This window comes from Heloderma suspectum, chromosome 6 (assembly GCF_057233095.1).
Source record: "Heloderma suspectum isolate Gila_16-S chromosome 6, 16-S_ref, whole genome shotgun sequence".
In the NCBI taxonomy this organism is placed as follows: Eukaryota; Metazoa; Chordata; class Lepidosauria; order Squamata; family Helodermatidae; genus Heloderma; species Heloderma suspectum.
The window spans coordinates 78,728,619-78,800,707 of NC_139463.1; the positions used below are offsets into that span (position 1 = coordinate 78,728,619).

At 46.5% G+C, this 72,089-nt stretch overlaps 1 protein-coding gene across 1 annotated transcript; it reads left to right on the top strand.

The window, feature by feature from the left end:
- Nucleotides 1-4,558: 4,558 nt before the first annotated feature.
- LOC146341333 (vomeronasal type-2 receptor 26-like) lies at nucleotides 4,559-57,923 on the top strand. Its single transcript, XM_084807374.1, has 12 exons — nucleotides 4,559-4,655; nucleotides 14,640-15,274; nucleotides 39,009-39,029; nucleotides 39,734-39,822; nucleotides 40,347-40,638; nucleotides 41,484-41,894; nucleotides 43,232-43,444; nucleotides 43,834-44,079; nucleotides 44,201-44,285; nucleotides 44,762-44,813; nucleotides 52,646-52,725; nucleotides 57,022-57,923. Exons 1-12 carry the CDS (start codon nucleotides 4,559-4,561, stop codon nucleotides 57,921-57,923), a joined length of 3,123 nt encoding a protein of 1,040 aa, XP_084663500.1.
- Nucleotides 57,924-72,089: the final 14,166 nt, after the last annotated feature.

A 72,089-nucleotide genomic window follows, 5' to 3' on the forward strand; every position in this document is an offset into this window, starting at 1 on the left:
GTGCAGAGATGGGTTAAAGAAGACACAGACAACAAGCTTGGGTTGAAAATTGGGCCACTTTTATTGAAATACCTGCAAAGGGGTAACTAGGGCAGGCATCTAACTGTGATAGTAGCTAGCTGGCACTTCTTGGGCGAAAACCCATCCAGCCTGAGGGGTGGCAGTGATCTCACCATCCCTCCGGACTGCCCCTTCTGGGGGAGGTAGACCTTCCCCTGTTACCCCCAACCCAGTGCCGCACAACACCTGGGTGAGTGAGTAGGGTTGGTCTCCCAGACAACCCTTATCCCCCCGCTGAGCTGCACAACCCATTCAGGGGGCCTCAGTTGTCACCTGTCACCATAAGGTGCCTCTGCATGCACACCATCCCTACTTTCCTGTTTTTGCCCATCCTAGCCACCAACTGGAATGTGACCGATGATATAGACCGTATTACCTTACAGGACACACTCGACCCGCAAAACAGTGTGACGTAGGCAAAAAAGACTCACAGTAATAGGCCAATCGAACTGTGAGCCAAAAAATTCCTACATGGCTCCCCAAGGGCAGCCGGCAAGAAACCCACACTGCTTAGGGGAGGGTGGGAGGGAGCTGCATCGAGCCAGAGAACTGAGATTGGGAGGGGGGCTGAGTTTAAGGCAACTCAGCCTGCCCCTCCTTGCATGGTGGTGCCACTGGGGTGCACCAATCAGAGGCCCCTGCATCTTGTCACCCCCCCACCTGCAATGCCCCCCCCCTTTCAGCCAGACAAGCTGGCGCCGGGGTTAGGGCATATCTGTATTTTAAACTCCTGCACTGCTGCTAGGTTTTATTGTGGTTGTATTGTTATATTGTGGTTTTAATGTTCTATATATTTTAAATTGTTTTATTGTGTGTTGTTTGGTTTTAATTTTTGTGAACCACCCAGAGAGCTTCGGCTATTGGGTGGTATAGAAATAAATAAATAAATAAATAAATAAATAAATAAATAAATAAATAAATGCTCCGTGTGATGAAGCCCAGAGAAATGCAACGGCACAAGCCATACATATTACTTAGGAGAAATAAAAATTTGTGGGGTCCTCTCTCTAAGACATCCATGCTACAATTCACTGAATTCTAAAGATTCTCCAAATTGGACTCCTATTAATTTTATATCAGTCTTCCTTTATTATTTAGTAGTAATAATCCTGTTTCCCAGATAACTATCACAGTTGCCAACAGTTCCATAAAGGGTGGAATTTCAACTGGTGTGTCTTTCCACATCAGTGATCTGAAGTTATTGGGCAAATCTAATCTGCTGAATAATTTCTACCCACAAAGGACTTATCAGAGGTACACAAACCCTCTGATTCACCATTCACTTCCTGTTGTTATCATCCTTTCCTTCCTATTCTGGTAGGATTGTCAAGTTCAGCAGTGTTTGCACATGATGTGCTAGTGAAAATAGGGATGAAAGAAATAGGGATGGCGGAGAATTTCTCCACGAATCTCCGGGAGGCCGAATGCCAACGCATTCGGCCACCCAAAATTGGTGGTGAAATTCTCTGCCCCCCTGCCCCCCCCCCAGGATGGGACTTACCTCCTTCAAATGTCCCTCTCGGCGGCGGGTCCCGGCGGCGTTTTGGCGGCGTTTTGGCAGGGGCGTTTTACCCGTTACAAAGTAAAGTAAAAAAAAAAAAAACATGATAGGCTACGTAACGATTTACTTAGCCTATCACAGCTAGATTTTCAAAGTCAGCCATGATAGGCTACGTAAATCTTTATGTAGCCTATCACAGGTGACTTTGAAAAAAATAAAAAAGCGCGTACGCAAATGCCAGCGCCCATGGGCGCCGCCATTTGCTTTCCTTATTTGGGCAGGGGTAGTCTACGTAAAGATTTACGTAGACTACGGCGAAAATAAGGGCAATAAGGACTTTGAAAATCTAGCCGTGATAGGCTACATAAATCGTTACGTAGCCTATCACGTGTTTTTTTTTTCAATTTACTTTTTTTATTTCACGGCAGGGGAGACGGGGCGCTCCCGCCCGGCCTGAATTTCGGTGGCGAGGGATGGGGCGCCTCCCCCTCGGCCTGAATTTCAGCCGGGAGGGACAGGGTGCCTCCCCCCCAAGAAATTCGGGGGGAGAACCGAAGCGCCTCCCCCCACAGCGAAGCAAGCTGAGGGACCAGGTAAGGGACTTCCGTCCATCCTTAGAAAGAAAATGCTACGTCTCACTGGTACTCTCACTGCAGCATCGTGTCTAAGCATTATCAGCAAGTCTTGGCCTTCATTTTTGCTATTCATGAGATTAATAAGAACCCCAGGCTCTTGTCCAGCATCACACTGGGGTTCCACATCTATGGCAACCTATATAAAGCAAGGAGCACATCTGCGGCCATTATGAATCTGCTGTTCACACAGCAAAGGAATGCACCCAGTTTCAAGTGTGATAGCGAAAAGGATGTGTTCTCTATCATTGGGGGGGATCACTGTGGGAAACATTATCCAGATGGCCAGTATCGTTAGCCTCTACAAGGTTCCACAAGTATGCAATGATGTATTTAGGGATGGCTGTTCAGTTATATTGCAGTTATAAAGCTGGAACTAACCACAGTATAGGATACCATACCACATGCATATGGCCGAAATAATGTATCTGTTGGACATGTGGCCCTTAACAGCCATAATTTCCTGGCATTTTGCAGCTATTTGCGTTGCCCTTATTTTCGCCATAGTCTACGTAAATCTTTACGTAGACTACAGGGACCAAATAAGGAACGCAAATGGCTGCTCCCTATGGGGGCTGCCATTTGCGTACGCCTTTTTTTTCTTTCTTTCAAAGTCACCCGTGATAGGCTACGTGACGATTAATGTAGCCTATCACGGCTGACTTTACAAATCTAGCTGTGATAGGCTACATTAATTGTTACGTAGCCTATCACGGGGGTGGTTTTTTTTTTTTAACTTTCCTTGTAATGGCAGCTGCCGCCCCCGCCCCTGATGAAGACCTGACGAACCGCCGCCGGGACCCGCCGCCGGGAGGGACATTCGTGAAAGGTAAGTCCCATCTTGGGGGTGGTGGGGGTGGTGGTGGAGAATTTCACTGCCGATTTTGGGGGGCCGAATGCGTTGGCGCTCAGCCCCGTGAAGTTTCGGGGAGAAATTCTCCCCCATCCCTAACACACACCCATATATATATACACACACACACACACACACACACACACACTAGGGATGTACAAAAGTCATTTACCTTTTCAAAGGGTGACATTCACAGTGGGGTGGAGGCGCTCCATCCCTCCCCCCAAAATTCCCACCGGCTGGCTCCGCTCCACGGAGATTCCGCAGAGCCGCCGGCTGGGGCCACCTACAGCTGGACATCCAGCCACTGGGCAGCCTGCAGGGTCGCAAATGCCAGCTGCCATAGCCGCAGCCATTTGCGTCCCTGTATTTTACCGTGATAGGGTATGTTCCCTTTTTTTTTGCCGTGATAGGTCACGTAAATATTTATGTAGCCTATTACGGAAAAAAAAGAAGAAAAAAAAGGGGGAACGCAAATGGTGGCCACTATGCCATTTGCGTTCCTTTTTTTTTTTTTCCGTAATAGCCTACGTAAACATTTATGTTGGCTATCACAGCAAAAAAAAAAGGGAACGCAAATGGCGGCTACCGTAGCCACTGCCATTTACGTTCCCTTAGTTTTGCTGTGATAGGCTACGTAAATACTTACATAGCTAGGGATGTCAGAGAATTTCTCCATGAATCTTGGGGAGGCCGAATGCCAGTGCATTCAGCCCCCCCAAATTGGTGGAGAAATGGTCTGCCCCCCCCCCGCCACCCCGAGACGGGACTTACCTTGCTCGCATGTCCCTGGCGGCAGCGGCTCCGGCGGCAGTTCGGCTGCGGTGGCGGCGGTGGCCGGTCTTCCAACCGGCTGCCGCCGCTGCCATTTCCAAGTAAAAAAACAACAACAACAAACAAACGTAGCCTATCACGGCTGACTTTGAAAAAAAAAAAGCGCGTACGCAAATGGCGGCGCCCATGGGAGCTGCCATTTGCGTTCCTTATTTTGGCACGTGTAGTCTACGTAAACATTTACGTAGACTACGGCGAAAATAAGGGCAATGCAAATAGCATTGCCCTTATTTTCGCTGTAGTCTACGTAAATGTTTACGTAGACTAGACGTGCCAAAATAAGGAATGCAAATGGCGGCGCCCATGGGCACCGCCATTTGGGTACGCACGGTTTTATTTTTTGTTTTTACTCAGCCATGATAGGTTACATAAACATTTACGTAGCCTATCATGGTATTTTTTAAAAATGTAAAAATCTTAAAAATTTAAAAATCTTTACGTAGCCTATCACTTTTTTTTTTTTTACTGGAAATGGCGGCAGCAGCAGCCGGTCAGAAGACCATCCGCCACAGCCGCCACTGCCGCCGAACCACCGCCGAACCACCGCCGCCAGGAGGATTCACCCAAGGTAAGTCCTATCCCGGGGGGGCAGACCGTTTCGCCACCAATTTCGGGGGGCTGAATACGCTGGCATTCGGCCTCCCTGAGATTCGTGGCAAAATTCTCTGACATCCCTAGATGTCACATCATGAAGCTGGTCATCAAGAGGGTGCCTCTGTTGCAACCACTCCTAGGAAAATTCTTAAAGGGGACAACGGTGGGCTCTGGAAGCTGTGTAGGTGGGCAGGGATATCGGAGGGCATAGGGATGGTTTTGCCATTTTGCTCTCTGACTATGTAGAGATTTATGAAAGTGACTTACCTTTTGTGGATTATGTTGATGGGGGGGGGGGAGGCATTCCGTTCCTTCCCCCAGAATCCTCGAACGGCCGGCTGTGCTCCGCTCCGCCGGCCAGGCCAGAGCTGTCCACAGTCGGATTTTCTGGCCGTGGAGGGCTCTGGGTAAAAAACAAAACAAAACAACTGCTACGGCCACCGCCATTAGCGTTCCTTCTTTTTGGCTGTCTTAATCTACGTAAATATTTATATAGATTATGACGGCGAAAATCAAGGGGAATGCAAATAGCGTAGCGGGCACTATTTGCGTCCCTTTATCATTCACCCTTTTAGCCTACATCAGTCTTTACGAAGGGTAAAATGGCAAATCAAAAGGGGACGCAAATAGCACCCACTACGCTATTTGCGTTCCCCTTGATTTTTGCCATCATAGTCTATGTAAATATTTACGTAGATTAAGACAATAAAAAGAAGGAATGCAAATGGCGGAGGCCGTAGCCGCTGCCATTTGCGTACGCGTTTTTTTCTTTTAAACCCACCCCCAACCATGATAGGCTACATAAAGATTTACGTAGCTTATCATGTCTTTTTTTTCTTTTTTTTTAAACCTAGCCATGATAGGCTACGTAAATCTTTACGTAGCCTATCACGTCTTTTTTTTTCCCTACAAGCCTGGAAATGGTGGCGGCAGCAGGCGTTTGGAAGATCGCCCGCCACTGCCGAAGCCGCCACTGCAGTCGCCGCTGCCCGGAAGATCCGCCCCAGGTAAGTCTCATCCCAGGGGGGATCTGCAGGGGGTGGCAGGCCGTTCCGCCACAGATTTCAGGGGGCCGAATGCACTGGCATTCGGCCTCACCGAGATCCATGGCAGAATTCTCTGACATCCCTATGATTAAGTCAATTACAAGCTGGTAGGGATGGCAGAGAATGCTGCCACGGATTTCAGTGAGGCCGAATGCACTGGCATTGCATTGCACTGGCATTCGGCCCCCCGAAATCTGTGGCGGAATGGCCTGCCCCCCCGCCCCCGTGGAACCCCCCCGGGATGAGTCTTACCTGGGGCGGACGTTCCAGCTGGCGTCGGGTCCAGCGGCGGGTCTGGCGGCAGCTGGTCTTTCGACCGGCTGCTGCGGCCGCCATTTGCGTCCTGGTCTTTGCCATGATAGGCTATGTAAGTAATTACATAGCCTATCACGGCAAGCCAATAATAAAAAAAACGACGTATGCAAATGGTGGTGGCTACGGCGGCTGCCATTTGCGTCCGCACTAGCCAGTCCACGGCCAGAACTCTGGCTGCGGACGGCCCTGGCCGGCTGCTCCGCGGAGCTGCCGTGGAGCGCAGCTGGCCAGGCAGGATTCCAGGGGGGAGGACCGGATCACCTCCCCCCCATCGAGGATTCTGGGGGGAGGGACAGAGCGCCCCCCCAACGTGAACACAATCCACGAAAAGTTAAGTGTCTTTCATACATCCCTACAAGCTGGTGCATATGGTAGGAATATACCATATTAACCAAAGGGGTATGCAGATCTGGTTTACCAGAGATCTTGGTGCCTGGGATAATTATTTGACCTAAGAGAAGTCTGACAGGGTTCCCTTTATGACTATGGCTCCCTGAGAAGCTCCATAAGGATCTCTTGCCTCCTTAAGAGTCCCACCTTCCTTCATTTAAACTTCCCCTTCTCAGTAGCATGGGGTTTCATCTCTAGATGTGGGGTGATTGACACTCTAGGCACAAGATTTAACCACAACAGTTTATTGTTAAATTAAAGCAAGCAATCACAACTATAGGTATTTACACAATAGACCTGAGTGATACAAAAGGCTTTAAGCCAGTGTAGTGTAGTGGTGAGAGTGACGGACTGGGAGCCGGGAGATCCGGGTTCTAGTCCCCACTTGGCCATGGAAGCTCACTGGGTGACTTTGGGCCAGTCACAGACTCTCAGCCCAACCTACCTCACAGGGTTGTTGTTGTGAGGATACAACGGTGAGGAGGAGGATAATGTAAGCCGCCTTGAGTTCCTTGCGAGAGGGAGAAAGGTGGGGTATAAATGCAATAAATAAATAAATAAATAAATAAATAAGATGAAATCAAAGTTGCAAAATGCAAGTTCCTTTACCCTAGTTGTCTTAGACGTCTCCAGTTTGCTTCTTCCTGCTCCCTCTTCAGGCTCTAGTCTCCCCAGCTCTGCTCTTACTGGCTTTCTCACTCTCTTTTTATACCCTCTTCCCACAAAACTAAACGTACTGTTTCAAACCTGAACAAATGAAACTTAACTGGAAAAATGAAACTGAAACATAACCAGGGAAATGAAACTACTCCTCTCAGGGATACTCCCCCTCTCAAAAAAACAAAAACAAGACAGGCCTCTATGCCTGACCTCTTCTCCTTTTGCCTCTGTAGGGCTCAAACCTTCACAAGGTCACATTGTGAGGCTGTCCATCAAAAGTCACACCTCCCTTCATTGATACCTAGGGATGTTGGCAAAATCAACCACAGATGCCAATGAGGCCAGATTCCAAAGTATCCAGCCTCCAGAATCCATGGCAGAATGGACCCACTTTCCTCTAAGTCCAGAGGATTCCCTGCGGAATGGCACTCTGGCTTTTTGGCATTTGTGATACAGTAATGGTGTCTGCCATTACCATATTCTTTGGGTTAATACAGCCGCAAATGACATAGTGGATGCCACTTGCAGCTGTAAAGCGCTGTTTTTTACGTAAATAGAGCCGTAAATGGCTGCAATTAGGGTAAACTCAGGGCGTATGTAATTACGTAAATAGAGCCGTAAATGGCTGCAAGTGGCATCCAATACTCCAGTTGCGTCTATGTTTTTAACACAGACGCAAATGGTGTATTGGACGCCACTTGCGGCCAGTATGCCATTTGTATCCCTGCTTTAGCCGTAATTGGTTATATACATACATACATACATACATATATATATATATATATATATACACATAGCCTATCATGAAAAGAGCAGGGATGCAAATGGTGCAGCAGCTGCCATTTGCGTCCCTGCTCTTTACCGTGATAGGCTACGTAAATATATACGTAGCCTATCACGGCAAAGAGCAGGGACACAAATGGTGGCCTCTACAGCAGCCGCCATTTGCGGCTGCAGCCCGGCAGCGGATGGAGGTCTGGCTGCGGGTGGCCCTGGCTGGCGGCTCCGCAGACGCACAGTGGAGCAGAGCTGGCCAGGGAGGATTCCAGGGGGAGGGACGGGTCATTTCCCCCCATCGCGGACGCCCCGGACCAGAACAAGGTAAGGGATTCATACATCCCTAGTCCCAATGTGCATCACTTTACACTTGCTTACATTGAACTGCATTTGCCATTTTGATGCCCTTCAATGTCAACTTGCTTACATTGAACTGCATTTGACATTTTGATGTTGAAATTCAGGCAGGGGAGAAGCGCCCCGTCTCCCTGGCCACGAAATAAAAAAGTGAATGTAAAACACACACACACACACACACACGTGATAGGCTACGTAACGATTAACGTAGCCTATCATGGCTAGATTTCCAAAGTCAGCCATGATAGGCTACGTAAATTGTTATGTAGCCTATCACGGGTGACTTTGAAGAAAAAAAAAAAAGTGTGTACGCAAATGGTGGCACCCATGGGCGCCGCCATTTGCGTTCCTTATTTCGGCCCGGGTAGTCTACATAAAGATTTACGTAGACTACGACGAAAATAAGTGCAACGCTATTTGCGTTGCCCTTATTTTCGCCGTAGTCTACCTAAATCCGTACGGAGACTACCCGTGCCCATAGAAGGAACGCAAATGGCGGTTGGGTGCCACCATTCGCGTACATGCTTTTTTTTTTTCAAAGTCAGCCATGATAGGCTACGTAAAGATTTACGTAGCCTATAATGGCTGACTTTGAAAATCTAGCCGTGATAGGCTATGTAAATCTTTACGTAGCCTATCACGTTGTTGTTTTTTTTACTTTACTTTTTTCTTTCGCGGCCAGGGAGACGGGGTGCCTCCCACCCGGCCAGAATTTCAGCAGGGAGGGGCGGGGTGCCTCCCCACCCTCCAAGAATTTTGGGGGGAGAAACGAAGCACCTCCCCCCCCGAAAAAGCTGCAGGACCAGGTAAGGGACTTTCGTCCATCCCTAGTGTAAACTAACCATATAGTTTCATTCAACATAAATTCAAGTGAAATTTCGCAGGAGATAATTGCCCCCCTTTTTGCACTTCACAAATTGTTGGAAGAATTCCAACTATTCTTATAGGGAATATTTCACAAAGTGCACCTCAACTCCCTCCCCAACACACACCCACATTTTGCTGACTGTGAAAAAAGATGCAGATGTTCTGTTTCCTCTCATGGATATTTTTAAGGCATTCATAAATATGAAATGTTGAATTTCTTCTTTTTTCCTCTTGCAAATCTTCCAAAATGCTTATGAAGTGTGAAATTTCATTTGGTTCTACTTTAAACTGTAATTTGGCACAGCAGGAAACTTGACTTCAGAATTTCCTCAGTTTGAAAGTAGAAATATAAGTGGACTAATTGTCATGCAGGAATTAGTGCTATTCACCATCCAGTTTTGTTCTTGTTGTTGTTAGACGCAGTTGTTAGACGCAGCAGTAATGTAGATTACATAGACTACAGCGAAAATAAGGGCAACGCTATTTGCGTTGCCCTTATTTTCGCCGTAGTCTACATAAAGATTTACGTAGACTACAGCGACCAAATAAGGAACGCGAATGGCGGCTCCCTATGGGGGCCGCCATTAGCCGTACGCGCTTTTTTTTTTTTAAAGTCACCCGTGATAGGCTACGTGATGATTTACGTAGCCTATCATGGCTGACTTTGCAAATCTAGCCATGATAGGCTACGTTAATCGTCACGTAGCCTATCACGGGGGCATTTTTTTTAACTTTTAATTTCGCGGCCGGGCGAGGTGAGGCGCCTCCTCCCCAGCCTGAATTTTGGCCGGGCGAGGCGGGAAGCCTCCCCCCCGGCCTGAACTTCGGGGGGAGCAGCGAAGCGCCTCCCCCCCACCGCGAAGCAAGCTGCGAGACCAGGTAAGTGGCTTTCGTGCACTCCTAGATTTCAAATGTCTATATACTTTCATATTCTCAAATCTATATTCAATTTTCGATTCCCCAAAGAACTGACACAATCACTGTAGCAATCTAGTGACACAAATCTTAAAGATACATTGATGTTATACATAAACATCTTTTGAGTGTTTAGAATTTATTGACATATGAAATGGCACGTTCAATAATAATGTAATCGCATGGATTTTCACTAACTTTTCATAAATCCCCTCAAGAATCCCCATAGATGGTGTGAGGCCAGTGGGTGCATAGCCTTACATAGAGCAGGAAGTTGCCCCACCTAGGATGTTTTTGCAGGGGCGAGGGAGGGGGTTTCTTAGTTTGTGACATGACAATGACAACCTCCACTTCAGCTTGTTTTAAGAGCAGGGAGAACTGAAGTGCAGTGTGTGTGTGTGTGTGTTTATGTGTGTGTGAGAGTAGACTCCAACGTCTACTGCTTCAAGATTTCTCCTGACCCAGCGTGGTGCAATCCTGATCACAATCACCCTGTTTTTACTTTCATGATCCTGTGTGGTAACATGAGTCTTGAAGAGTTAAATATTCTCATTGTCTCTTATGGGCTAGAGTGAGACTCCACAGCTTGGACTTGCCTTTGCTCTAGTTTTCAATTTCATTTGCATTTGTGCCAGCAACAAAGAAGTATATTTGTGTTCCTGCATTAAAGAGCAAGTAAGCATTGGTTTTGTATAAAATCATTCTGACAGTGAGTAGTAGAGTCAGATGCTCAAGGGGTGTAATAAAGAAGTAACTTAAAGTGATCTGGAAAAAATATCTACCCTGACATTTAAATAGGGGTGTACAAAACCTTCTCACCAGTCTGCTGGGGCGTCCACGGTGGGGGGGAGGCGATCTGTCCCTCCTCCCGGAATCCTCCCTGGCCGGCTCTGCTCCGCAGTGAGTCCGCGGAGCCACCGGCTGGGTCCATCCACAGCCAGACTTCCGTCGGCTGCCGGTCTGCGGATGCAAATGGTGTCCGGCGTAGCGGACACCATTTGCGTCCCTTGGCTTTGCCGTGATAGGCTACATAAATATTTACGTACACTATCACGGCAAAGAGAAGGGATGCAAATGGTGTCTGCTACGCCAGACACCATTTGCTTCCACAGACTGGCAGCCGACAGCAAACAGACAGCAGTGGATGGATGGTGACAGGTAGGATCCATTCCGGGGAAACTTTGCGGGGTGGTGGAGGTGGGTGGTCCGTTTCTGCCACGGACTCCGATGGGCAGGATTCTTTAGGATCCAGCCTCATTGGAGTCTGTGGCGGAATTTTCCGATATCCCTACATTTAAGGCATAGTCCTGTAAGGCACCCTGTGTTCATAACTGTAGGGAGAATAATGATATATACCCTTTAGATCACTTAATGATTGCAAAAATCTGGACCCATTTCAAACCGGCTTCAGGGTGGGATATGGAGTTGGGAGTGCCATAATCACTTTGGTGGATGATCTTCGCCTGGGAATTGATAGGGGTAGTGCATCCTTGTTGATTCTTTTGGATCTCTCAGCAGCTTTCGATACCATCGACCATGGAATCCTTCTGGATTGCCTGAGGGAGTTCGGGTCAGGGGCACTGCTCTACAGTGGTTCCACTCCTTTCTCTCAGGACTGTTCTAGATACTGTTTTTCAGGATAGTTGTTCCTTGAAAAAGGAACTATTATGTGGAGTCCCTCAGGGCTCCATAATCCATTCTAATCCTGATGCTGTTGCCTCTCCGCTGGGAGAGATCATCAGGAGGTTTGGACCTGAGTGTTATCCGTAGGCTGAAGACACATAAATCTATTTCTCCTTACATCTTTATCCAAGGAAGGTATGACTCCTCTGAATGACTGCCTGAAGTTGGTAATGGGCTGGATGAGGGAGAACATGCTGAAACTGAATCCAGGCGAGACAGAGGTGTTCATTGTGAGGGGTCCTCATTCAGGTATTGAGACATGTCCACCAGTTCTGGAAGGGGTTGCACTCCCCCTGAAGGTAAGGATGGTGGAGAATTCCAACACAGTCTCCAATGAGGCCAAATTCTAAAGAATAGCATCTGCTATGCCATTTGCGTCCCTGCTCTTTGCCGTAATAGGCTATGTAAATATTTACGCATTTGCATCCACAGACCAGCAGCCGATGGAAGTCTGGCCGTGGACTGACCCAGACGGCGGCTCTGCGGACTCACCACAGAGTGGAACCGGCCGGGGATGGAAAAATTCTTGCCTGAAACCCTGGAGAGCCGTTGCTGCCAGTCAGTGTTAACAGTACAGGGCTAGATGGACCCAGGGCCTGACTCAGAGTAAGGTGGCTTCCTAATAAAGGCATTACACTATACGGATATCGCTAACACAGTATCCCTACATGTATTTCTCCTGGTATACCTGCGCCCATACCTTAAATTCCGATCTTGGTTGTAATCAGGCTGCTGTTGCCCATCACCAATTTCAGCTGGCATTGGAGCAGACACAGTGATAGGGTGTGTTTGAGAGAACACCATGGGGTCGTTGTAGAGGGGCATTGAAATGCTCATCTGCATGGGTAAGCATGCCTGCTGGACTTGGCTTCCTCTCATGACCTGCTGCTGCTGCACCTGATATATAAATGCATATCCCTTTGTTATAATGAGTATACATATATTCTTTAATTCATTTCCAGAGGGTAGACGAGGATAGCCTATTGCAGCAAAAACAAAGAGTCTTGTGGTCCCTTAAAGACTAACAAATTCATTCTGACATAAACTTTCACAGACTAACTGATGCATCTGATGAAGTGGACTATAGTCAATGAAAGCTTATGCAAGAATAAACGTGTGAATCTTTAAGGTGCCATGAGACTCTTTGTTGTCTTCACTTAATATTGTGGGGTTTTTAGTTCAGAGTTGTTTTTAGTTATATGTTGTTTGTCTGTGTATGTTTTATCTAAATGGTTTTTAAACTTTGTATATTGTATTTTGATGTTTTAACTTTTCTAAACCGCTCAGAGAGCTTCGGCTATGGGGAGGTATAGAAATAATAATAATAATAATAATAATAATAATAGAAATAAAGGCTGAAAATATTGCCCTAGATTAATAGAAATACTGCTGTGCTGTGTCTGCTACAGTTAGCTTCCTGGCCAGCCAGGCTGTAATCTGCCCTTGTTTCTGATTTTCCAATGAATGTGTGCACAGTAAAGTGGGGCCTTTACACTGATACTAGGCAGAAAAATCTACCCAGCATCCAGTAAAAATGAAAATCATCATCATGATTTGCTTTCCATACTTAGTTTCCAGGTTCAGAGTTAGTCCATGACATGGGAACCAACTAAAGGTTTTCACCTGGTTGTCTGACAGGAAGGAAAATCAAAGGAGAAGTCAGAAAAAACTACAAGGAGGGAACCACAAGGAGTCAAGCCAAACATGTCTTATTAGTTTTTCTGCACTTATTCAAATACTCAGAGCTGTAGGACGGAAGCATTGTTATGCATTTGGAATCTGGAATTGAGAAAACTGTATGTATTGTTGTCAGTAGCACCTTCCCAAAATGCTTTACTTTAGCTGCCTTGTAATGCAGTCTTACTCTGTTCCTTGTTGAGGTTTCTTTCTTTCCTTTTTTTCTTTTCCGATTTTTTTTCTTCTTTGTGTTGGTGTTTTCTCATGATTCAAGATTAAAACTGAATTTTTGAGGAAAAACTTCCACTATTATTTCCTTTCCTATTTGAGGCAATTTTGTTCATTTCACACCTTTCGATATCTCTGTGTTCACTGTATCCTTAACCTACATATTCCTTGGAGTGGTGATGTGGGAACAGTGGCCATTTAATTCCTGAGGTCCATAATGAATTCTTTATTAAATATGCATCACATACCCTTGTTTCCTTTCTCATCCTCAAATCCTCCTGTACCATGGGGGGGGGGGGGAATCAGTTGATGCTATGCACCAGTAAAAAAAAAGACAAGGAAAGAGGCCCATCTAGAAATGTAACTGCCTCTCCTATAACGGAAGTTATACAGGGCTGCCTTTAACCCTTGAACGTACTTGCTGAGATTATATAATGCTTTGGAAAATTAATAAAGATTCCAACTTCATAGTCCAGGGATATAGGCTGGCTGAATTCTTTTCAAATTATGATGACTAGGAGAAGTGATACCAAAAGAGAGAATACCAGATGTAGTGGGAGAGTGGGAGGAGGTATTTCCCTCTATCCTTCCTTCCCTTCCTTCCTTCCTTCCTTCCTTCCTTCCTTCTTTCTTCACGTCAGTGAACAAAATGCCAGGGGACCATGGAAGATGTCATTCCCTGGAAGGTTGTTGCAATTGCTGCATCCCTCTGGATATTTAGATCTCCCATAATCCCCTCCTCTTTGGATCCTTGACACATTATAATCAGCTAATCAGCATGTGGACTTCTTTTGGTTATACCACAGTAACTGATACAGCTGAGTGCGGTGTAGTATCTTTTTGTCTGCTGAGTTGTGTCTTGGGTGATTTGCCAAAGATGATAGTCATGACAGGCTATGTTGTCTGGATCATTCCAAGGCTGGCGACAACAAGGAATCATCAGCATGTTCCTCCCTGATTGGTCTGGGTTCCCGGTTCTCCATGAACCATGCTGGAATTGCAGTTGATAATGTTATATTCTGTTTGAAATGCTTATTATCAGCAATGTTGCTGCTGGGAATGAATATGATCTCTGGTGTGCTACCAGCCCAGGAACATTGAAGTCATTGTATGAAATATAGATATCTGAAGGCCAAAAAAAGAAATAAATCCAAAGACAGGAATTCTAGTCAACCATGGACTTGGCATTATGACAGCCATTCTTTGTCAAGAAAGCTAACACTACCACACACTTTTCTTAACCCTTTCAGATGCCGTGCATTGTGTCCAGTGTCCGGAAGATCAATATCCAAACAAGAACCAAGATCAATGTATCCCCAAGCTTAGGACCTTCTTAACCTATGAAGAGCCTTTGGGGATCACTCTGGTTTCCCTGGCTATTTCCTTTGCTGTGATTACACGTTTGGTGATCCTGACCTTTGCAAAGAACTGGGATACTCCCATTGTCAAAGCCAACAACCAAAACCTCACCTGCATTCTCCTCACCTCCATCCTGCTTTGCTACTTCTCTTCCCTTCTCTTCATTGGCACTCCTGGGAAGGTGTCCTGCTGTCTCCGGCAGTTGGTGTTTGCAATCATTTTCTCCATTGCAGTGTCTTGTGTCTTGGCAAAAACTGTCATAGTGTTCTTGGCCTTCATGGCCACCAAGCTGGGCAACAGGATGAGGAAACTGCTTGGGCAAAAAGTGGCAAATGCCATTGTGCTTTCCTGCTCCTCCATTCAGGTGTGCCTTAGCATTGCATGGCTCTCAACCTCTCCTCCATTCCCAGATGTTGACATGCACTCTCAGGCTGGGCAGATCATAGTGGAATGCAATGAAGGCTCCATCCTCATGTTCTACTGTGTTCTGGGCTACCTGGGCTTTCTGGCCCTCATCAGCCTCACGGTAGCTTTCCTAGCCAGAAAGCTGCCAGACACTTTCAATGAAGCCAAGCTGATCACCTTCAGTATGCTGGTGTTTTGCAGTGTTTGGATCTCCTTCCTTCCAGCTTACCTGAGCACCAAGGGGAAAGATGTCGTGGCTGTGGAGGTTTTTGCCATCTTGGCCTCCAACACTGGGTTATTGGGTTGCATCTTTCTCCCAAAGTGTTACATCATTGTTCTCAGAGCTGAGCTCAACTCCAGGAAGCTTCTAACTAAGAAAACTAACTAGGGATTATGTGGAAATGAAAGGGTTCCTCTACTTCATCTCCTTGGTCATTTCGAGGATGACAAAGGCAGTTCTATTTAGAAGAAAAAAAAGGATTTCCACAGAGAAATTCTGCGGAAGAGAATTTCCGCCACAGATTTCAGTGAGGCCGAATGCACTGGCATTTGCCCCCCCCGAAATCTGTGGCAGAATGGCCTGCCCCCCCACCCCCTCCTGCAGATTCCCCCCTGGGGATTCCCCCCTGGGATGAGCCTTACCTGGGGCTGATGTTCCGGACGGCGGCGGCTCTGGCAGCGGCTCTGGCGGCAGCTCCAACAGTGGTGGCTTGTTTTTCAACCGGCGGCCACGGCCGCCATTGTCATCCTGGTCTTTGCCGTGAAAGGCTATGTAAGTATTTATGTAGCCTATCATGGCAAGCCAAGCCAAAAAAAAAAAAAGCATCTGCAAATGGCGGCTATGGCCGCCGCCATTTGCGTTCCCTATTTTTCACCATTTTAGTCTATATAAATATTTACGTAGGCTATTATGGCAAAAAAAAGGGGAACGCAATAGTGTAGTGGGCGCTATTTGCATTCCTTTTTTTCTGCCATTTTAGCCTACGTAAATATTTCTGTAAGCTATTACGTCGAAGAAAAAAAAGGAACGCAAATAGTGCCCACTACGCTATTTGCATTCCCTTTTTTTTGTCCTAATAGCCTACATAAATATTTTCATAGGCTAAAACGGGGAATCAAAAAGGGATGCAAATACCGCCAGCTACACTATTTGTGTTCACCTTGATTTTTGCCATCATTGTCTACGTAAATATTTACATAGATTAAGAGGGCAAAAATAAGGAACGCAAATGGTGGCGGCCGTAGCCGCCACCATTTGCGTATATGGTTTTTGGGTTTTTTTAACCCACCCAGCCATGATAGGCTATGTAAAGATTTACGTAGCCTATCGTGTCATGTGTGTGTGTTTTTTAAACCTAGTCATGATAGGCTACGTAAATCTTTATGTAGCCTATCATGTCTTTCTTTTTCTTTTTTTTTACCTGAGTGGAAATGGCAGTGGCGGCAGCCGGTTGGAAGACCGGCCGCCACCGCCACCAGAGCCGCTGCCGGAGCTGCTGCCGGAGTCGCCGCCGGAGTCGCCACCGCCCAGAAGATCTGCCCCAGGTGAGTCTTGTCCAGGGGGGCATCTGCGGGGGGGCGGGGGGGGCATGCCGTTCCGCCACGGAGTTCGGGGGGACAAATGCACTGGCATTCGGCCTCACCGTGATCCGTGCTGGAATTCTCTGCCATATCTATATCTGTCCTACTGTCTTAATGTGGTTATCATAATCCTAATATCAGGCATTCTTCATTATGGGAGCATTGGCTTATGTGTAAGTGGAAAGATAAAAATAAAACACTTTGTATGCAGTTGCAGCTACAGGAAGTTTGATATACTGGAATTCACTCAGGGGCCTCAAGTGCCCACATATTACAAATCAGTTAAACTTTTGGAGGAGGGGGGGGGACTATTGATATAAGTTCTACTGATTTTCTGATTGAGCACCTTTTTCTTCCCACTTCGAATGTGTACTTTCTCCTCCTTCTGTACCCTCACTTGTATGCTTCTGTACATCAATACCTTGTGGTGGCTTATTGCTTTTGTCCATCAGAGAAAGATGAGACCCTATTCCAATATTATTCCCCAGAATAAAGAGACGACTGCAGCTTTTCAACATTTACTGTTAATTTCTGCTATTTTTTTATGATATGATACTTTATTGCTTAAAGCCATAGGCCACCAAAATGTACATTAAAGAGAGAGAGAGAGAGAGAGAGAGAAACAGTACAGTCACATATTTGTACATACATAAATTCATACATCCAACAGAATCATCCCTAGTAGGCTGTTTGAGCTTTGGCACGTATTCTCCTTGCTGCCAAGGCAAATTTTGCTACCTGGCAGTGGTGAAAGCATCAGTGCCAGAAAAGAAGGACACATATCTGTTCTAAAGATGTTCTATTTAGGAGGCTCTGGGAAATAATGGCAAGAAATTTATGCCTACGGTGGCCATAGAGAGGGCATCTTAGTAAGTAATGAGAAACATCCTCTACCTCCCCAGACCCACAGATACAGAGTCTCTGATGGACTGGGTTATTGTCAAATCTTCCCTCCAAGAAGGCAGACGGCATGCATTGTAGACACAATGCTGTAAATGATTTCCGTAAGTGAGGCACAGTCAGATTTGTAAAGTAACTGTCCAGATCAAATGACATCTTATATAATGGGTACCAGCAAGAATACCAGCGAACTAAAATGGACAAGCATGGGCGAATTTAATTCAGGTGACCATCATATCTACTACTGTGGGCAAGAATCCCTTGGAAGAAATGGAGTAGCACTCATACTCAACAAAAGGGTGGGAAAAGCAGTACTGGGGTACAATCTTAAAAATGATAGAATGATCTCAGTATGATTCCAAGGCAAACCATTCAACATCACAGTAATTCAAGTCTATGCCCCAACCACTGATGCCGAAGAAGCTGAGGTTGATCGGTTCTATGAAGACCTACAACACCTTCTAGAACTAACACCAAAAAAAAGATGTCTTCTTCATCATAGGGGATTGGAATGCTAAAGTAGGAAGTCAAGAAATCACCGGGATAACAGGCAAGCATGGCCTTGGTGTACAAAATGAAGCAGGACAAAAGCTAATAGAGTTTTGCCAAGAGAATATGCTGATCATAGCAAACACTCTTTTCCAACAGCACAAGAGGCGACTCTATACATGGATGTCACCAGATGGTCAATATCGAAATCAGATTGATTATGTCCTTTGCAGCCAAAGATGGAGAAGCACTATACAGTCAGTAAAACAAGACCTGGAGCTGACTGTGGCTCAGATCATGAGCTGCTTCTTGCAAAATTTCTGCTTAAATTGAAGAACATAGGGAAAACCACTAAACCATTCAGGTATGACCTAAATCATATCCGTTCTGAATATACAGTGGAGGTGAGGAATAGATTTCAGGGATTAGACCTGATAGACAGAGTGCCTGAGGAACTATGGACGGAGGTCCGTAACATTGTTCAGGAGGCAGCAACTCAATCCATCCCAAAGAAAAAGAAATGCAAGAAAGCCAAGTGGCTGTCTGAGGAGGCTTTACAAGTAGCTGAGGAAAGAAGGGAAGCGAAAAGCAAGGAAGAAAGGGGAGATATATCCAACTGAATGCAGAGTTCCAGAGAATAGCAAGGAGAGACAAGAAGGCCTTCTTAAATGAACAATGCAAAGAAATCGAGGAAAACAACAGAATGGGAAAGACGAGAGATCTCTTCAAGAAAATCGGAGATCTCAAGGGAACGTTTTGTGCAAAGACGGACATGATAAAGGACAAAGAAGGCAGGGACCTAACAGAAGCAGATGAGAGTAAGAAGAGGTGGAAAGAATACACAGAAGAAATATACAGGAAAGATCTTAATGTCCCTGATAGCTATGATAGTGCGGTCACTGAACTTGAGCCGGACATCCTAGAGAGTGAAGTCAAGTGGGCCTTGGGAAGCTTTACTAACAACAAAGCTAGCAGAGATGACATTCTTCCAGCTGAGCTATTTAAAATCCTAAAAGATGATGCTGTTCAAGTGCTGCATTCAATATGCCAACAAATGTGGAACACTCAACAGTGGCCACAAGACTGGAAAAGGTCAGTTTACATTCCAATTCCAAAGAAGGGCAACGCCAAAGAGTGTTCAAACTAGGGATGGACAAAAGTCCCTTACCTGATCCCGAAGCTTGCTTCGCGGTGGGGGGGAGGTGCCCCGTCCCTCCCCCCCGAAATTCTGGCTGGGAGGGAGGCGCCTCGTCCCTCCCCCATGAAATTCTGGCCAGGGGGAGGCACCCCATCCCTCCGGCCACAAAACCTCCTCTCCTGCCAGGACGCAAATGGTGGCGGCCATAGCTGCCGCCGTTTGCATCCCTGCAGTCAGCCGTGATAGGATATGTAAATGTTTCCGTAGCCTATCATGGCTGACTTAAAAAAAAACCAAAAAAGCACATACACAAATGGCGGCGCCCATGGGCGCTGCCATTTGCGTTCCTTATTTTGGCACGTGTAGTCTATGTAAACATTTACGTAGACTATGGCGAAAATAAGGGGAACGCTATGTGCATTCCCCTTATTTTCACCATAGTCTACGTAAATGTTTATGTAGACTACACGTGCCAAAATAAGGAATGCAAATGGCAGCGCCCATGGGCGCCGCCATTTGTGTACGCACCATTTTTTTTTTTAAAGTCAGCCGTGATAGGCTGCGTAAACATTTACGTAGCCTATCACGGTGTTTTTTTAAAAATGTAGCCGTGATTGGCTACGTAAATCTTTACATAGCCTATCATGTTTAGGAGTGCACGAAAGCCACTTACCTGGTCTCGCAGCTTTTCGCGGTGGGGGGGAGGTGCTTTGCTGCTCTCCCCCTGAAGTTCAGGCTGGGGGGGAGGCTTCCCGCCTCACCCGGCCGAAATTCAGGCCCGGGTGGAGGCGCCTCACCTCGCCCGGCTGCGAAATAAAACATTAAAAAAAAAAAAACGCCCCCGTGATAGGCTACGTGATGATTAACGTAGCCTATCATGGCTAGATCTGCAAAGTCAGCCGTGATAGGCTACGTAAATCGTCACGTAGCCTATCACGGGTGACTTAAAAAAAAAAAAGCGTGTGAGGAGAATTTCTCCCCGAAACTTCTTCGGGGGGCCGAACACGTTGACGCTCGGCCCCCCGAAGTTTCGGGGAGAAATTCTCCGCCATCCCTAATCACGTTTGTTTGTTCGTTTTTACTTGGAAATGGCGGCGGCAGCAGCTGGTCAGAAGACCGGCTGCCGCCGCCACTGCCGAACCGCCGCCGAACCGCTGCCGAACCGCCGCCGGAGCTGCCACCACCAGGGACATTCGAACAAGGTGAGTCATGTCCCAGGGGGCGGGGTGGCAGACCGTTTCTCCACCAATTTTGTGGGGCTGAGACTCGTGGAGAAATTCTCTGACATCCCTAGTTCAAACTACCGCATGTAGTTTCACATGCCAGCAAGGTGATGCTCAAAATCCTACAAGCTAGGCTTCAGAAGTATGCGAACCGAGAACTACCGGAAGTACAAGCTGGGTTTCGAAGAGGCAGAGGAACTAGAGATCAAATCGCCAACTTTCGCTGGATCATGGAGAAAGCAAGAGAATTCCAGGAAAACGTCTATTTCTGCTTCATTGACTACGCTAAATCCTTTGATTGTGTGGATCACAACAAACTGTGGCAAATTCTTAAAGAGATGGGGGTACCAGACCACCTTACTTGCCTCCTGAGAAACCTGTACGAGGGTCAAGAAGCAACAGTGAGAACCAGACATGGAACAACCGATTGGTTCAAAATTGGGAAAGGAGTACGACAAGGCTGCATATTGTCGCCCTGCTTATTTAAGTTATATGCAGAGTACATCATGAGAAACGCAGGGTTGGATGAATCATAGGTCGGAATTAAGATTGCCGGGAGAATTATCAACAACCTCAGATATGCAGATAATACCAGCCTAATGGCAGAAAGTGAACAGGTTCTAAAGAGCCTCTTGTTGAGGGTGAAAGTGGAGAGTGCAAAAGCTGATTTGAAACTCCACATTAAAAAAACTAAGATCATGGCATCCGGCCCCATCACTTCCTGGCATATGGAAGTGGAAGAAGTGGAAGCAGCGACAGATTTTTTTTTCTTGGGCTCCAAGATCACTGCAGACGGTGACTGTAGCCATGAAATTAAAAGACGCAAACCTAGACAGCATAGTAAGAAGCAGAGACATCACCTTGCCGACAAAGGTCCGTCTAATAAGTGCTATGGTTTTCCCAGTAGTAACATATGGCTGTGAGAGCTGGACTATAAGGAAGGCTGAGCGCCGAAGTATTGATGCTTTCGAACTGTGGTGCTGGAGAAGACTCTTACGAGTCCCCTGGACTGCAAGGAGGTCAAATCATTCCATCCTCAAGGAAATCAACCCTGAATGCTCATTGGAAGGACAGATACTGAAGCTGAAGCTGAAGCTCCAATATTTTGGCCACCTAATGCGAAGAGAAAACTCTCTGGAAAAGACCCTGCTCCTGGGAAAGACTGAAGGCCAAAGGAGAAGGGGACGGCAGAGGATGAGATGGATAGATAGCATCACTGATGCAATGAATATGGACTTGAGCATGCTCCGGGAGTGAGCGGAGGACAGGAAGGCCTGGCATGCTATGGTCCATGGGGCCATGAAGAGTTGGACATGACTGAACAACTGAACAACAACCAGGAAGGATAAGGCATTTGTGAGATTGTAACCAAATCCATCCACTGAGAATAAATATATTCTTTCTTTAAGCCTCTGCTTTACTCTATCAGAAGGGAAAGAAGGAAAGGACTCAGTATCAATTCCATAAGCTTGCAACATAAGTTTGAACAGGTGTACCCAAGACTTTTGGGATGTGAATAAGGATGGCAGAGAATTCCACCATGGATTTTAGTGAGGCTGAATGCACTGGCATTCGCCCCCCATAATCCAAGGCGGAACGGACTCCCACCCCCCGCCACCCCGCGGAATCCCCCCAGAACAAAACTTACCTGGGGCTCCAGCGGCGGCTCCAGCGGTGGCAGCAGAGGCAGGTGGTCTTTTGGCCAGCTGCTGCGGCCGCCATTTGCATCCTGCCAGGCTGCCATCGTAGGCTATGTAAGTATTTACGTAGCCTATCACAGCAAAGAGCAGGGACGCAAACTGTGGCCGCTACGCCGTTTGTTCTGCATGCTCTCTCCGTGATAGGCTATGTATGTATTTACATAGCCTATCACTGTAAAGGCAGCCACACAAATGGCGGCCACTATGCCATTTGCGTAGCAGCCTTTACCGTGTTAGGCTACGTAAATACTTACATAGCCTATCATGGAGAGAACTGCGGCACAAACGGCATAGCAGCCACCGTTTGCGTCCCTGCTCTTTGCTCTGATAGTCTACATAAATACTTACGTAGCCTACCACGGCAGCCTGGCAGGATGCAAATGGCATTCGCAGCAGCCGGCTGAAAGACCAGCTGCTGCCTCAACTGCTGGAGCTGTCGCCGGAGCCCCAGGTAAGTTTTGTTCTGGGGGGATTCCTCGGGGTGGCGGGGGGGTAGGCCATTCTGCCACGGATTTCTTTCTGCTATGGTGGCTGCCAATTGCCACTGCAGCAGCCGGCCGTGGCTGGAACTCTGGCTGCGGATGGCCCTGGCTGGCGGCTCTGCAGAGCCACCATGGAGCAGAGCCAGCCCGGGGAGGATTCCTGGAGGAGGGACAGAGCGCATCCCCCCTAACTGCGAATCGAAGCTGCAAAAAGGTAAGTGACTTTCGTACATCCCTAGGTCTGAAGTTGCTCTTGAAAGCATTTTTTTTGGAAGGCGGGAATCGCTCATATGTGTCAACTTGAGCCAATACAAAGTAAGAGGAGTGTGAACAGATGTTTTAACTGAAATAAATCCTACTTCTGCCCTTAGAAGAGCCCCAGGTGTACCTCAGGGGACAGTTGAGAGAGATCTCATAAAAGAGTTCTGAACAACCTCAAAAATAGAGGCATTTGTGTATCCCTATACCTCAGCCCTGTACATCAGTTGTGAAACTACCTTCTTCTGAAATATCTCAACTGCAGGGGCAACCAAACTTCCCCTGGTGATCGAGAGAACTGAAAGAGAGACTGAGTAGACTGGGATGATTTCAGCTTAATTACATCTAGATGTTGTCTCCACAAAAGTCGGGCATTGAAATTAAGGCCAAATATCTAAAGTTGTTAATTTTTCAATGTATTCATTGTCCAACTTCCACATATGTTTTCCTTTTCTTCCCATATACTATAATTTTAGTCTTAGCATAGTTAATAGACAAATGCTCTCTTGTGCAAAATGTACTCAACTTTCTGAAGACCCTTCACATACCAATTAATATAGTGGAAATAATTGCGATATCATCCGCATATAGGAGGACTGAGAGTTTAACATCCTGAATAGAAGCTGGGAAGCATTCCAAAACACTAAGTTCTTGTACAATGCTATTAATATAAAAATTAAAAAGAAAAGGGGCCAATCAACATCCCTGATGCACTCCTTTATCAGTTGGGATGCTTTCTGATAACAATCCATTCGCCCCCAGCCTAACTCTAAGAGTAGTGTCAGAGTGAAGCATTTGGATTAAAAGAAACAGCCTTCTATCAATGTTTGTGGCAGATAGGGATGTCAGAGAATTCCTCCACGGATCTCGGTGAGGCCGAATGCCAGTGCATTCGGCCCCTCAAACTCCGTGGTGGAATGGCCTGCCCCCCCGCAGATCCCCCCCGGGATGACACTTACCTGGGGCTGATGTTCCGGACGGCAGTGGCTCCAGAGGCGGCTTCGGCGGCGGCGGTGGAGGCAGCTGGTCTTCTGACTGGCTGCTGCCACCACCATTTGCAGTCTTTTTTTCCCCCATTCATGATAGGCTATGTAAAGACTTATGTAGCCTATCACGTCTGGCTCAAAAAAAAAAAAAAAGTGTATGCAAATGGCGGCGGCTACAGCTGCTGCCATTTGCATTCCTTATTTTTGGCCATCTTAGTCTATGTAAATATTTATGTAGACTAAGACAGCGAAAATAAGGGGAATGCAAATAGCATAGTGGATGCTGTTTGCGTTCCCCCTTATTTTCACCGTCTTAGTCTACGTAAATATTTACATAGACTAAGACAGCCAAAAATAAGGAACGCAAATGGCGGCGGCTGTGGCCGCCACCATTTGCGTACACGTTGGGTTTTTTTTGAGCCTGATGTGATAGGCTACGTAAGTCTTTATGTAGCCCATCACAGCTGACTACAGGGACACAAACGGTGGCAGCTACAGCCACCACCATTTGCGTCCCTGCTAGCCAGTGGCCGGATGTCTGGCTACTGGCGGAGCCAGCCAGCGGCTCTGCGGAATCCCCGTGGAGCGGAGCTGGCCAGCCAGGATTCTGGGGGGAGGGAGGGAGCGCCTCCCCCCCAGCAGAATCCAGCGGAGCCAGGTAAGGGGGATCTCGTACATCCCTAGTGGCAGATAGCTTTTGCCACAAACCATCTCTATCTACAAGGTCAAAAGCTGAACTAAAATCCACAAAAGTAACAAATAACTCTTTTCTATCATGCTGAGAATATTTCTGTATTACATGATGGAGAATAAAACACTGGTCTACTATAGGGATGGGAGAGAATTTCTCCCCGAAACTTCGGGGGGCCGAATACGTTGGCACTCGGTCCCCCCGAAGTTTCGGGGAGAAATTCTCCCCCATCCCTAATTTGTCGTGCATACTCATTCTTATTCTGGTGCAGGAGATTTTTATACTCTTTGCGCAAGCTGATGTAGACAGTAAAATTTTCTAAGGAGTCTTCTTGCCTCAGTCTCCTGATAGCTCCTGCCAGCCTAGCTTCCTAGCAATGCCAAGAGAAAAATTGCAAGAAGACCCAAGAGAGAAGCCCTGACTCAGAAATATTCCCACAGGGGCGGTAAACCTAACAAGGGAATAAAGAAGCTAACATCCTGCTACAGTACTTCTAATAGTCATTTCAATTTTAAGAGATTGTTTAGTCGCATGGACAACAAAGTTTAGGGAAAAAATGATATCCCTAACAAGGAAAGATGTCTCAGAGCTCTTGGAGGAAGAAAAACTCTTTGTTGCATCTTCCTGCTCTACCCCCAGTAGTCGAGGACCCTGACCCGCAGGCAGCAATTACCAACCTTTTGTCACTCAACCCAGCTGATGTAAAATTACTACCTAATGATCCTCCCTCGCCTGGAGGCCTAGGCATAGATGGAATCATCTGCATGACTAAATTGCCTTTGGCAGCAAAACCATCTATAACACTTCTAAAATACCAGCTGGTCCTCTGTAATTTTCCAAGGCCAAGCAGCAAATTGTCTCAAACTGAAAAGAAGTATTATTTTTTACAAAACCTTAGTGACATAGGGCTAGGTTTTCTGTCAGTTTTTGACATAGAGGATGTGGAAGATCTGTCCTTTGACTACCCTAATTTTGGGATAAAAACAATCTTCACTAAAACTTCCACTGTGCACTCTATCCTCACATATAGGGGGGCTTTTGCCAGTGTTGGGATACAGGTGCAAAGTCATGTTTTAAACACCTGGACCCAACCTTTGATTGAAGGATTGTCTGTGAAATGTCAGGATACTGACACCTATAGACAAGAGACCCTCCTGACTCCGACCCCCTTTGTCAAAAAACAGTCAACTCTGATAAACTTTGACTCTAACAGTTTAATAAATCTAGATCATTATGATAATGAGATTAGTCAAAGAGTTAGATTTTACCAGGCATACGAATAAGAATCCTCTCTGTATGGCCCACTGGACTGAGAGCCAATATGATATAGACTCTGGTGAAGAATTCTCTCCAATTGAACAACCATTGACTTCTGTGATACCTGAAGAAGAAACTTTAATTGATATATTCTATGACCTGCCAGTAATGGAACAACAGTCAATTACTACCAGGCTCCATGCACTGTTGAAAAGATTAGCCAAAGGCCACCCTGCTTTGGACCCTTCGCAAAAGCCTTTTCAGGTTCCAGCTCTACAATCAGATGATATCGGCCACACAGAATTACTGAAACCATCTAATTTAAACCCCTTGGAGAAAAAGGCTGCAGATGAGCAAATCACAATACAGCCGCAGCACTGCCTGACAACATCCTCCTTGCCACTTTTTGCTATTGAGCCTCTCAAGTTCACCTCTTTAGGAAAATCTAATTTAATTGAGCTGGGATACTTTCAAACCAAAGTTCAAAAAGTTGCAGCAGAAATAAAATTACCACTCCGCTTTCCTGCACAGACTCTGAAAAAAAGGGCCACTGTCCCATCCCACCTTCAAACAATGCACCATGCAGAACAGAACTGTATAGCTGACGGACACTTCACAGGGCTAGAATTTGCATGCGAACGGCAGTCAGCTCCACCCTCTCAGACCCCAACAATAGACAGGCCATGTGGAGATAGGGATAGCAGAATTATATCTGAAGCAACAGGACTCCATAAACAAGCTGCTGTCAGCATTATGAGGGCTGGTCCATGCTAACTATCGTCCTCTCCACAGGTTGGCACTGCTATTTCTATGAGATTACTCTCTTGGAATGTTGCAGGATGGGCCTCCAAGCTGTTAGATGAGAATTTTTTTTAAAAATTGCACTCAGTTTGAAGTTCTTTTTATTCAAGAAACCTGGGCTACCACTACGGCTGTTTCCACTTTTCCAGGATACCTTGTGTATACACAACCAGCTAGCAAATCAGATAGTAGAGGCCATGGGGTGGTCTAGCAACGAAGGTTTCAGTGGATAATAACCCAAACATTTTACAGCTTGATGTAAGCGATAGTAGTTACAACTTAATTCTTCAGGTGGATTGGCCTTCAGGTCTGACCTTTTTTTTTAGTAAATGTCTATTCTCCCCTGCAGAATTCAAAGTATGAAGATACCTCCATATGGAATGAACTTGATCGGGTCCTCTCCACCTTATTTGAAATACAGGCTGACCCAAAAATCTTGATAGCAGGTGATATGAATGTTAGAATAGGAAAAAACAACTGTAAAATCGGTGAGAAAATGGGACTTATTCCAGACGAACTGGCTTCTCTCCCTACTAGAAACTCTAAGGATTTGGGGCTTAATAAAGCTGGTCAATTGCTCTTTGCTCTTGTTGTTAAGTTTCACTTAAATATATGTAATGGGACAGATATAGACCCAGATTCGAACTTATAGACATATATTGCCCCAAGGGGCAGGAGTGTGACAGATTTTATGTTCCTCTCACAATCGGCTGTATTCTTTTTCAACAATTTTAAAGTCCTTACTAGACCAGAGAGTGATCACATGCCAATTCAGATGTGTCTTTCATTACCAACTGGAAAAGTTCCCCTAGTTTTTGCTTCTGCAAATAATTTAATAACCCAGGGAGAAAAAAGACTGTGTTGGAATGGGAAGCTGCAAGAAGAAATAAACTTACTTCTAGCAACCCCCAAGATGTTATCTTTGAGAGATGACTATTTTTACCTCCCTAGACCCCCTGGGAATTTATGGGAAAATAGTGAAAGAACTTAGACCATTTGTGGTCACTACTAAAGCTCCTTTTCTAGGCCTGCACACTAGTCAAGGCTGGTTTGATAAATGTTGCTCTTGTTTTTTAGTATGATGACTCCAAGTATTAGCCAAGATGAGTTTGCGTTAAATGTTTGTCAGTAGGTGGGTAGAGCATAGCCAGTATTGCATTCAGGAAGGGAATTGGGGCAAAGGTCCAGGACCCCACACAATGCTTTTGTTTAGCTTTAACTCTCAAAACCATTAGGGGCCAAGATAACTGAAGGACAACATACTTCCATTTGAACCTGCCCACATTGTTGCATCTCTTTCAAAGGCCCAGTTACATGTTGCACCAATAGAGGTGAGGTTGATAAGGATGAGAATGTACCATTATTCCTTGTCTCTCCTTTCTGTTTTTTAACGCATAACAGATCCATAAGAGGACCCCTCCTCATATTCCATGACTGCTAAGTTTTCTCAGGAGTCTTTGGTGAGGGACTTTGCCTTTGCATGAGGGACTTTTTCTGTGTTTCTTCGTGATACGTAAATATTTATGTAGCCTATCACGAGAAGAGTAGTGACGAAATGGCATAGCAGATGCCATTTGTGTCCCTGCTCTTTGCCATGATAGGCTATGTAAATACTTACATAGTATATACTTACATATGTAAATACTTACATAGCCTATCATGGCTAAAACAGGGACGCAAATGGCATCTGCTATGCCAGATGCCATTTGTGTCCTCAGACCAGGGCAGCGGACGGCAGCGGATGGACCCAGACCAGCTGGCGGCAGGTAGAGTCCATCTGGGGAGAATCTTGTGAGGTGGAGGGGGGTAATAGTCCATTCTGCCACAGACTCCAGGGGGCCAGATTCTAAAGAATCCGGCCTCATTGGAGTCCATGGCGGATTTCTCTGCCATCCCTAGTCAGGCAGGATGGTAGGCAGCAGGGTGGGTGATACACCATCAGCATCCCCAATCTGTCTCTGTGGCCCAACACCAGGTGCAACCCCTCAAGGACTGCTCCAAGGTAGAGTGGTCTCCTGGTGATAGAGATGGAAGTTCTATGAACCACAGCAACCCCCCCCCCAGCCTTCCAACCTATGTTGGGGCTGCACTGAGTACCCAGGTGGGCAGAGCTGAGTCAGGTTAACTCCACCAAGCTCACCCACCCAACTCATTTGCCTTGCCCCAAGTGACCTAAGGCGTCACCTGGATCAACAGCTCTCTCCAGTGGAAAATCCCCAAGAGCATTCAGAAATCCATTGGATTCCATCAGTCTCCTGGGGTGGACCATCTGAATAGTTCCCCCACCCCCAGGGTAGGAGAGTAATGTCATAAGTTCAAATCTCACCAGGAAATGGTCCGACCATGACCATGGGGTTACTTTAGCCCCCCAATCTTCAGACTACCCATCTCACAAGTTGGAGCAAAAAACAAATCAAGGGTGTGCCCTGCTTCACGTGTTGGGCCGATGACATCCTGAGACAGCCCCATGGTTGTCATGGAGGCCATGAAGTCCTGAGTTGGAACTCTGGAGACAGCCTCAGCATGGAGGTTGAAGTCACCCAGAACCACCGTCCTGGATTCCTCTAACACCACACTTGCAACTGCCTCAGCCAGCTCAGTCAGGGACGATGCTGGTCAGCAGTGTAGGCAGTACACCAGCAACATCCCCAATCTGTTTCTATGGCCCAACAGGAGGTGCAACCCCTCAAGGCCTGCTCCAACATGGCATGGTTTCCTGGTGATAGCGATGGAGGTTCTATGAACCACTGAGACTCCTCCCCCCGGGCACTCCAACATATGTTGGGGCTGCACTGAGTACCCAGGTGGGCAGAGCTGAGTCACATTGACTACACCCAGCTCACCCACCCAACTCATTTGCCTTGCTCCAAATGACCAAGGGGATGAAGTCGAGTAAACCTTTGATTTCCCCATAATCCCTAATTAGTTTTCTCTGTCAGAAGCTTCCTGGAGGTGAGATCAGCTCTTAGAACAATCATGTAACACTTTGGGAGTGGGGGCAGGGGTTGGGTGGGCGCCTGGAGAACCCAGATGGGGGTGGGTTTGCACATCCCTAGGCCTAGCAGCATCCTGTTTGAAGAAATATAGGGAACTGTAGTTCACAAGGTTACTGATCAATGTGGTCGTGGAACATGGTGCAGAACCCCTTTCATCCCAAGGGCTAGTTGCCATTTTGGAGATGCTCCCCAGGGCTGCATTCCAGTTGTAGGCTGGGCCAAAGGCAAAACAGTGGAGACCCAGTGCCAAGATCCCTTACTGCCCTTTAAGCCCTTTAGCTTAAAGCCCTTACTGCCCATCACTAAGCTTTAGGAGAGGCATTTCCACCTTTTGGAATGGGAGAAATTGCACAAAACCTAGAAAACCATCAAAGAATGAGTGGTTGGGGGAAAGGAGTGGGGAAAGGGTATGGGGCCTTCTGGAAAGCCTTTGAGGGGTTCAAGGAGATCCTCATTACTGCTAATTATGTCTTAAAGGGTTTTTGTTTCCCCCCCTCAGATTAAGTGTCACACATGATATTCCAGTCTTGGCCTTGCACAAATAAAACCAAATTGTGCTGGCTGTGAACATGCTAGAGGAACCTTGAACATTTTCATGTGAGCAAGATGACAGTAACCACAACTGACACCCTGTGACAGGCAAGCGAGGTAAAAAAATAATTGCCCAGTGCACAATCCACCTATATGGAATCAGAGTACGCTGCAGGGGTCACTGCAGTGAGCTGTCATGTGCCCTGAGCAGATGATTTGAGACACAAACACTGCCTGGATGGGATGAACCATGGGACTAGATTTCACCCTTGCCAGCCTGAGCTGCATCCCATTGTTTTGGAAGGGATGCAGATTGGATTGCATTTGGTTTTCTTTCCCATGGGACCAGCCATCCCCAACCTGGTGCCCAGCAGATGTGGTGGACTGCAAGTCCAATCTCCCCCAGCCAAGCATGGCCAATCCATGCTGGCTGGAGGGAATGGGAGTCATGATCCAACTTGGCTGCTGGAGACCCAGATGGGGAAGATGGCACTAGGCTCTTCTTGACATTAGAACTCACTGCGGAGGGAAAACGCCCGGGTTTGACTCCCAGGTCTCAGGTTCTTCACCCAGGTGTATGGAATTCTGCAGCAGCAGTGAACTAAAGCATAATGGTGACCCAGTTGCCAGATGGTACCATGCATTTCTTAATTTAAAACATTTATATCCTGCCCTATATCTTTAAGATCTCAGGGGGGAGTACAGATAAGATCAGATTAGACAGTATATATATATATATATATATATATATATATATATATATATATATATATAAATTTAAATGGCTAAAAACATATTAAACCATTAAAGGAGTGAATACCAATTAAAATCTAAAGCAATGCCACAGTTAAAGCAGTGTGCTACTTTCGGAGTGCATTTAGCCCTCAAAGGCTTTGGTAAAAAGCCATGGTTTTCCTTGACGCCAAAATGAAACCAGTGTCTACACCAATTGGGCCTCCAAGCGGAGGGCCTTCCACAACTGGAATCATTAGTTGGGGGGGGTAGGGCATGGATCCTGACATGGGCCAGGATCCTGCTGTCTGATTCCCCCTTCCTGGCCTGCATGCCAGGAGTGCTGGTAACAGATGCCAGGGCCAGGGGCACACCATGGCACGGACCACTACTGTGAACCCCTTTCCATGAAAGCCTGGGGAAGGAGCCTGGGGAAGGAGGACCAGCCAGCAGCTGCACCGGGTGATCCTGAGCCTGAGCCTGCTTCTGCCCCCGCCCACAGGTACTTAAGGCGGGGCTGCCAGAGGCAGTGCCTCAGTGTGCGCGTCGGCGTCGACCAAGTGCAACGCTAAGTGTGCACTTAGCGTCGCACTTGGAGTTGTGTAGGACCTGAAGACCTACCCACCTGCTTCTCCAGAGACACCAGCAGCCACAATACCAGCAGCAAATAGCAGCAGCAGAGGGCAGCAGCTTTAAAGACAAGGGGAAAGGGGCAAACGTGGACTTTAACTGCTGCTTCTTAGCTGCTGTTCTCTTTCATCTCTTTCATCTCTTTTATCTTTTATATTCTTTTAAACTGTTGTGCTATTTATATCTTAACATTTTAATATGTGCTTGGGAGGACTATTGGGCAACTCAGGGAGTCAGAGAGGTGCCACCATAACTGTGGTCACGGGCAGGGGGAGGTATGGCGTTGGGGGATTAACAGGCCAGATGAGGAGAAGAGGGGCTAGACACCTTACAGCTGTCCTCTCTTCTGGTTCTCCCCCCAACCTGATGGTTCCTGGCAGCCTTACCAGTCTGCCCTCGGGTCTGGTGGTGCTGCTGCTGAATGCCAGGTCGGTCCAAAATAAAATTTCCCTCATCCATGATTTGATTGTGGATGAGGGGGCTGACCTGGCATGTATTACTGAGACCTGGGTGGGGGAACTGGGAGGGGTCACTCTCTCCCAGCTGTGCCCTCCTGGGTACTCGGTGCAGCACCAACACCGACTTGAGGGTCAGGGAGGGGGGGTTGCCATGGTCTATAGGAATTCAATCTCCCTCTCCAGGCTTCCTGCTCATTCTAACGCAGATATTGAGTGTTTGTACCTTGTGTTGGGAACCCGGGACAGATTGGGGATTCTGTTGGTGTACTGCCCACCCCGCTGCCCATCAGACTCCCTGCCTGAGCTGACGGAGGTGGTCTCGGACTTGGTGATGATGGTCCTGGGGGATCTCAACTTCCATGCTGAGGCTGCTGTATCTGGGGCGGCTCAGGACTTCATGGCCGCCATGACAACTATGGGGCTATCCCAACATGTCATCGGCCCAATGCATACAAAAGGACACACGCTTGATCTGGTTTTCTCGACTGGGCAGGAGGATGGTGATCTGAAAGTAGAGGAATTAACATCTGTCCCTTTGTCATGGTCAGATCACTTCCTGCTGAGGTTTAGACTCCTGGTGGCCTTTCCCCTCTGCAAAGGTGGGGGACCTATTAAAATGGTCCGCCCCCAGAGATTAATGGATTCCGATGGATTCCAGAGGGCTCTGGGGGATTTTCCTGCTGGTATGGCTGGTGCTCCTGTCGAAGCCCAGGTCGCTCTGTGGAATGCAGAGATGACTCGGGCAGTTGACACGATCGCGCCCAAGTGACCTCTCCCTCTGAGCAGAGCCCGGCCAGCTCCTTGGTATACACCTGAGCTGAGGGCAATGAAGCAAGAGGGGAGATGGCTAGAACGCAGGTGGAGGAAAACTCGTGCTGAGTCTGACTGAACACAGGTAAGAGCCCACTATCGAGCCTACTCTGTGGCGGTGAGGGTGGCAAAGAGACAGTTTTTTTCCACCAGCATTGCATCTTCTCAGTGTCGTCCACCGGAGCTTTTCTGAGTGGTTTGCGGCCTGTTGCATTCTCGGCCAGGGAGAGAGACAGTGGAACCCTCGGTAGCACGCTGTGACGAGTTTGCACGGCACTTTGAGGATAAAGTCGCTCAGATTCGTCATGAATTGGTTGTTGTTGTTGTTCAGTCGTTCAGTCGTGTCCGACTCTTCGTGACCCCATGGACCATAGCACGCCAGGCCTTCCTGTCCTGCGCTCTCTCCCGGAGCGTGCTCAAGTTCATATTCATTGCATCCGTGATGCTATCTAGCCATCTCATCCTCTGCCGTCCCCTTCTCCTTTTGCCTTCACCATTAATGCAGTTCCATTGGTAGAGGCGTTCAGAGCACCGTCTGGTCCAGTTTTATTGGATGAGTTTCAGTTACTGAGGCCTGAGGATGCAGACAAGGTGCTTGGCCAAGTCCGATTGACCACTTGTGTGCTTGACCCTTGCCCTTCATAGCTTATTAAATCAAACAAGGAGGGGTTGTCCGGCTGGGTCCAGGAGTTTGTAAATTCCTCCTTGAGAGAGGGAGTGGTGCTTGCTGCTTTAAAAGAGGCAGTAATTAGACCACTCCTGAAAAAGCCTAATCTGGACCCAGAGGATGTTAACAATTATAGGCCAGTGGCCAACATCCCCTTCCTGGGCAAGGTGCTTGAGCGGGTGGTTGTAGGACAGCTCCAGGCACTCTTAAATGAAACGGATTATCTAGATCCATTTCAATCGGGCTTCAGGCCTGGTTTTGGAATGGAAACTGCCTTGGTCACCCTGTGGGATGACCTCTGCTGGGAGAGGGACAGAGGGAGGGTGACCCTGTTGATTCTCCTGGACCTCTCAGCGGCTTTCGATACCACCGACCATGGTACCCTTCTGGATAGGTTGTCTGGGTTGGGGGTAGGAGGCACTGCACTACAGTGGTTCTGCTCCTACTTGGATGGCCGATTCCAGAAGGTGGTGCTGGGGGATTATTGCTCTGTGCCATGGCAATTGTGCCATGGGGTTCCACAGGGCTCTATTTTATCCCCCATGCTGTTTAACATCTACATGAAACCACTGGGGGAGGTTATCCAGAGGTGTGGACTGAGGAGCCATCAATATGCAGATGACACCCAGCTCTACCTCTCTTTTATATCAAAACCAGGTGAGGCAGTGACTGTTCTGAATCAGTGCCTGGGCACGGTAATGGACTGGATGAGGGCCAATAAACTGAAACTCAATCCAGACAAGATGGAGGTACTGTTCGTGGGTGGTTCGTCTGCCCGGCTAGGTGATATTTAACCTGTTCTGGAGGGGGTTGCACTCCCCCTAAAGGATCAGGTTCATAGTTTGGGGGTGCTCTTGCATCCAGAACTGTCACTTGAGGCACAGGTGAACTCAGTGGCATGGAGCACTTTTTATCAGCTTAGGCTGGTATACCAACTACGCCCTTATCTGGACAGAGATAGCCTTGCTACAGTTATCCATGCTCTGATAACTTCTCGTCTGGATTACTGCCATGCGTTATACGTGGGGCTGCCTTTGAAAATGGTCCGGAAACTTCAGCTGGTCCAAAATAGGGCAGCAAGATTGTTAACAGGGACTGGCCTGCGAGCTCATATTACGCCAGGACCTTTCCAGCTGCACTGGCTGCCAGTCCATTTCCGGGCCCGATTCAAAGTGCTGGTGTTAACATTCAAAGCCCTGAATGGCTTGGGGCCAGGTTACCTGAAGGACCGCCTCCTCCCATATGTGCCTGCCTGGACCTTAAGATCATCCTCAGCGGCCCTTCTCCGTGAGCCCCTGCCAAAGGAAGTGAGGCGGGTGGCTACTAGGAGGAGGGCTTTTTCTGCTGTGGCACCCTGGCTCTGGAATGAGCTCCCTAGTGAGGTTCGCCTGGCGCCTACATTGTATTCCTTTCGGTGCCAGGTGAAGACCTTTTTATTTTCCCAGGCATTTTAGCATTTTAGCTTTCTAAATTTTTATCTTTGCTGTTTTAAATCTGTATTTTAAACTCCTGCACTGCTGCTAGGTTTTATTGTGGTTGTATTGTAATATTGTGGTTTTAATGTTCTGTAGGTTTTAAATGGTTTTATTGTGTGTTGCTTGGATTTAGTTTTTGTGAACCGCCCAGAAAGCTTCGGCTATTGGGTGGTATAGAAATAAATAAATAAATAAATAAATAATAAAATAAAATAAAGCCAGACCTGACCAACCTGCAGCCCCCATGCTGGCCTGGTCTTGGTGCCACATCCCCAGGATCCCTTACAGGAATCCCCATTGTGGGGGAGTGGGTGGCCTAATCCCGCTTCCCCTCACCAGTGGATCCAGCCCAGTGCCTCTCACGCCAACAGAGTTCTGACATACATTATAAAATGAAGCATCTCCAAAGACATTACTGATAGTCCAGATCAACTTCGTTACAATGGAATTACTCCCGCAACAGGGAAGACAAAGCAAACCAAAACTGCATGGCTTCATTAACTGGCAACTACTTCTGCCACTTCTTCACTTCTACTTCTTTCCAGCTCTACAATATCTTTTGAAGGTGTGATGAACAGAGCTGTACACAGGATTGCAAGTGTGGTTGCACCACAGATTTATGTAGGGGCGATATGATATGGGCAGTTTTACGCTCAATTTCTTTCCTCATCATGCCCACCACGGAGTTTGCCTTTTTTATGGTGGCCCCACATTGGGTAGACATTTTCACCAAGCTGTCTACCACAACCCCAAGATCTCTTCTTTCCTTGGCCACCACTTGCTCAGATCCCATCAGGTTATACCCGAAGTGGGTTCTTTTGCCCCAATGTGCATCACTTCATGCTTGCTTACATTGAACTGCATTTGCCTTTTTGATGCCCGTTCTTCCAATTTGGAAAGATTGTTTTGGAGCTCCTCCAAACCCATTTTTGTTTTACCCACCCTAAATAATTTGCTGTCATTGGCAAACCTGGCCACTTCACTATTCACTCCGAATGCCAGGTCATTTATTAAGAAGTTAAAAAGCATTGGTCCCAATACAGATCTCTGTGGGGGCCCACTATTTACATCCTGCATTGGGAGAATGTACCACTTATTCCTACCCTCTGCTTTCTGTTCTTTAACCAGTTACTGATGTATAAGAGGATGTCTCCTCATATTCCATGACCAGTAAATTTGCTCAAGTGTCTTTGGTGAGGGACTTTGTCAGCATTTCTTCCTAGGTTGCAACAGCTGGGATTCTTTAGCTTGGAAAAAGAAGGGTAATAGGAGACTTGATAGATCTATACAAAATTATGCATGGTGTGGAGAAAGTGGATAGGGAGACATTTTTCTGCCTCACTCAAAAGTCTAGAAACCAGGGTCAACCTGTGAAACTGATTGGTGGGAGATTCAGGACAGAGAAAAGGAAGTACTTCTTCACACAGTGCAGAGTAAAACGATGGCATTCTCTAGCACAGGAAGTAGTGATGTCCACCAATTTGGATGGCTTTAAAAGGGGGTTGGACAAATTCCTGGAGGTAAGGCTATCAATGGCTATGAGTCTTGATGGCTACCTCTAGTACCAGAGGCAGTGAGCCTATGTACACCAGTTCCTGGGGAACATGAGTGGGAGGGTGCTGTTGCGCTCATGCCCTGCTTGTGGGTTCCTGGTCAATTGCTGGTTGGCTACTGTGCGAACAGACTGTGGGACTAGATGGTAGGGATGGCGGAGAATTTCTCCCCGAAACTTTGGGGGGCCGAGCGCCAACGTGTTCCGCCCCCCGAACAAGTTTCGGGGAGAAATCCTCCACCCCCCCGCCCCCCGCCCCCCCCCGGGACGGGACTTACCTTCCCTGAATGTCCCTCCCGGCGGCGGGTCTGGCTGGCGGTTCGTCCGGTGTTCGAGCGGGGCGGGAGCGGCAGCCGGTCTTTCGACCGGCTGCCACCCCTGCCATTGCAATGAAAGAAAAAAAAAAACCCTCCCCTGATAGGCTACGTGACGATTCACGTAGCCTATCATGGCAAGATTTGCAAAGTCAGCCATGATAGGCTACGTGAATCGTCACGTAGCCTATCACGGGTGACTTAAAAAAAAAAAAAAAAAAAAGTGTGTACGGATAATGGAGGCCCCCATAGGGAGCCGCCATTCGCGTTCCTTATTTGGTCGCTGTAGTCTACGTCAATGTTTACATAGACTAAGGCGAAAATAAGGGCAACGCTATTTGCGTTGCCCTTATTTTCGCCGTAGTCTACGTAAACATTGACGTAGACTACAGCGACTAAATAACGAACGCGAATGGCGGCTCCCTATGGGGGCCGCCATTCGCGTACGCGCTTTTTTTTCTTTTTTTTTTAAAGTCACCCGTGATAGGCTACGTGATGATTCACGTAGCCTATCACGGCTGACTTTCCAGATCTAGCCGTGATAGGCTATGTGAATCGTCACGTATCCTATCAGGGGACATGTTTTTGTTTTTTGTTTTACTTTCGTGTTCGCGGCCGGGCGAGGCGGGAAGCCTCCTCCCCGGCCTGAATTTCGGCCGGGCGAGGCGGGAAGCCTCCCCCCCTGGCCTGAATTTTGGCCAGGCGAGGCGGGAAGCCTCCCCCCCCCGGCCTGAACTTCGCGGGGGGAGCAGCGAAGCGCTCCCCCCCACCGCGAAAAAGCTGCGAGAAAAGGTAAGTGACTTTCATTCACCCCTACTAGATGGACCCTTGGTCTGATCCAACATGGCTCTTCTTCTGTTCTTAGGAAGAACATTTGTTAATTTAAAAATAGAAAATACAAAGTGGGAGGGGCAGGGCACCTTAGTGGGTGCCAATGAAGTTGTACAGGGTTGCTCTGCTGCCCATGGTCACAATGTTGCCTCCCCACCGACTACAAGCCTGGTTGTCTATTGGATCCAGGTTGGAAGATTATATTTCACAAAATGCAGAAAAAAATGGTTTGGACGGTGTTCCTCTCACAGTTGTTTTGAACTTTATATGTCCAATCTTTATGGGGAAGGGATTTGTTTATGTATTATTATTATTATTAATATCCCGCCTTTTCCCCAATACTGGGACTCAGTATGTATTGTACATGTGTTTGGCTGGAATGTTTGTAGCCATTTACAATTAGCATCACTGTGTAGTCATTTGCAATGAGTAAACTCGAAGATTTTACTTTGATGGAATCTGCACAAAATTCGAGGAAGTTAGAAAACTGGTCAGCAAGTGTGTGGAATCCCACCAACAGGGGAAAAACCAGTCAGCAGCAGAATCCATTGGTTGGATTCATGAAAGTCTGAACTCATTTGGTACCATTGTGGATTTCTCCAACATCCCTAGCTGTGGACCATAGGCCACTCATCTTCATTGGCAATCATGACTGAATGAGTCCACACACATACTAATTAGAATTGTGCATCTGTCCTCCTCCTTCATTGTCCATTCAGAAGAAGGCACTGCCATCAAATCTGAATAAAATGGCTATGAACCATCTCTGGGGGTTGTGTTTGGATGGGAAAAAGGAGGAGATTGCTTGTAGTATGGAATATTAAGGAAAGTTGAGAAAACATGACATGACAGCTGGAATCATGTGGACAGCTGCAAAAGGGAGATGAAAAGGTGGGAATTAGCAGAGTGGTAATGCATTTAAGAGATTACTACCTCCCATCACTTTCATTTTATTATTATTATTATTATTATTATTATTATTATTATACTTATTTATTTCTATACCGCCCAATAGGCGAAGGTCTCTGGGTGGCTCACAAAAATAAAGCCCCCAATGTTCAGGATCAAACAATCTATAATATGAAAGCTAAAAACCACAAAATAACAGTACAACCACAATAAAACCTAGCAGCAATGCAGAGATTGAAAATACAGATTTAAAACACCAGAGCTAGAAGATTAGGAAGCAAAAATGGTAAAATACTGGGAGGATAAAAAGGTCTCCACCTGGAACCAGAAGGAGTACAAGGGAAGCGCCAGGAAAACCTCTCTTGGGAGCTCATTCCACAGCCCAGATGCCACAGCAGAGAAGGCCCTCTTCCTGTTAGCTACCCTCTTCTCTTCCTTTTACAGGGCGGCATGGAAAAGGACCCAGTCTGTAAATTACCATGATGTATTCCCCATTATTGCTCAACTATACACTCTGTTGGGTGTGATCCCTGGCAATAGACAGGGAAACTGATGCTTACAGGATTAGACCTACCCACCAAGAGACCTACACTTATACAGTGTTGTTAGCATAGTAAAACTTTGCCTAATAATCCCAACAGTCCACAGTAGAACTGGTTGGATCCAGATGCGGTAATGCTTAAAGCAGACCCATATATTGGTATGGTGACAAGATATATTTCAATAGTGCAACTAAGTCAGGATTCAACCCAATGTCTGTTTTTTACAAACTTATGACCAATAACATACAAGCCGGATGTCAATATCAGATTGTTGTGAAGTATGAACCAACTATTCCCATTACTAAGTCTCTGGGAGATGCTTTTATGACATCTTTAAAACTTGTCGGGGTGTGTGTGTTTTTGTGTGTGTGCTTGGTTTACACAGGCAAAGAATCCAGGACACCAGGGAGGCACCCCTATAATATATAATTATCAAAATCACTGTTATTTTTTTCCATGTACATCCAGGGGAATATTATCAATCCAGCTTACAATGTACGCTTTTTCCATTTCAAAATTGACTTCTGGGCTGAACTGACAACATGCCTCTCAGAGCTAGGGTACCACTCCTTTGAGGAGTAGGGTGAAATCAATCATCTTTTCTTTGTTCCACTCATTCTTCTCCAGGGTGGCTACTTGGAGGAAAGGGCTCCTGCTGTGGGGGGCATTGTAGACAAGGCAGTCTATAAGGATGAAGGTGTGCAGCTGTTGCCAGAGTAATCTGGTTCATGTACTCAAGTGGTTGTTAATGGTGTTATTGCTGCTTCTCCTGCTGCCACCTATTGTGTATGATCTGAAGCCAATGATTAGAGACTCAACCAATATGTCTAGGTTTGGAGATATAAACACTGGAGGGGTCTTCTCTCTAATGCATCCTATGTATAATACACTTACGTTTACAGATCCTCCAGATTGGACTCCTGATAATATTAGGTAAGGCTTCCTTTATCATGTAGTAGTGGTAACACTACTTCCTAGATGAGTGTTAGAGTGGCCAAAGGGTGGAACTTCAATTGGTGCATCACTTCCCATCAATGATCTGCAGTTATTGCAAAAACAGGATCAGCTGAAGAATTTCTGGGGCTATTAGAGCTGCATACACCCTCGAATTAACACTCCCCTTCCTTTTGCTTTAATCTCTTCCTCATTTTGCTAGGGACAGGGAGCACTACAACCTTTGCCCATGTGCCACCTGTGAAAATGCATTGCAAAATTTCACTCACTGTCAATCTCTTTGCAGCATAGTGTCAAAGAATTATCAACAAGCCTTTGCTTTTATTTTTGCCATCCACGAGATAAATAAGAATCCCAGCCTCTTACCCAACATGACACTAGGATTCCATATCTATGACAACCTACATAGTACAAGAAGCACATCTGAAGCCATTGTGGATCTGCTGTTCACACAGCAAAGGAAGGCGCCTAATTTCAACTGTAATCGGAAAAAAGATGTGTTGTCTATCATTGGGGGGCTCACTGTAGAAGACGTTATCCAGATGGCCAGCATCTTTAGTCTGTACAAGATTCCACAGGTAAACAGTGCCTTTTGGGATGGCTGGAGAAATCTTGCTGTTCAGTCATATTCTAGTATAATGTTCCTTAAGTAAAGGTTGTTCATTTCAGAACAGACACCTTTACTGTTCACAGTAATCCACAAACTAAAAGAAAAGGAAGTGTATGTTACTTAATGTAACATTCATTCCCTGCTGCAGCATTAAAGAAAGGGCAGATTGAATGAATATACATCCTTGATGACTTTTGTGGTAATGAATGAATCCCCCTAAATTTATTTAATCTGCCTGCATCATACCTGTCTGCTTCTCCACCTGCCTGCCTGCCTGCCTGCCTGCCTGCCTGCCTGCCTGCCTGCCTGCCTCTCTCTCTCTCTCTCTCTCTCTGGCAAAAATCTATTAATATAGTGACTAATTTGCAATGTTTCTGTCTTAGACTTCAAGAAAGCTTTATTTAAAGAGAGATTACAATGTTTCTGTCTTAGACTTCAAGAAAGCTTTATTTAAAGAGAGTGACTTGGTCTATATTGTGCAAGCAGACCAGTGTTAATTATGGTGTTGCTTGGAGAGGTGGATAGAAAAGATGGAGTGATGCCATTTTCATGTGTATAAATCAGAATCAGTAGCTCAGTTTGGGGAACCGATTTTGCCTAATTAAAAAAAGTTAATTCTATCTTGACTTTAGTCCATTGTAGTCAGAAAATAATTTACCATTGGTGAAATATTCAGATGGAAACGTATTGTTCAGATCACTTAAAAAATAAAGGAAGGACATATATTGAAAGCAGTTTCTGTAGTGAATCCTATCAATTGGGAAACCTGCGGATATTTCTCCAGCCCCTCTTAAGTTACATTTTCCCCATTAGCTCACATATAGTGGACATGAGACTACGCTCTCCAGTAAAACCCATATTCCTTCTTTGTACCGGATGACACCAAGGGAGTCGTCTTTGCATGAGGGGATTGTCCAGCTGCTCCTGCATTTCGGATGGACATGGATCGGCCTCATTGTTTCAGATGATGAAGATGGGGAAAGGTTTGTGCAGATCCTGACTCCTGTGCTGGCTCAGAACCGTATCTGTGTTGCCCTTTTGGAAAGATCCAGAGCAATAGACAGATCTAATATTCCTTTTTACATGGACAATGTTTCTAAATTAAGGGAAGCACTTTTTTCAACGGAAGCCAATGTGATTGTTGTCAGTGGGGACACTGAGGCTCTGTTTCCTTTAACAGTCACCTTAGACATGTATGAATTTCATGATACCCCTGTAGGGAAGGTTTGGATTACAACAGCTCAGTGGGATTTCACCAGCACCATGTATGCAGGCAGCTTTCCCCCCAAAACCTTCTATGGAGCATTATCTTTCTCAGTCCAAACAAATGCAGTCCCCGCATTCAAGGATTTTCTCCAAAACCTCAAGCCTGATGAGACACTGATGCATTTCCTTTATCTGTTCTGGCAAATGGCATTCAGGTGTTGTTTTAGAGGAGTAAGCATTGAAAACTGTAAGGACTGTACAGGAGGGGAAAAGCTGGAGAACCTGTCTGCATCCCTCTTTGATATGGATATGAGCAGTCAGAGCTACGGTATCTACAATGCCCTCTATGCTGTTGCACACACTTTGCATGCTACATATTTATCGAAACATAGAATACGGGTGCTTGGAGGCCAAGTGGGACATCTGAATGTTCAGCCATGGCAGGTAAAGTGACCAGTATTGTGCATTTTCCCCACATTTGGACAATGTATTCTGATGGCTTAAAGTAGCATAAGGAACTGCTGCCAGGAGACACAAGAGTGGGAAGGGGAAGTCCTCAGAATATGAGTTGTTGGGGGACAACTGTGGGAAAGGGCTCTAACAGTCATGTCCTGCTTCTGGGTTTCCCACCTCCATCTGGTTTGCTACTGTGGGTAACAGGATGCCTGCAAGGTAGGCCTTTAGTCAGATCCAAGAAAGCTCTTCTTACATTTTGATAGGGGTGTATGGATTGTGTAAAATCCACTCTGTCTCTGTTTTACTGATGGTTAGGCTCCTTTTGTTCCTTCATCCATTCACAGACAGATTCAAACCTTGTTTGTGTGATGCAGAAAAATAAGCCAGGAATTCAGTAGTAATTTGCATAAGAGGGTTCACAACCATTTACATAATTTACCTTAGTAAGTAACTTTTAGCATTTCTTTCCCATTACAATCAAATTTTCCTGAGCAGAAAATTGTGTATTTTCCTACGAAGAACTACATGTACATTTCTGGAAAGTAGAAAACAAGATCTGAAAGTCCATGGACTCTGTTCATCATGAAGAGGTCGAACTGCAGCGGATTCCACAGGTTGGATTATATGAAATCCAAGCACATTTAGTACATCTCAGATTTCTTTAGCATCCCCATTTCTGGAGTCCTTTAGTATTGTGTAATTTATTTATTTATTTTTAATGATGTTTTCCCAGAACTCTGTAGCGTAGCAAGATGACAGGAAGATAAGGGAAATCTGCTCAGCTGTATTCCTAAACAGGTCAGGTTTACAGTTACATCTTAATGGAATCCAGATGGCACAAGCACTCAATGCGAATGCCCTTCCCTTGATGACTGCTGTTGTATTTTCTCCCCATCTAGCTCCACTCTTTCCTGGGAAACATCCACGTTAACAATGGTGCTGGCCATGAAATCTTATTTGAGGATGGGCAGCTGTCAGTGGGATATGATATCATCAACTGGATCACTTTTCCCAACCAATCCTTTCTGAAAGTCCAGGTTGGAACAATGTCATCAAGCCAACAGCTCAGCATTGCCATGGATTCCATTCGATGGAATAGCATATTTAGGCAGGTGAGAATAAACAGCACGATCAATGTTAAAGCCAGAGCTTTAAGCCCCTGGGTCTGTTGAGTGATCAGGGATAAGCAAGGACCATGTCAGGGGTGCTGGGGCAGGGTTCTATATAGAAGCTATAGCCTTCTCACTCTGCCATTGACCCTGAGCCAGACACAGTTGCTGTTTTACCACCATGAGCGGTAATGGTAAACAGTGCTCAGGTCCGTTAGGGAAGAGAGGAGGCTGCAGCTTCCTCTCTTCCCAGCAGCCCCAAAGCAGGTATGTATGGGTGTTTCTGTCTCCCTCCTGTACATGTCTGTGTCTCCCCACCCCATTGTGTGTGTATGTGTGCATGTGTGTGTGTCTTCCCACACCTCGCTCTGTGTCCTTGGGCTTGCATGCAGTTCTGTCTCCTCAGCCCCTCGGCAAAACTGCATTTGGCCCTCGGGGCCGACAGCATTGATCACTCCTGCCCTAGTGCAATGTCCAAAGCAGTGACACCCCCAGGGGGAACAGGTCCCAGAGATATCTGCCCCACTCAGGAACTGGATGCAAAGAACATCACCACCAGGGGAATGGAACTACCAGGGCAATGGTCCTCCCCTCTCCACACACAGGCATCAGCTGTGTTCTATGCCTCTCAGTGCACTGTATCAGTCAGCCTGCTCTCTTTTTGGGAGGGGCAGCAGCCCAGAGGATGGGGGCTAGATGTTCTCAGTGACAGCCTTTCCCCGCTCCCCAGTTCTGACAACTACTCCCTCTGTCTCTCAGTTGGAGACTATGAGAGTCTCCGGACATACCTATCCTGCCGAGAAATTAGCCCCCTCCCAAAGGTTGCTGGAAGGATATCAGCTGGGTGCAGGGCTGTAAAGTCCAGAGGTGTTTTGATTCAACCCAAATGACTGATCATTGACATTCAACAATATATGTGTTTGCCTCAGGGATAGGTTCAGCATGTTTACACTACTAGGGAAGAGTCAGTGAGGTTATCCAATCATATCATAAACGCAAGTTGTGTTTTTAAGTTTTCTTGCAGCCTTGTGTGTAAAGAAACTCCTTCAAATTGGCATGCAAACATTTACATTTACATTAATGTGTGCATGGGAGAAGATGTGTGTAAAATTCCTTGAGACTATTCTGTGGTGACATATTTAATTTGGGAGATAGATTATGTGGAGCTGTGAAGAGATTTCTCAGAAATGTAGTTTCCGATACATATGGGCATTATCTTTCCCTCTCTGACAAATCTGTCCTCACTCAGGGATTCTGTGAGCATTTCCAGATGATGCTTTTGTTCTACGCTTATGATTGGTCACTCACTGTTCTTTGCAGGTCGTCTACAGGACGTCATCAACCTCCAGGGCCCCTCTCATGCCTTCAGCCAGTACAGTGGCTTTATTTTCAACGGGGAAAGTGCAATAAGAGATTTTATTGCACTTTGAGGTGCGATAAATTTCTGATGAATGTCCCTAGTTCTGCAATATCAGAACTGCACCACCACAGCACCATCAAATGGCTGTATTATGAAACATACATAACTTGCCCAGAAAAAGAAACCCCAGATGAAACCACGTGTTAAAGAACAACTCTAAATCCTGCAAGGCAGAAGCCCCGGCAAGGGTCCAGGATTTTAGCCTCGTGTAGAAGTGCCCTATGAGATGGAATTCCAGTATATTGGGGGGGGGTTGTCTAACCCTCGAGATATCCAGTCCTACACACTTTTCTCCAGTGAAAGGTATCACCAGGAAATGCAGGGTTTTACTGACTTCTCGTAGTACACACACACACACACACACACACACACAGTTTTCATTCAATAAGAACTCTCAGAGCCCAAGGTTTTGTCTTTTCTGTCCTTTACTCATTTCAAGTCTATCTCTAGTACAGAATAGACACTAAGCACACAATGCTGACACAAACAAATCAAAACAGCTTCAAGATACATTTATAGCAACCAGGTTTATGAAGAGGAAAACACCATAGTGCAAATGGCACTTTACCAATCTTCTCAAATAAAGCAAAGAAGGTGAGTTCTCCGATGGAGGATTTCCATCTTTGATCACTGGACTATGTTTTATACCTGTTAAGCATTTTTACTTGTGTTACTCTGCTTCTGCACATTTAGATTTTATGTTTCCTCTTAACACAATGGAAAGATCAACACATTACTAAATCTACTCAAAAAAACCCACATCTCCTGATGTGAACACCAGATTTTTAGCCAGAACAACATGTACGTGTGGCAACATCCATGACCATCACAATATGCAACTGATATGTCAGTGATAAATGAAGAAAATGTCTCAAAAACAGTTGCAATGGCTTTTTAGCCTTAGAGATCCGATGTTTCCCATTTCATGCATCCCTTCCCTGGTTGATAACATTTCTAATTTTTTGGTAGTTATTGCTCATGGCCTAATACCTATGGCTTTGTATGGAAATTCCCCAATTCTCTTCAGATGCAGATTCAGACCTTCTAAATAGGCCCTGCTTCTCTTTGGACCAATTTGGACCCAATCTGATTTGCCTTGGATTCAGAACCCAAGCGAGATTCAGATAGGGATGTACGAAAGTCACTTACTTTTTCGTGGATGTGATTTGTGGTGGGGGGGAGGCACTCCGTCCTTCCCCCCAGAATCCTTGATGGGGGGATGAAGCGATCCGGTCCTCCCCCCTGGAATCCTGCCTGGTCGGCTCCGCTCTGTGGTGGCTCCGTTGAGCAGCCGGCCAGGGCCACCCACAGCCCGAGTTCCGGCCGCAGACGGGCTGCTGCGGACGCAAATGGCGGCCGCCGTAGCGGCTGCCATTTGCATCCAGCCAGGCTGCCGTGATAGCCTACGTAAGTATTTATGTAGACTATCATGGCAGGCCAAAAAACACACAACAGCGTACGCAAATGGCAGCTACAGCAGCCACCATTTGCATTCCCTAGTTTTCGCTGTTTTATCCTACGTAAATATTTCCGTAGGCTAAAACGGCAAAAAAAAGGGAATGCAAATGGTGGCCGCCGTAGCCGACATTTGTGTACGCTGTTTTTTTTTTTTTTTGCTTGCCATGATAGTTACATAAATACTTATGTAGCCTATCATGGCAAACAGCAGATGCAAATGGCGGCTGCGGCAGCCAGTCAAAAGACCAGCCACCGCCGCCAGTGCTGCCGCCAGAACATCCACCCCAGGTAAGCTTTGTCCCAGGGGGAAATCCGCGGGGGGGCTGGGGGTGGGAGGCTGTTCTGCCACGGGTTTCAGGGGGGCGAATGCCATTGCATTTGGCCTCACTGAACTCTGTGGTGGAATTCTCCACCATCCCTAGATTCAGACATCCAAATTATTCAGATTTTACATTTTCCCTTTGATTTGCATTGGAAAACAGAAAGGTGTAGCATCTCTAGGCATCTCCCAGGTATTCGCTGTATTACGAGTTGTTCTGATATCCTCTGCTGGTTTATCCAAATTCATAGCACTCATTCAATTATCTTCTTCATTACTTCCTTTATAAATTCATCTGTCTGGATATCCAGTAAGTTATTGATACTCCGATGCCAAAAGAGACCTCTCTCAATATCAAAAGGAGAAAAAGACATAAAAATTAAAAAGAACATGAAAAGAAGAAAGATTTTTCATAAGATGCTGATTTTTTTTTTTGCCATCCAACAGGTATCAGCAATACTCCTTTTTTAATAAGTTTCACTCGGTCTGCCCACAAGTTGATCTTATTCCAGCCTATCCCAGGCTTTCTGCCAAAGATTTATTTATTTTCACTTTGTCACTTTCTCAAGGTCATGTAGAAGAAAAAGGCAACTGGACAAAAACATAGCTTTCAGCCATATAAATTCAAACATTAAAACGTTCAAACAATGATTTAAAGAAATAGGAAGTTCATTAGACTGTAATACTCATTCAATAATGCAAAATGTCTTAGTACTCTTTCTTTTTTCTTCTTTTGAAAGGACCTCTTGAACTAAATTCACTTTGTAAAAGACTGCAACTCCTTGATTTTAATTCAGGTTAGATTTATACAAGTGCCATACTTTTGCTTCTTGCTGTGCAAGTGGTGCTTGCTGGTAGCTTAAGTTTCCAAATACTGTCTATGATTAGAGCACACCCATCCTTATATTCTCTTAATTAATTAAGAGTTTCAAAATAGCGTTTCAGTAGGTGTTTATCTCCGACGACTGACCTTAGTTTTGAGCCCCTTTGCATCCTCCGCAAAGGCAGCTGTTCTTCTAAGATTTCATCCGGATGGTAGTGCAGGCTTCCCCTTTATTTTCCGGGTGGGGGGAGGTTTCTCAGCCTTTTCACAACTGTTTGAATGAAGCGACCTGCGGAGCCCCACAAGTCACTGCCAGGACGACATTGCTCCTTACCAGAAGTCCCCCGATTCACTTCAGAGGCAGATATGGACCTTCCAAATCTGCCCTGCTTCACTTTGGATCAATTTGGACCCAATCTGATTTGCCTTGGATTCGGAACCCAAGCAAGATTCAGATATCCCAATTATTCAGATTTTACCTTTTCCCTTTGACGCATTGGGAAACAGAAACAAACATATTTTCCCCATTTTTTAAGATAAATGCATAAACCTTTGGGACCTGGCAGCCCCTATCGAGGTGATTCAATCTGCCGTATTTCAGACAGTTTAGCCCAGATGTTTTTGTGCTAGGTGCAGGTATAATGTGCTTTTTTCACCTAAAACCCACAAATCAAAGAGCTATAGCTTTTCACTGGTTCCACAGAAGTACATGAAATCTGGGCAACACACAGCTCCCATGCAGATGATTGAAGCTGCCAAACTTCAGACAGTTTGGCCCAGTACCTTTTGTGGTAGGTGCAAGTTAATTGTTGTTTTGTTTTGTTTTTTCTCGGAATCTCAAACCAAAGGTAATTAAGGGATAATCAGAGAGGTTTGGTGATTAAGAGCTGAATGGGAGGAGGTCACTCTCCTTAATCTCTGGTGTAGGTGTTTTGAAGTGTAGAATAACCCATCTTCCCTAATAATTTCCTATTCAGCTTCACACTGGAGGACCTCAGGCTCTCTTTGGCTGAATGTTATAGACATTGCCTGGGAATAGGGATGTTAGAGAATTCTGCCACAGACTCCAGTGAGGCTGGTTTCTTTAGAATCTGGCCCCCCAGAGTCTGTGGCAGAATGGAGCAATTCCCCCCGCCACCTGGAGAAACTTCTCCGGGAAGGATCCTACCTGTTGTGGGCCGTCTGCTGCCCTCATCTGCGGCCACGAACGGCAGCCCCAGTCTGCGGCCACCATTTCCCTTGCTACTTTAGTCATGATAGGCTATGTAAGTATTTACATAGCCTATTACGGCAAAGCGCAAGGATGCAAATAGTGGCTGCTAAGCCATTTGTGTCCCTGCTCTTTCCATGATAGGCTACATAAATATATATGTAGCCTATCATGGCTAATGCCACTTGCGGCCGCTACGCCATTTGCGTCCCTGCGTTAGCCATGATAGGCTACGTATATATTTACGTAGCCTATCACAAAAAGAGCAGGGACGCAAATGGCATAGTGGCCGTGATTTGCGTCCATGCTCTTTGCCATGATAGGCTACGTAAATATATATGTAACCTGTCACGACTAATGCAGGGACGCAAATGGCAGCCACTACGGCAGCCGCCATTTGCAGCCGTGGCCCGGCAGTGGACGGAGGTCTGACTGCGGGTAGCCCTGGCTGGTGGCTCCATGGACTTGCTGCTGAGCAGAGCTGGCCAGGGTGGATTCCGGGGGGAGGGACGGATCACCACCCCCAACCGCGGATGCCCTGGAACAGAACCAGGAAAGGGATTCGTACATCCCTACCTGGGAAAACAGTTATGGCGGTGGTGGAGAAGAGGCACCTACTGGTGCTGTTCGTACCACCAGCACCTCACCCACCTCCACCCTTGCCAAGACCCCAAAGATGCCTCACGTTAGCCTCACATTTCCACAGAGTGCAGTATTACAGTATGTATTTTAATGGGACTGGTGCTTTTCAACTCTATTTTGAAATACGGATCAGTGTGTAGTTTTGCACACACAAGTGCAAAAGGAAAGCAAATACAGAACTATCTAGAAGCAAAGGAGGAGGGGGGAGTAATAGTACACTATCTGTTAGGGCTGTGCACAGCTTCGGCCCGAGGCCGAAACCCCGAGTCGAAGCAGGCCACTTTGGGCCACTTTCTGCCCCTTCCAAGGTGAAGTGAAAGGGGCATGAAGCAGCCTGGAGGAGGTTGGGGGCTCACTGAAGTCCCCCGCCGGCACCTCCAGGTCCTTACTTGAGCCGCCTTGTCCGCTGCCCTTCCGCCGCCTTCTCTTGAGGCCTGGAAACACGGCGACTCTTCTTGCAGGGAGCTGCCATTTAAAAAATGTGAAGCAGCTTCCAAGTCGGATCAGGGGCTCCCTGCAGAGCCCTACTATCTATAATCTTAACAGAAGAGAAAAGGGTTCTATTTTTTTATTTTTTAAGGGAAAAGCTATAGAGTCCAAAAATAGGAAGGGAAGAAATACAGGCATTGGGGGGAGGGAGTATGGGAAAGTACTGTGTGTGTGTGTGTGGGGGGGGTTAATAAAGAATCCAGAAAGAAAGAAAGAAAGAAAGAAAGAAAGAAAGAAAGAAAGAAAGAAAGCAAGCTAATATGAATGGTTGAATTGAGAAGGGCATGGAAGGAGGAGGGAGCCAATGAACTAGGGATGTCAGAGAATTCCACGACAGATCTCGGTGAGGCTGAATTCCAGTGCATTCGGCCCCCCAAAATCTATCATGGAATGAAGCCCCCGCTCCCCAACCCACGAAAGGCACGCGGGACGAAGTAACCACTGCCCCCACCCCACGAAAGGCGTGCGAAACGGAGCACTTACCTGCTCCAGTCCACGCTGCTTTGCGAACGGCAGCCGTCCAGGCCACCATTTGCTTCCTCCTCTTCCTAGCCATGATAGGCTACGTAAATACTTACGTAGCCTATCATGGCTAATGCAGGGATGCCATTTGCATCCCTGAGGAGGCCGTGATAGGCTACATAAGTATTTATGTAGCCTATCATGGGGGGGGAGAAACCCCAGCGTACTGCCATTTGCGTATGCTGGGGTTTTTCCCCCTGCCATGATAGGCTACGTAAATATTTATGAAGCCTATCATGGCTCACTACAGGGACACAAATGGCGGCAGCTATGAGAGCCGCCATTTATGTCCCTGCAGGGCTGCCCAGTGGCCGGATGTACGGCTGCGGGCAGCTGGAGCTGGCCGGCAGCTCTGCGGCTTGGCCACGGAACAGAGCCAGCTGGGCTGGATTCCAGGGGGAGGGACAGAGTGCCTCCCCCCGACTGCGGTTGCCCCTGTGCGGAGCCAGGTAAGGGATTCATACATCCCTACAAAGAACAGGGCAAGGAAATTAACACTGTCATTTCTGTTCTTTTGAAAATAAACTAGAGAAGAAGGAGTGGGAAGACTAATAGGAATAGTTGAATTGAGAAGGGCTAGTTGGGAAGTAAACAAATAAAAAGTGAAGCTGCAGTAGAACACACACACCACACACACAATCTCTTTCTAACCAGCTCTAAGCAACTCTCTGACTCATGAAAGGAACGCGGCCTGCTCTCCTGTGACACAGCATCCCCCACCCCTCCTCCACCACTGTCGCTGATGGCAGTCTGCTGGGTCAAGTTCAGCCCAATCTGGCAGCTATAGTTGCCATTCATCAAGGCTCACTATTTCCCCCTCCCTTCTCCTCCTCTCCCTTCCCCCCTCTGTCCTTCTCCTCGCCCCCTCTCTGATCTCAGACAAGTTGATATATTTTAGAGACAGGCGGTCTGAGCTTCAGAATGGTGTCAGAAGAGCTCCGAAAGTCGGAGGCGCACCAAGGAACTTCGGGGTTGACCTGTTTCCCTTCAAACTGCCTCAGGGTTGTTCTGACCTGCTTTGAAGCTCAGTGATCCCACCCCACCCAAGCATCCAGATTTGCTTCAGAATTCAGATTCGGCTCCAAGCGGTACATAGCCCCACTAATAATATTTTGACCCCCTTGATTAACTCCATCCTACTTTGATACTAGAATGCAATACTATTTACTGCTCTACATCCTGACACAGATGTTTTCTGCAATGTTAAGTATCAGAACAAAGTTCCCACAGGACTGTACTTTGAAAAGCATTATTTTTGGCCAAAGAGATCCAGTTGTGTGGGATTAGGTGCTGGAACAAAATCATGAAATCCTAATGCAGAATATCCTTTGATGAATTTGACCATGGAATCTCCTAACTGCTTAGCCAGATCAGACTGGGCAATACAGGTCCCAATATGTGCCCCCCGGGTCCCCATGGATTGTTGCAGTCTCATTGTTGCAAATAGTCAATGCTCCCTTTACCCCTTCTTATTGTTGCAGGAAGCATTGGGCTTTGCCCCTCCTCCTTCCAGTGTTCCTCTTTAGCCCATTGCTTTCTTGTTCCAGCCATGAAAAATAACCATATAGTTTCATTCAACATAAATTCAAGTGTAATTTCCTGGAAGATAATTGCCCCCCCCCTTTTTTCTGCACTTCATGAATTGTTGGAAGAATTCCACCTATTCTTATAGAGAATATTTTGCAAAATGCACCCCAACGCCCCCCCCCCCACACACACATACACACACATTTTTCTGCCTGTAAAAAAAGATGCAGATGTTCTGTTTACTCTCATGGATATTTTTAAAGCATTCTTGAAAATCAAGTGTTGAATTCATCTCTCTCTCTCTCTCTCTCTCTCTCTTTTGCAAATCTTCTAAAATGTTTATGAAGTGTGAAATTTCATTTGGCTCTACTTTCAACTACTATTTGGTACAGTGGGAAACTTGACTTCAGAATTTCCTAGGTTTTCAAGTAGAAATACTTGAAATTTAAATTTTTAAATTTTTATCTTTGTTGTTTTAAATCTGTATTTTAAACTCCTGTACTGCTGCTAGGTTTTATTGTGGTTGTATTGTTATATTGTGGTTTTAATGTTCTATATATTTTAAATTGTTTTATTGTGTGTTGTTTGGTTTTAGTTTTTGTGAACCGCCCAGAGAGCTTCGGCTATTGGGCGGTATAGAAATAAATAAATAAATAAATAAATAAATATAAGTGGACTAACTGTCCTGCAGAAATTAGTGCTATTTACCTCCCAGTTTATGATGATTATGATCATGATTATTACTAGACGCAGCCCCATTCCACGTGTGTGGAGAGCTGCCTTCCCGGACACAGCAAGAGAATTCGAGAGGGGAAGCCAGTTTGTTGCTATGACTGTATTCAGTGCCCAGAAGACATGATTTCTGACTGGACAGGTAAGCGGCAGCACCCAGGTTAGGCTGGGAATGATTTCAACTCTCTATTATACTTTCATATTTTAAATTTCTTATTCAATTTCTGATTCCCCAAACAACTGACTCAATTACTGTAGTAATCTTGTAGTGACACAAATCTTAGAGACTTTGATGTTATACATAAACATCTTTTGAGTGTTTATAATTAACTGACATGTGAAATGGCATGTTTAATAATAATATATTTGCAATACCTTTCATAAATCCCCTCAAAAATAGCCAGAGATGGTGTGAGGCCAGTGGGTGCACTGCCCTACATAGATCAGTGATTTGCCCCAACTAGGACTTTTTTGCGAGGGGGGGGGGTCTTCTTATTTTGTGGCATGACAATGACCACTTCAAGAATAACAGCTTGTTTTAAGAGAAGGAACAACGGAGGTGTAGTGTGTCCTGATCACAATCACCCTATTTTTACTAATGTGATCTTGTGTGCTAACATGACCCTTGAATGGTTAAATATTCTAATTGTCTCTTATGGGCTAGAGAGTGAGACTCCACAGCTTGGACTTGCATTTGCTCTAGTTTTCGATTTCATTTCCATCTGTGCCAGCAACAAGGAAGTATATTTGTGTTCCTGCATTAAAGAGCAAGTAAGCATTGGTTTTGTATGAAATCATTCTGACAGTGGGTAGTACGGAGTCAGTTGCTCAAAGAGTGTAATAAAGAAGTAACTTAAAGTGACCTGGAATAATATCTACCCTGAGATTTCAGGCATACCCTTTTAAGGCACACTGTGCTCACAACTGTAGGGTCAATAATGATTAGGGGTGGATGGACGCCTTGCCTCCGGGTCCGGGGGGGCATCCGTAGGGGGGGGACGTAATCTGTCCCTCCTCCCAGAGTCAGCCCAGGCCAGCTCCACTCCACGACGATCCGGGAGAGCTGGCGGCCAGCTCCGCAATGCTGGCGATACGGCCGGCTGCCATTGCCATGCCGTATCGCTATGTTAAATATAAGGACGCAAATGGTGTATTGGGCACCATTTGCAGCTGTAAAGCTGGGGGGTTAGCCTAAATGTAGCCATAAATGGCATAACCCCATTTTAGCATATCCCCAATGCTGTTCAATATTTACATGCAACTGCTGGGAGAGATCATCAGGAGGTTTGTTCCTGTGTGTTATCACTATGCTGATGACATCCGAATCTATTTCTCCTTAAAATCTTTATCCAAGGAAGATGTGACTCCTCTGAATGACTGCCTGAAGTCGGTAATGGGCTGGATGAGGGAGAACAAGCTGAAACTGAATCAAGGCAAGACAGGGATGTTCATTGTGAAAGGTCCTCATTCAGGTATTGAGATATGTCCACCAGTTCTGGATGGGGTTGCACTCCCCCTGAAATAGTAAGTTCATAGCTTGGGGTTGCTTCTTGACTCAACACTTCTCCTGGCACCCCAGGTGAAGGCAAAGGTGAGAATGCCTGTTATCAACTTCAGCTGATATGCCAGCTACACCCATTCCTGGAACATATGGTCCTGGTAATGGTGGTGTACAGTCTGGTAACCACTCAGCTTGATTTCTGCAATGCACTGTACTTGAGGCTGCCTGTATATTTTGTTTGGAAACTTCAACTGGTACATAATATGGCAGCCAGGTTGGTGTCTGGGACATCCCGTACAGACCTTATTACACTGGTTTTAAAATCTTTGCACTGGCTGCCAAATAGTTTCCGAGCAAAATACAAAGTGCTGGTTCTTATCTTCAAAGCCTTACATGGTATAGGTCCAAGGTACCTTAGGGGAGCACCTTCTCCCTTACATCCCTGTCTGCCACCTAAGGTCCTCTGAGGGATCTCTGCTGCAGCTGCTTAATGTGAGACTGGCAGCCACACGCAAGGGGACCATCTCCTTTGCCGCCTTTCACTTGTGGAATGACCTGCCAGTTGAAAGGTGCCTGCTAACCTCGTTGAAGGCATTTAAGCAGGAATTCAAGACACTGTTATTCCAGCAGGCCTTCCCTTTTTAGAACACTTGCTCCTTTTGCGTACTTGTGTATATTATTTTTCAGCAGTGTTATTTTAAGCTGTGATTTCTTGTTGGATTTGTTAAACAAATTGTTTTTAGTTCAAAGTTGTTTTTAGTTATAATTTGTTTGTCTATGTTTTATGTGAATGGTTTTTAAACTTTGTATATTGCATTTTAATGTATTAACTTTTTTCAACTGCCCAGAGAGCTTCAGCTATGGGGAGGTATAGAAATATAATACATACATACACACACACACATACATAAAGGCTGAAAATATTGCCCTAGTTTGATAGAAACATTGCTGGGCACCCAGGCTGTAATCTGGCCTTGTTTCTGGCTTTCCACTGAATATGTGCGCAGTAGCTTGAGGCCTACTACACCATTTGGCATTCACTACACCATTTCTGTCTCTGCTTTTTCGTGCGATAGGCTACGCAAATATTTATGCAAATACAAATGCGTAGCCTATCACGAGAAAATACAGATCACTTTCCAATAGGGGTGCACGAAAGTCCCTTACCTGTCCTCACGGGGGCGTTGTTTTTTTCTTTATTGGAATGGCGGCGGCGGCAGCTGGTCGAAAGATCAGCTGCCGCCCCCGCCCCTGACGAAGACCCGACGAACCGCTGGCCGGACCCGCTGCCGGGAGGGACATTCGCCAAAGGTAAGTCCCGTCCAAGGGGGGGCACGGGGGCCGGGGGGGTGCAGAGAATTTCTCCCAAAAACTTGTTCGGGGGGCCGAACACGTTTGCACTCGGCCCCCCAAAGTTTCGGGGAGAAATTCTCCGCCAACCCTACTTTCCAAATAGAGCCACTGGGAGGGAGGATTCAGTCCGTGTGGGTCCAGGAGGCCGAGGTGAGTACATCTGTTCCGCCACAGGCTCTAGGCCCCCCGAATTCAATGGAATTTGGCCTCATTTGAGTCCGTGGCGGATTCTGCCGACATCCCTACTTGTACTGCATCCTTACTCTGTTCCTTGATGAGGTTTCTTTCTTTCTTTCTTTCTTTCTTTCTTTCTTTCTTTCTTTCTTTCTGTCTGTCTGTCTGTCTGTCTGTCTGTCTTTGTTTTTGTTTTTTTCTTTTTTGTATTGGTGTTTTCTCATGATTCAAGATTAAAACTGAATTTTTGTGAAAGAAGCTCCACTATTATTTCCTCTCTTATCTGAGACAATTTTGTTCATTTTACACCTTTCAATATTTCTGTGTTCACTGTATGCTTAAAATACTTATTCTTGGAGTGGTGATGTGGGAATGGTGGCCATTTAATTCCTGAGGTCCATAATGAATTTTTCCTTAAATATGCTTCACATACCCTTGTTTCCTTTCCCATCCTCAAATCCTCCTGTACCATGAGAAGGGGTGGGTGGGTGGGAATCAGTTGATGCTATGAACCAGCGGGGGGGGGGGAACCAGGAAAGGGCCCCATCTAGAAATGCAACTGCCTCCCCTATAATGGAAGTCTGGCTACAGGGCTGCCTTTAACACTTGAACGTACTTGCTGAAATTATGTGATGCTTTGGAATGTTAATAAAGATCCCATCTTCATAGTCCAGGGATATAGGCTGACTGAATTCTCTTCAAATTATGTTGACTAGGAGAAGTGAAACCAAAAGAGAGAGAACCAGATGTAGTGGGAGAGTGGGAGGAAGTGTTTCCCTCAGTCCCACCTTCCTTCTTCAAATCAGTGAACAAAATGCCAAGACAGCATGGAAGATGGAGTTCCCTGGAAGGTTGCTGCAATTGCTGCATCACTTAGAATAATTATATCTACCATAATCCCCTCCTCTTTGGAACCATGGCACATTACTAATCAGCTAATCAGCATGTGGACTTCTTTTGGTTATACCACAGTAACTGATACAGCTGTGATGTAGTATCTTTGTGTCTGCTGAGATGTGTTTTGGGTGAGTTGTGAAAGATGATATTCATGACAGGGTATATTGTCCAGATCATTCCAAGGCTGGCTACCACAAGGAATCATCAGCATGTTCCTACCTGATTGGTCTGGGTTCCTTGTTCTCCTTGAACCATGCTGGAATTGCAGTTGATATGTTATTTTCTGTTTGAAATGCTTATTATTATCAGTGTTCCTGCTGGGAATGAATATGATCTCTGGTGTACCACCAGCCCAGGTACATTGAAGTCACCGTATGTAATATAGATATCTGAAGGCCAAAAAAGAAATAAATCCAAAGACAGGAATTCTAGTCAACCATGGACTTGGCATTATCACAGCCATTCTTTGTCAAGAAAGCTAACACTACCACACACTTTTCTTAACCCTTTCAGATGCCGTGCATTGTGTCCAGTGTCCAGAAGATCAATATCCAAACAAGAAAAAAGATCAATGTATCCCCAAGCTTTGGACCTTCTTAACCTATGAAGAGCCTTTGGGAATCATTTTAGTTTCCCTGGCTATTTCCTTTGCTGTGATTACAGGTTTGGTGATCCTGACCTTTGCAAAGAACTGGGATACTCCCATTGTCAAAGCCAACAACCGAAACCTCACCTGCATTCTCCTCACCTCCATCTTGCTTTGTTACTTCTCTTCCCTTCTCTTCATTGGCACTCCTGGGAAGGTGTCCTGCTGTCTCCGGCAGTTGTCATTTGCAATCATTTTCTCCATTGCAGTGTCTTGTGTCTTGGCAAAAACCATCATGGTGGTCCTGGCCTTCATGGCCACCAAGCCGGGCAACAGGATGAGGAAACTGCTTGGGCAAAAAGTGGCAAATGCCATTGTGCTTTCCTGCTCCTTCATTCAGGTGTGCATCTGCATTGCCTGGCTCTCAGTTTCTCCTCCATTCCCAGATGTTGACATGCACTCTCAGGCTGGGCAGATCATAGTGGAATGTAATGAAGGCTCCATCCTCATGTTCTACTGTGTTTTGGGCTACATGGGCTTTCTGGCCCTCATCAGCTTCACGGTAGCTTTCCTGTCCAGAAAGCTGCCAGACACTTTCAATGAAGCCAAGCTGATCACCTTCAGCATGCTGGTGTTTTGCAGTGTTTGGATCTCCTTCCTTCCAGCTTACCTGAGCACCAAGGGGAAAGATGTGGTGGCTGTGGAGCTTTTTGCCATCTTGGCCTCCAACACTGGGTTATTGGGTTGCATCTTTCTCCCAAAGTGTTACATCATTGTTCTCAGAGCTGAGCTCAACTCCAGGAAGCTTCTAACTGAGAAAACTAACTAGGGATTATGTGGAAATGAAAGGTTTTCTCTACTTCACCCCCTTGGTAATTTAGAGCAAGGGAAAGGCAGTTATATTCAGACATTTCAGTGTTTATGTTTCCACTAATTTTTACCCATTCTCTTGGCACCCCCAAAGGATCTGACCCCCTGAAGTTCTGTGCCTCTGATGTATGCAATGATGCTGCCACAGTGATATAAAGCATAATGGTGGCCCAGGTGTCAGATGATGTTGCAGCCACTGCCAACTAGACGTATGTGGGAAAGGAAAGGGGGTGGCAATGGAGGGAACAGATGTTGGTGACCAGGAAAGCACATTCCTGTTTGGCCCAAACCTTACAGTGGGTATGAACTAAGATGGCATGGGACTGGGGAGGGGACTATACCTGCCTAGCAATCCCCACCCCCATTCTGCAATTCAGAGCCATTTCAATTTTGACTTAAATCCGTCATTTGAATTCAATTTAAATACATTCTGAATTAATCCAAAGATATTTGACCTGACAAGGAAGACGCATGTTGGAGATTGCATCCACAAAACCCTAGGCATGCCCCATTGGTCTCTAGAAGTTGATGTTCTTACAAGGAACGTTATGAACCTCAAGTGGTAACTCCTGTGAATCCTGGTGTTCCTAGGTGCCCCATAATAGCTTGGAGAGGCCATTGGTCTGTCCTAGCAGGGCATTCCTTGCTTTCTTCCCTTTGTTATATATGGCTGTAGATGAGATTCGAATCTGTCCTACTGTTTTAGTGTGGTGATCATAATCCTAATATAGGCCATTCTTCATTATGGGAGCATTGTCTTATGTGCAATTTGAAAGATAAAAATAAAACAGTTTGTATACAGTTGCAGCTATAGGAAGTTTGCTATACTGGAATTCGCTCAGGGGCCTCAAGTGCCTAAATGGTACAAATCAGTTAAACATTCGGGGGGAGGGGAGACTATCGCTATACGTTCTACTGATTTTTTGACTGAGCACCTTTTTCTTCCCACCTCAAACATGTACTTTCCCCTCCTTCTGTATGCTCACTTATATGCTTCTGCATATCAGTACCCTTGAGGGGCTTATTGCTTTTGACCATCAGAGAAATATTAGACCCTGTTCCAATATTATCCACCAGAATAAAGAGACTGCTGCATGTTTTCAACATTCACGGCTCATTACTGCTGGGGTTTTTTTTTTTAGTCTGATGACTTCGATTATTACCCAAGATGGGGGTTGCATTAAAAGTTTGTGAATAGGTGGGTAGGGTATAGCCAGTATTGCATTCAGGAAGGGACTTTGGGGCAGAAGTCCAGGGCCTCACAAAATGCAGTATTTTGAATGAAATATAGTCCCATATAAATGGGCGGAGGGAAGCCTGCCAGACCATCCCATTTGCTTTGAAGCTTCAGGATGACAGAATGGGGTATTGCTATTGGCGGATTAGGTGGCTTCTGTGCCAAGAGTGACTTTGCCCTGCTTTGTCTGGCATAGTGTTTGCAGCCCTTCCTGGAGATGGCAAATTTGTCCACAGTGATCCATGCCTTAGTGACTTGCCATCGAATAAAGTAGTGTGGTTTATAGGACAGTAGTAAAGGAGGGGGGTTCGCATCAAAACTCTAAACTACACCCCATTGTCAAAGGTGACAGTTGCGCCGCCCCCTGTTGAGACGGGAAGTCCCGTCCTGGCCGGAAGCCCCACGTATGTGATCAGCTGACCCGAGCATTTGACCTTCAGGGTCACCTGATGGGGGTCATGCAACCCCTCTACGAACTCACCATGCCACTGTGGACCCATCAGAATTGGTTTTAGAGCCCTAGGGGGCACAGGGGAAGAAATGGCCTGTGGTGCCATTTCCAAGCTGTGCCCGGATTGGCCCAGTGGGGTCATGTGACCCCTCTACGATCTTGCCACACCACCGTGGACCAAAAATTGGTTTCAGAGCCACAGCAGGTACGGGTGCAGAGCTGGCCCATGGGGCCTTTTCCAAGCTATGCCCGGATTGGTCCTGCGGGGTCACGTGACCCCTCTATGTACTTGGCATGCAGCCATAGACCAATAGGAATTGGTTTTGGAGCCCTAGCGGGTGCGGGTGCAGAGATGTCCTGTGGGGTCTTTTCCAAGCCGTGCCCAGATTGGTCCTGCGGGGTCACATGACCCCTCTATGAACTTGGCATGCAGCCATAGACCAATAGGAATTGGTTTTGGAGCCCTAGCGGGTGCGGGTGCAGAGATGTCCTGTGGGGTCTTTTCCAAGCCGTGCCCGGATTGGTCCTACGGGGTCATGTGAACCCTGTACGAACTCACCACACCACCATGACCCAATAGGAAGAGGACTTAGAGCCTAGCCCTGTAAGGTCATGCCCCACAACCCCATTGACCAATGGGGACAGCCTTACCCCCAGAAAAACAGCCTTTGATCATGCCCAGACACGTTTTCTACACAGAGAACGTAGCGTGGCCAAGAGTGACTGAGGGACCTCCGGGTTTTACTCATCCCCCGGTACATTTGTGGATTCAGCCCAGAAAGATGGAAACTGCACCTATGACACCTGGAGTCATAAACAGTAAACCAGGGAAGGGAGCTGTTGTCACAGCGACTGTTGTTGTTCAGTCGCTAAGTCATGTCCAACTATTCGTGACATCGTGGACCATAGCACACCAAACCTTCCTGTCCTCTGCTCTCTCCCAGAGTGTGCTCAAGTTCATATTCATTGCATTGGTGAGGCTATCTAGCCATCTCATCCTCTGCCATCCCCTTCTCCTTTTGCCTTCAATCTTTCCCAGCATCAGGGTCTTTTCCAGTGAGTTTTCTCTTCGCATTAGGTGGCCAAAGTATTTGAGCTTCAGCTTCAGTATCTGTCCTTCCAACAAGCACTCAGGGTTGATTTCTTTTGGATGGACTGATTTGACCTCCTTGCAGCCCAGGGGACATGTAAGAGTCTTCTCCAGACCCAAAGTTCAAAAGCATCAATTCTTCGGTGCTCAGCCTTGCTTATAGTCCAGTTCTCACAGCCATACATTACTACTGGGAAAACCATAGCTTTGATTAGATGGAACTTTGTCGGCAAGGTGATGTCTCTGCTTCTTACTATGCTGTCTAGGTTTGCCATAGCTTTCCTCCCAAGGAGCAAGTGTCTTTTAATTTCATGGCTACAGGTACAGTCTGCAGTGATCTTCAAGCCCAAGAAAATAATATCTGTCACTGCTTCCAATTCTTCCTCTTCTATATGCCAGGAAGTGATGGGGCCAGATGCCATGATCTTAGTTTTTTTAATGTTGAGTTTCAAACCAGCTTTTGCACTCTCCACTTTCACCCTCAACAAGAGGCTCTTGAGATCCTCTTCGCTTTCTGCCATTATGGTGGTATCGTCTGCGTATCTGAGGTTGTTGATAATTCTCCTGGCAATCTTAATTCCGACCTGTGATTCATCCAACCCGGAGTTTCTCAGGATGTACTCTGCATATAAGTTAAATAAGCAGGGTGACAATATACAGCCTTGTCATACTTCTTTCCCAATTTTGAACCCGACTGTTGTTCCATGTCTGGTTCATACTGTTGCTTCTTGACCCTCGTATAGGTTTCTCAGGAGACAGGTAAGGTGGTCTGGTACTCCCATCTCTTTAAAATTTTGCCAGAGGTTGTTGTGATCCACACAATCAAAGGCTTTAGCGTAGTCCATGAAGCAGAAATAGACGGTTTTCTGGAATTCTCTTGCTTTCTCCATGATCCAGCGAACGCTGGTGATTTGATTTCTTGTTCCTCTGCCTCTTCGAAACCCAGCTTGTACATCTGGTCATTGTCGGTTCGCATACTGCTGAAGCCTAGCTTGTAGGATTTTGAGCATAACCTTGCTGGCATGTGAAATGAGTGCAATTGGATGGTAGTTTGAACACTCTTTGGTGTTGCCCTTCTTTGGAACTGGAATGTAAAACTGACCTTTTCCTGTCTTGTGGCCACTGTTGAGTGTTCCAGGTTTGTTGGCATACTGAGTGCAGCACTTTAAAAGCATCATCTTTTAGGATGTTAAATAGATCAGCTGGAATACTGTCATCTCCACTAGCTTTGTTGTCAGTAATGCTTCCCAAGCCCACTTGACTTCACTCTCTAGGATGTGCGGCTCAACTTCAGAGACTGCACTATGGCTATCAGGGACATTAAGATCTTTCCTGTATAGTTCTTCTGTGTATTCTTTCCACCTCTTCTTAATTTCATCTGCTTCTGTTAGGTCCCTGCCTTCTTTGTCCTTTATCATACCTGTCTTTGCACAAGACATTCCCTTGAGATCTCCAATTTTCTTGAAAAGATCTCTAGTCTTTCCCATTCTGTTGTTTTCCTCCATTTCTTTGCATTGTTCATTAAGAAGGCCTTCTTGTCTCTCCTTGCTATTCTCTGGAACTCTGCATTCAGTTGGATATATCTTCCCCTTTCTCCCTTGCTTTTCGCTTCCCTTCTTTCGTCAGCTACTTGTAAAGCTACTTCAGACAGCCACTTTGCTTTCTTGCATTTCTTTTTCTTTGGGATGGATTTCGTTGCTGCCTCCTGAACAATGTTACAGACCACCGTCCGTAGTTCCTCAGGCACTCTGTCGATCAGGCCTAATACCTTAAATCGATGCCTCACCTCCACTGAATATTCATAAGGGATATGATTTAGGTCATACCTGAACGGTTTAGTGGTTTTCCCTACGTTCTTCAATTTTAGCCGAAATTTGCAACAAGAAGCTCATGATCTGAGCCACAGTTAGCTCCAGGTCTTGTTTTGACTGAGTGTATAGAGCTTCTCCATCTTTGGCTGCAAAGGACGTAATCAATCTGATTTCGACATTGACCATCTGGTGACGTCCATGTGTAGAGTTGCCTCTTGTGCTGTTTGAAAAGAGTGTTTGCTTTTATCAGCGTGTTCTCTTGGCAAAACTCTATTAGCCTTTGTCCTGCCTCATTTTGTACACCAAGGCCATGCTTGCCTGTTATCCTGGTGATTTTTGTGACTTCCTCCTTTAGCATTCCAATCCCCTATGATGAAGAGAACATCTTTTTTTGGTGTTAGTTCTAGAAGGTGTTGTAGGTCTTCATAGAACCGATCAACCTCAGCTTCTTCAGCCTCAGTGGTTGGGGCATAAACTTGAATTACTGTGATATTGAATGGTTTGCCATGGATTCGTACTGAGATCGTTCTATTGTTTTTGAGATTGTACCCCAATACTGCTTTTCCCACCCTTTTATTGACTATGAGTGCTACTCCATTTCTTCTAAGGGATTCTTGCCCACAGTAGTAGATATAATGTTCACCTGAATTAATTTCGCCCATGCCTCTCCATTTTAGTTTGCTGATTCCCAAGATGTCGATGTTCTATGTTGCCATCTCCTGTTTGATCACCTCCAGCTTACCTTGATTCATTGACCTTACATTCCAGGTTCCTAAACAATATTGTTCTTTACAGCATCGGACTTTCTTTTCACCACCAGACACATCCACAGCTGAGTGTCCTTTTGGCTTTGGCCCAGCTGCTTCACTCTTTCTTGCGCTACTTGGAAATACCCTCTGCTCTTCCTCAGTAGTATGTTGGACACCTTCCGACCTGAGGGGCTCATCTTTCGGTGTCATCTCTTTTAGCCTTGTGATACGTCCCATGGTGTTTTCTTGGCAAGAATGCTGGAGTGGCTTGCCATTTCCTTCTCCAGTGGGCCACATTTTGTCAGAATTCTCTGCCATGACGTGTCTGTCTTGGGTGGCCCTGCATGGCATAGCTTATGGCTTCACTGAGTTACTCAAGCCCCTTCACCACAACACGGCAGTGCTCCTTGAAGGGGCACAGCGACTGCAACAGAGAGCTGACCATTAGCTGTATTTCCCATGGGGCAAAGATCTTTTCCTGAAACCGAGTTACATGCCACTTGGAGGATGGATAGCACTGAGGTGAAGCCTCTTGAAGACATGGATGGTGGGGTGCTTATGAAAATAGCCACCTCGTCTTTAGAGTAAATGGAGCTGGGGGATCCTGACACAACCTGGTCTACTTTCCGCACATCCCTTGAGGATCTGGAAGAGGATATGGAAGTTGTGGCAGAGAAAGGAGGCACATCAGTAAGTGTTTACTTCTGAGATATGTTCTTAATTGTATTTAGAGAACAATTATGGGGGTGGGGGTTAGGGATGTACGAAAGTCACTTACCTGGTCTCGCAGCTTGCTTCGCAGTGGGGGGGAGGCGCTTCGCTTCTCCCCCCGAAGTTCAGGCCAGGGGGGGAGGCTTCCCGCCTCACCCAGCCGAAATTCAGGCCGGGGGGAGGCTTCCCGCTTCGCCCGGCCGAAATTCAGGCCGGGGAGAAGCGCCCCGTCTCCCCGGCCGCGAACTTCAAAAGGAACGGAAAAATAGCCCCATGATAGGCTACGTAACGATTTACGTAGCCTATCACGGCTAGATCTGCAAAGTCAGCCGTGATAGACTACGTTAATCGTCACATAGCCTATCACGGGTGACTTTAAAAAAAATAAAATAAAAGCGCGTATGCAAATGGCGGCCCCCATAGGGAGCCTCCATTCGCGTTCCTTATTTGGTTCCTGTAGTCTACGTAAAGATTTACGTAGACTATGGCGAAAATAAGGCCAATGCTATTTGCGTTGCCCTTATTTTTGCCGTAATCTACGTAAATCTTTACGTAGACTACAGGGACCAAATAAAGAACGCGAATGGCAGCTCCCTATGGGGGCCGCCATTAGAGTACACGCTTTTTTTAAAAAAAATTAAAGTCACCCGTGATAGGCTATGTGATGATTAACATAGCCTATCATCGCTGACTTTGCAAATCTAGCCGTGATAGTCTACGTTAATCGTTACGTAGCCTATCACAGGGGCGTTTTTTTTTTTTTACTTTTCTTGTAATGGCGGCGGCGGCAGCCACCTAATAGCATTCCATTATTACATTACATTAATGTAATAATAATATTACATTATAATAATAATATTACAATAATATTATTATTAATAATAATATTATAATAATAATATTAATAATACTATTATTATTATAATAATATTACAATAATAATATTACAATAATAGCATTACATTTCGACTGTAATGGCAGCAGTCGAAAGACCGGCTGCTGCCCCTGCCCCTGACGAAGACCTGCTGAACTGCCACCGGGACCCACCGCCTGGAGCGACATTCTTGAAAGGTAAGTCCCATCCCAGGGGTTGGCGGGGGGTGGCGGGGGGGTGGCAGAGAATTTCTCCTTGAACCTTCGGAGTACTGAATGCGTTGGCACTCGGCCCCCCGAAGTTTCAGGGAGAAATTCTCCCCCATCTCTATTGGGGGTACATGTTGCTGACTCTAAGCTTTTCATTGTGTTACACAGGAACATGGAATGTGTGGTGATATTGAGAACCTGAACGTCAAGAGTTAACTGACAGTCAACATTTCCTGCCTGTCATGTATTTCCCCAGACATGGTCATAGAAAGATAATGTTTTCTGTGGTGTTTGTTCCTTTTGCACCAATAAGAATGCTTTGTAGTAACCCTATGCGCCCATTCTTGTGTTAACCTACAAAATGTCAGAGCATGAAGAAATCCTAAAGATGATTTATTATTAGGGATGTCGGAGAATTTCTCCACGAATCTCCGGGAGGCCGAATTCCAACGCATTCGGCCCCCCAAAATTGGTGGGGAAATTCTCCAACAGCCCCCGCCCCCCCGAGACAGGACTTACCATGGCCGAATGTCCCTCGCGGCGGCGGGTCCCGGCGGCGGGTCCCGGCAGCGGTTCGGCGATGGTTCGGTGGCGGCGGCAGCCGGTCTTCCGACTGGCTGCCGCCGCCATTTCCAAGTAAAGTAAAAAAAAAAAAGTGATACGCTATGTAAAGATTTATGTAGACAATCACAGCTAGATTGTCAAATTCAGCCGTGATAGGCTATATAAATCTTTACGTAGCCTATCACGGGTGACTTTAAAAAAAAAAAATGCGCGTACGCTAATGGCGGCCCCCATAGGGAGCCGCCATTCGTGTTCCTTATTTGGTTGCTGTAGTCTACGTAAATCTATACGTAGACTACAGCGACCAAATAAAGAACGGGATTGGCGGCTCCCTATGGGGGCCGCCATTATCCGTATGCGCTTTTTTTTTTTTTAAGTTACCCGTGATAGGCTACGTGATGATTTACGTAGCCTATCATGGCTGACTTTGCAAATCTAGCCATGATAGGCTACGTTAATCGTCACGTAGCCTATCACGGGGGCGGGTTTTTTTTTTTTCTTGGAATGGTGGCGGCAGCAGCCGGTCGAAAGACCAGCTGCCGCTCCCACCCCGCACGAACAGCTGCCGAACCACTGGCCGGACCCCCCGCCGGGAGGGACATTCAGTGAAGGTAAGTCCCGTCCTGGGGAGGGGGTGGGGGTGGGGGGGTGCGGAGGATTTCTCTCCGAAACTTGTTTGGGGGGCCGAACACGTTGGCGCTCGGCCCCCCGAAGTTTCGGGGACAAATTCTCCGCCATCCCTAGTCTACGCAAAGATTTGCGTATGCGCTTTTTTTTAAAAAAAAGTCAACCGTGATAGGCCACGTAAAGATTTACATAGCCTATCACGGCTGACTTTGAAAATCTTGCTGTGATAGGCTACGTAAATCTTTACGTAGCCTATCACTTTTTTTTTTTTTACTTTACTTTACTTTTTTCTTTCGCAGCCGGGGAGACGGGGCATTCCTCCCCGGCCAAAACTTCAGTGGGGAGTGATGGGGCGCCTCCCCCCAGGCCAGAAGTTTGGCGGGGAGGTGTGGGGCAACTCCCCACCTGCCAAGAATTTTCAGGGGGAGAAACGAAGCTCCTCCCCCCCACCCCAAAATAAGCTGCAGGACGAGGTAAGGGACTTTCGTCCTTCCCTATTTATTATACCCCCGGTGATGTTGGGAGTTTGGGTGGAGTGAACCCCTTATTTCAGGAGGTGAAGAAACAGAGCAAAATGCTGGTCAGAAGAGAGGTTACCAAGTGGCTCTCAGATCAGGAGGCTTACGCACTGCATAAACCAGCCAGGATCCATTTTAAACGAAATAGGACCATAGTGTCGGCAGCAGATGCACAATGGCAAGTTGATTTAATCGACATGAAGCAATTTTCTAAATACAACAACAGTTACAAGTATATTTTAACAGTGATAGACATTCTGACTAAATATGCCTGGGCTTGGGCTCTAAAAGGCAAAACGGTAGGGATGTACGAAATCCACCTACCTTTTCATGGAATCTTTTGTGGTGGGGGGGATAAGGGGGAGGCAATCATGTCCCCCCCCTGGAATCCTTGATGGCTGGCTCCGCTCCGCTGCCAGGTCATGGAGCAGCCAGCCTGGGCAATCCGCAGCCGGATTTCTGACTGTGGACGGGCTGCTGCGGACACAAATGGCAGCGGAGGGTAGCCAGCCGTTGAGGATTCCGGGGAGGGAGAGCATGATTCCGTAGCCTATCATGGCTAACCCCCCCAAAAAAACCCAGCGTGCACTAATGGTGGCGGCTTCAGCGGATGTGATTTGCGTTCCCTATTTTTCACCGATTTATCTTACGTAAATATTTACATAAGATAAAATGGGGAAAGAAAAGGGAACGCAAATAGCATAGTGTGAGCTATTTGCGTTCCTTCATTTTTTGCCACTCCAGCCTACGTAAATATTTATTATTTGCATCCCCCCATTTTTTTTTTTTTTTTGCTGTAATAGTCTATGTAGGGATGGAAGAGAATTCTGCCATGGATCACAGTGAGGCCAAATGCCAGTGCATTTGGCACCCTGAAATCTGGCGGAACGGCCTGCCACACCCCCGCCCCCCCCGCGGATACCCCCCGGGATGAGACTTACTTCGGGAGGATGTTCCGGGCGGTGGCGGCTCTGGCGGCAGCTGGTCTTTCGACCAGCTTCCGCTGCTGCCATTTGCAGTTTTTTTTTTTTACAAAGATGTGATAGGCTACGTAAGTTTTTCCGTAGCCTAAAAATGTCTGGGTAAAAAAAAAAAAAAAAGGCATACGCAAATGGCGGCTATGGCTGGCGCCATTTGAGTACGCTTTTTTTTTTTTTAACCCAGATATTTTAGGCTATGTAAATCTTACTTAGCATAAAACGACTGTGTAAAAAAAAGAAAATGGACGCTATGGACGCCGCCATTTGCGTTCCTTATTTTGGGCTGTCTTAGTCTACTTAAATATTTAAAGAGACTAAGACAGCCCAAACTAAGGAACGCAAATGGAGGCAGCCGTAGCCGCCGCCATTTGCGTACGCGGGTTTTTTTTTCTCAGAGCCCTCCGTGGCTGGAAATCCGGCTGCAGACAGCTCTGGCCTGGCTGGGCCTGGCCGGCTGCTCCATCGAATCCTCCATCGAATCTGTCGAACCCTCCATCGAGGATTCCAGGGGGAGGGACGGAACGCCTCACCCCTACCATAAACATAATCCACAGAAGGTAAGTGACTTTTGTACATCCCTAAGTCTATGTAAATATTTATGTAGACTAAAATGGCAAAAAATAAGGAATGCAAATGGCGGCCGCCGTAGCCGCCACCATTTGCGTATGCCATTTTTTTTTTTTTTACCCAGGCATGATAGTCTATGTAAGTCTTTATGTAGCCTATCACGTCTGGGTAAAAAAAAAAGAAAAAAGAGCACACTGCAAATGGCAGCCATGGCCGCCAGTCGAAAGACCAACTATCACCACTTCTGCCGAAGCTGCCGCCATCCGGAACATCTGCCCCAGGTAAGTCTTATCCTGAGGGGGATCCATGAGGGATCGGGGGGGCAGGCTGTTCCACTATGGATTTCGGGGGGGCAAATGCCAGTCCATTCGGCCTCACTGAAATCTCTGGTGGAATTCTCCACCATCCCTACAAAACGGGCAGGGAGGTGTCTGGAGCTTTTAAAGCAGTTTTCACACAAGATGGAAGGCAGCCTATCAAAATACAGATGGACAAAGGAACAGAGTTCCTAAACAAGGATGTGGGTCGTCTATTAAAAAAACTTGTGGTACACCATTTTGTTTCCAATAATGAGGACAAAGCTGAAGTTATTGAGAGGTTCAACAGGACTTTAAAAACAAAAAATGTGGAGGTATTTCACAGCCAACAATACCTTCACTTATATAGACATTCTACTGCAATTCCTAAAAAGTTATAAGCATAGCTTTCACAGAACCATCAAAGCTAGACCTGTGGATGTTAATCAGACTAACTCCCTGGCCATTTGGAAAGTAGTCTATGGGAGCTCTGTAAAAAGGAAACATGAGGCACCACTGCTCAGAAAAGTGGACCATGTGCAGATTCTGGGGAGAAATAACGAGTGGTGTACCGCAGAGCTCAGTCCTGGGCCCAGTGCTCTTCCACATTTGTATTAATGACTTGGAGGAGGAAGTACAGGGAATGCTGATCAAATTTGCAGATGACACCAAATTGGGCGGGAGAGCTAAAACTTTGGAAGACAGAAACAAAATTCAAAGTGTTCTGGATAGGCTGGAGTGAAAACACCAGAATGACATTTAATAGGGACAAATGCCAAGTTCTGCACCTAGAAAAAAGAAACCAAATGCACAGTTACAAGATGGGGGATATGTGGCTCAACAACACTACAAGCGAGAAGTATCTTGGAATTGTTGTCTATCACGAGCTGAATATGAGCCAACCATTGATGTGGCTGCAAAAAAGGCAAACGCTATTTTGGGCTGCATTAATAGAAGCATAGCTTCAGAATCCCGGGAAGTACTAGTTCCCCTCTACTTAGTACTGGTTAGGCCTCATCTGGAGTACTGTGTCCAGTTCTGGGCACTACACTATAAGAAGGAAGCAGACAAACTGGAGAGGGTTGAGAGGAGGGCAACAAAGATGATCAGAGCACTGGAAACAAAGCCTTATGAAGAGAGACTGAAAGAACTGGGCATGTTTAGCCTTGAGAAGAGAAGACTGAGGTATGATAGCGGTCTTCAAGTACTTGAAAGGTTGTCACAGAGAGGAAGGCCAGGATCTCTTCTTGATCATCCCAGAGTGCAGGACACAGAATAATGGGCTCAAGTTACAGGAAGCCAGATTATGGCTGAACATCAGGAAAAAAATCCTGAATGTTAGAGCAGTACAACAAAGGAACCAATTACCCAGGGAGGTGGTGGGCTCTCCCACAATGGAGGTGTTCAAGACAAGTCTGGACAGCCATCTGTCAGGGATGCTCTGACTTGTATTCCTGCATTGAGCAGGGGGTTGGACTCGATGGCCTTGTAGGCCCCTTCCAACCCTACTATTGGGATGGATGAAATGTACGAATAGGGATGTATGAAAGTCAGTTACTGTTTCACAGATCTGCTTTGTGGTGGGGGGGAGGTGCTCTGTCCCTCCCCCCAGAATCCTGCCTGGCCGGCTCCGCTCTGCGGGGATTCTGCGGAGCCACCAGCCGGCTCTGCCAGCAGCCTGACATCCAGTCACTGGGAAGCAGGGATGCAAATGGCGGTGCCCGTAGCCGCTGCCGTTTGAATCCCTGTACTTAACTGTGATAGGCTACATAAATATTTACGTAGCCTATCACGGCAAATTAAAAAAAAACGCATATGCAAATGGCAGCGGCTACGGCTGCCGCAATTTGCGTTCGCTATTTTTTGCTCTTCTAGCCTACGTAAATGTTTATGTAGGCTAGAACGGCTAAAAATAGCGAACGCAAATGGCGGCCACCGTAGCCACTGCCATTTGTGTACACTGCACCCAGCCGCGTCTGGCCAGGAAACCAACTGCCCCTGCCCCCGCCCCCACCCGTGCCGCAACTGCCGCCCCTGCTGCAGCCCCTGCCGCCACCGCCGCACCTTCCGCCGCTGCCCCTTCACCTCCGCCACTGCCCCCACCACTGCCCCTCCACCCCCGCACCTTCCACTGCCACCGCCACCCTCGCTGCCACTGCACCTGCTGCCAATGCCACCCCACCACCCCACCTGCCGCCGCACCTTTCGCCACTGCACCTTCGCCACCACCACTGCCCCCGCTGCCGCCCCGCCGCCCCCACAGATTCCACTGCCACCACCACCCTCTCTGCCACCGCACCTGCTGCCCCCGCCACCCCTGCCACCACACCTGCCACCACTGCTGCACCTTCCACTTCCACCACTGCCCCCTCTGCCCCCGCCCCTGCCGCCGCTGCCACCCCCGCTGCCACCACACCTGCCACCCCTGCCGCTGTCACACCTTCTGCCGCACCTTCTGCCGCCGCAACTTCTGCTGCCGCCACCGCACCTTCCGCCAATGACGACGCACCTTCTGCCACATCCGCCGTATCCGCCCCAGATAAGTGCCATCCCGGGGGGTTCTGCAGGGCAGGCAGGGGGACAGGAAGTCATTCTGCCACAGATTCCGGGGGCTGAATGTCAGTGCATTCGGCCTCACTGGAATCTGTGGCGGAATTCTTCGCCATCCCTAGTTATGAACAGAATTTAACCACAGAGTTATTTGTAGTGGATCAAGTCAGCCGAACAGCAAAGACACCTGTCTTCCAGTCAAAAGATTATGAAGGAGACACAATAGTGGAGACCTTCTATCCTGAAGAATGACAGAAGGTTAATGCCACGTAGGATAGGGTGTACAGGATCAAAGAAGTCCTGGCTACAAAAGGTAGGGGTAGGAGAAAGTATCACCTAGTGAAATGGTTAGGCTGGCCTAGCAAGTTCAACAGTTGGGTGCTTGCTTCTGATCTTTGTGAACCTGTATAGAAGGGCAGAACAGGATGGGTGACAGTGGGTTTTACATTACCCTGCCTAGTAACGCCTGTGCAGAGGTTTTCCCACAGAACACCACCTTGGCGTTTACTATATGCCTAGCAAGATCTCTGGACCTTCCAGGGTCATGGGAAGTGGGTCTGGTTGAGATACAATACCTGCACAGCTGGTACACTCTAACTAGCAGTGCACAATTTGAAATTCATCAAGGGAAAAGCAAGTGGACCTTTTTCTGCACAGTGGCTATTATGCAAGCATTCCTGATGTGGTCGAAAACATAAACAAGCATATACTAGATAAACCGGGTGGCCCAGAAGTGATTATGCACTACGATGCGGTGTCTGGAAAAGTTGTTGTTAAAACCACAACATCGCAGAGCATAGTAGCCAGTACAGACCTGATCTGCATATTGGGGACGTTAACTTGAAATTCTGACATTACCGGTGGCTTTAACACCTTATACATCTACACAGA

What these genes read in the sequence shown, in the direction of transcription:
- LOC146341333 (XM_084807374.1), top strand. Translation starts at nt 4,559, where the DNA reads ATGTCACATCATGAAGCTGGTCATCAAGAGGGTGCCTCTGTTGCAACC. An exon ending in CGGTGGGCTCTGGAAGCTGT is followed by an intron (nt 4,656 to 14,639) that starts GTAGGTGGGCAG and finishes TAACCCTTTCAG; the next exon opens with ATGCCGTGCATTGTGTCCAG. An exon ending in GTCTGTACAAGATTCCACAG is followed by an intron (nt 40,639 to 41,483) that starts GTAAACAGTGCC and finishes TTTCCCCATTAG; the next exon opens with CTCACATATAGTGGACATGA.